General features: G+C 41.6%; 1 pseudogene; it reads left to right on the top strand.

Annotated features, from left to right (window-relative positions):
• The first annotated feature begins 42377 nt into the window (after window positions 1-42377).
• Window positions 42378-43561, top strand: LOC132028141 (regulator of nonsense transcripts 1-like; annotated as a pseudogene).
• The last annotated feature ends 28528 nt before the right edge of the window (window positions 43562-72089 follow it).

The following is a 72089-nucleotide window of genomic DNA, read 5'->3' as shown; positions in this document are numbered from 1 at the left end:
CAAGTCCTCATGAAGCAGGATGAGTCTCATCATGGGAGGAAGTCGGGATGATATGGGAGGAGACCACGCCATGACTAAAGGATCTCTATCAGGCTGATCTCCAAGGATTACATATCAGTGGTTTAAAAACAACCAAGACAGAAACGCAGAAAGTGATGTTTGTCTTTGTTACTCAGGGTTTTTGACTTCTGAAGGCCACCATCTTGAATGCTGCCAGCCGCTATGACAAAAAGCAGACAAATCTCTGAGGGCTTTGCACCAACAACCAAAGGTGTGGGTAGGAAGCAAAACGTGCTCCTTCCTTTAACAAATGCCCATCCAGTATTGGACATGTGACTCCTTTAACCTATGTTGGGCTGATAAATTCAATCATACCCAAAGAATTAGACAAGAACTGGGAAATCCATGAACAGCGTCATCTTGAAATCATCTCGGCCATGACAAAACTGAGCTTTAGCAATAAATAACTTCCTCAGAGTAAGAGTCAGTAAATACCTTGAGAAAGTTTCATTCTCCAGTGTTTCCTATAGCATCCATTACAAATGAAAGGAAAACTCCTGCCCATCTCTAAGGGCTCTCTTAGGATCCTGAATGAATTCAATACATTCACTTTTTGTGAACCCTGTTTTAGGTGCTGAGGGTTCAAAGATAAGTAAGACATCAATCCTGTCTCCAAAGAACACACAATCCTCTGGAAGAGACGGTCACAGCAGTAAATGTAAGACACCTCGAACTGTAATGAGTAATGATCCAGAAGGATGAATGGAGAGCTAAGTGGTATCAAACCACAATAGGGGAAATTAATTCTGCAGGGTGAGTAAGGGAAGGGTCATAGAAGACTCCATATTTGACGTGAACCTGGATGATTAAGCAGAGTTTTGCTTTAGGAAGAAAGGAGAAGAACACTCCAGGCAGAGCTGACAGAAAGGATATACAGCTGAAAGCCTTATTTTAGGAATGGGGAGGAGCCCTGGATGGTTTTTCTGTAAGGGTTCCTAAGGTCAAGAGTGTCAGAAACATTCAAAGTACTTTGGAATTTCAGAGTGAAGGACCTATGCCAAGGAATTTTTCCTTTTCTTTTCCCAAATTGAGATGTTGATTAGAATTTTTGAGTAGCACAGTAATATTTGGGTTAGAGAGAAAATTGAGGCAATACGGAAAGAATGGAGCCAGAGAGAATTTAAAATGATGATTCTAGGCTTGATCAAGAAATCACAGTAAATATAGGGACTCTGGTTATCTGGACCAGTAATCCTAAAGTCACAAATGATCTTCTAAGACAGAAATTAATATCAACCAAAGAGATCATGAACACGGATAGAAAGGGACATAAAAGGTCGATCCAAGAACCAGCTGCACAAATGTCTGAGGTCTTAGAAGCTCAGACATGAGGGTCAAGGAGGGCAGGTAAGGTGGTCTATAATACTCATGAGCCCATTAGAATGTTCCAAATAACCTCTGTATTATAGGATTTGAACTGGACAACCTCCAGACTAAGGGTCTTTAAAGATCTTTTGAACAAAAACCCATCATGTGATGAAAATCCAAGTGAAGAAATGCTTGTATAAGGACCAGTTCATTCAGATTTTAGCAGACTTAGCTCTAAAACCCAGGTCCAATAATAAGTTTGTTATAGACTGTGTTTGCTTTAGGTAGATGTGATCACTAAAGTACTCTTCAGAGCAATGGTTCTTTTATTGTCTTTGGTCTCCACTCATGGTCAACTCCCTCTGTGATCAAGGAGGCTTTCCTTATTTCCTCCTGCAAAAAGAGAGCTGAGAGGATTCTCATTGACTTCCTCAGAATATGTGCGCAGAAGAATGTATGCATTGAAAAGCTCAAAGACTGAGTTTTTATGAGTAAAGATGTAGAAAATCTTTAATATTTGTTTATACCATCACCTCTTGATTATCCTGGAATGAGTGATGTAATTTCCATGTTATCCACGCTCTCTGTGTCTGTTTTTCAGAAGAAGGTTTTAGCTGAGAGGATAAGAGATACATTTTTGCTCTCCATTCTTCAATTTGCCAACAGTTGGTATATGTATGAAACAGGATCCTGGCATCTAACTAGTGTTTATACTCCTCGTTTAAGATAAATCTAATGGCAGCTGTGGCATCTGTATGCTTCCTCTTGTTCCGTGAAATGGGAGACCCAAGTATAGGAAATTTGACAAAATACATAAGCATTTTGATACTCTTCATAAAAACGAAGTCAGTCCATTAAGCTGGCTTCATGTGGTGATAGTAACTACAGCAAAGGTTAAAATTCAGCATGGAAACACGTCAAACCCATGCAAGGACCAAGACGTTTAAATAGTAAGGGTTCAAAGTTGGTGGTAATAAACTCAAAGAGAACAGTCTTCCTCACCGTACTAGTCCCTTCCCATAGGTGATTTCCACCATGCCACAGCAAGAATTACCACTTGCCTATAGTTGATTAAAAATTTTGTCTCTTCTGAAATTCATGCCCGATTTGCTTCTTGTTAGGAAAATCAGACTAGATTTAGAATTTAAATCTCAATTGAAATTAAGGGATGTAGCCACCAGCCAAAAGTTCTACGAGTATCATACCTCAGTTTCTTGACAATGACTGCCTCTCTTCCATCAGGTAAAATCATTATTACCTCTGAGAAATGCTTGAGGTCAGAAAGGAAGGACAGAGAGTTGAGAACCAGAGTCTGGTAATAATTCAGGAATGAAGGAAAGGGCAGACCTATATTTTAGCAAATTTCCAAAGAGCTATGTGAAAAGGAAGCTGGTATTCTTCTGAAAGCACCCAAATTATTAGTCAAATTTAACGTTTTTGTCTCCTGGAAAATTTTTCTTCATCAGTCCAGCAGGTTACATGATGTCTATAGCCCTGTGTGTAATTGGGACCACCATGCTTCTGTGTTTTCCAACTACACCCTTGGCATCTCCACTTGGCTACTCCAGAGCTATCCAACCACGTCCAATGTCAAAGTCAGGACCTTTCTCTAAAAGCCTGATTTTGGTTTTCTACTGTCCCACAAACCTCATCTGAGCACTTTTCCCTGAGGTTGCTCTTTTCTTCCCTCCCATATTCAATCCATGACCCGGTCCTACCAAAATAACGTGCCTCCTTCCCAGCCCAGGCTGCAAGTCTCCTAACACTCTCGCATCGCTGTTAAAAGTCTGGTTTGGACTTGGCAGGATCTCCGCCTTGCCTACTGCTCAGGCCTTACCTCTCCTCACTCTGACACCATTAGCCCACTGGGTTTTTGTTCAGTCCTTTCAATACACCATTCTATTCCCTTCTACAGTTTTCCACATAGGCTCTTCAGGGTCTTGGATTACTTCTACATAAGGACAGATGTTCAAATGTATAGCAATACCTGGAAGAAGCCTCTGACTGAGACCTTTGAAAAGCATCATTAATTGTGATTAAATTGTATCTTGAAAAGACAACTAACTACATCAGTGTAATAGTTAATATAATGATGAATACAGTCTAGAGTATATTTGGCAGAGAATAGGCATTTATGGCACAATTACCAACAACGTAGAGTCATCTTCCATCTGCTCAAAGTGTTACTAGTGGTGGTTTTGAGATCATGTACATTTTGTACCCAAAATGTTAAAGGGGCACTTTGTCATCCTATTTACAAACATTAAAAATGTCTTAGCCCACCTAGAATCTAAAGCTTGAGGGAAATCTGATCAAACAACAGTACCATGGTTCCTGGACAGTTGAGAGAGAATGGAAAAGGAAAGGAAAGGAATGGAAAAGTAAAGTAGATTCACAGTGCTCTAAAGCCATTTAGTTTCGGAACTGGATGACTTCGAGGACCTTGTGTGTTTTTGTTTTTCCCTTTCTCTCCTCACTCTCTAGGAGACCTTGATCTTGTCAAGGGGACTTGGCCAACCAGAATACCTTTGAGGGATGTGACTTCTTGAACAGATGGATAGCTGAAGGGGCTGGGACACCTTTTCCAAACCTAACAGCACGTTAAAAAAAAAAAAAAAAAGTAATGAAATGCAAATGTACAGATGTAACATTAAGACTAGGATGACAAAAATTATTACATGAAACAATGAAATACACCACTGAAAGCTCAAATCTAAGACAGTCCAAAAGATTGTGTATTTTGATGTGTTGGTTCCTCCATAAATGTTAAACAAATGACACTAACCTTTGTCCCTCCATCTTCCCACTGCCCTGTCTTACTCCCCCTGATTCGAAGACCAAGTTAAGTATCTTCTCTGGTTGGCAAGAGACTTTTGGTAACACTTTCTCATGACCGGAAGGACTCTTCCTCCTGAACTCTGGACAACATCTCTGTCCTTCACCTTATTCACTCATTCATCGTGTGGTGCTGGCCCACACCGTCTGCCTTCCCTGTTCTGTTCTGCATCGCAAAGATCTTGATGACAAAAGAATGCCCCATCTCTCCAGGTGCATTTGCTCTAAATTGACTCAAGGCCACAGTCGCTGGGCCCATGCTTTTAAGTAATGGTTCCTGCACAGCTTTCTGCAATGAGAGCAGTTAAAAAGCTGAGTTTTCATTTCTGCCCCTTAAAATTCTCACGGAGACTCCATGACCTGTGAAATATCCCTGTCTGCAGTTTGAGGCTTTCTGGGACCAGGCGCTCTGAGTGACACAGATCTGTAAGAGAATTTTATATAAATTCTGGCTTTTAGATAGGGGGATTAGCTTCCCAATTGTTTATCCTTCATAAAACTCCCCCAATATCCCAGAATAGTGAACATGTTGTTTCTAATATACTGAAACATTTCCTTCTCTACTCATTCTCCTTATAACCTTGAGTTTTTTATTTTTTAATTTTTTTTAACTATTCATGCCAGATATCAACACTGCCACATTTAGGTCAGTGAAGTAATCAGATTTATGATATTCAAGAGTCCACCACTTGGCCCAAAGCCATGTTTCCACCTGTGGCCATAGCAATTCATAACACAGCCAGTCGTCAGCATCCCTGTCTCTTTGTTTGCACAGATGGCTAATTAGTCAGGAATATCAGGGTAAGAAGGTAGTTTTATGCTGTCTGTGAATTTTGTTTACCTATCCTAGCTCAATTCCTCAGCATGGATTTCTAAAACCTAGCATCCTTTAAAAAAAGAAAAGAAAAGAAAAGAAAATTGTGGGGTTTTTTGGGTTTTTTTTTGTTTTTGTTTTTAATTTGAAAGAGAGATCACAAACACTGGGGAGGGGCCAAGGGAGAAGCAGACTCCCTGCTGAGCAGGAAGCCCACTGTGGGACTCGATCCCAGGACCCTGGGGTCATGACCTGAGCCAAAGGCAGATGCTTTGACAGACTGAGCCACCCAGGTGCCCCAACCTAGCATCCTTTCTTTGCAGGAGAAGGGTGGTGATAAAGAAATCAAGCAGTAAAACATGCTTCATGGCAGCTTCCCCGCCAAAGCCATTTGCTCGCATTAAAGTTTAAGAAAGACAACGCCATGTTCGAAGAATCAAAGCCAGTTTGGGCCATAGGATTCTAAAGATGGCACTAAAAACTTACTGCTGTTCATCCACAATTAGCATTAGCAAATGGTTCCCTTTCTCTTTTTTTAAGCTTCTCAACTGAAACCTAGTTTGTGATTAGGCTCTGTGCCAACGTGAATGTCCATTCCTTTAAAAAAAAAAAAAATTAAAGTTTTATAACAGCAAGTCGGGAATATTCCTAATAACAGCCCAAGGAGTCACTCTGTGATAAATCCGGTCCCAGAAACTAGTAATCAACTTTGTCTCCGGAGTCATGAGTGCAACTCGTCGCGGAGACTATTAGGCCAAGTCTCAGGATATCTGTGTGAGGATCCTAAGCTGATGGCCGAGGCAGAAGCACGGGTCAACCTGCAGGAGGCCCTCTGTGTGCTTTCTTGGAGTCGCTAATTCCAGTCAGGGGAAAAACAGACACCAGCACTTTCAAGCCTTGTTTAGCCTGAACGGTCACAGAGGACTTCTCATACTCAGTGTCTAATAGGCTTTGCTCTGAAAATCTCTGGCCATTACTCTGCCAAATCCTGGCTCATGTCATACGTCACGCACAGTCATGACGTTAGGTAATAAACTCCACGGCCCCTCGGTGGACCCTCCTCTGTCCCCAGCCGGTGACACTGCCCTGAGAGAATCAAAAAGGAGAGAACTCTCCTCTTTGTAGGAAGACACTCTATTCAGACAGCAGATGAGTCATTTAATTCCAGCAACTCACGACCGCAGCTATATAAACTCTCTGGGTTTCCCAAATAAGCCTGGCCCACATGGACCACTTTGTCCATTCCCAGGGCAGACAAGGCTAGATGCAGAAACAGAAAAGGAAAAGGCTAATGGTTTTCTGTGAACAGAAAAAGAGATGTAACAGAATATATGTATAGACACACACACACACACACACACACACACACACACATTCAGAAATACATAATCACAGAAACATTAGCTGTTTAGATGGTGGGAACATAAAATAAAGGACTCAGAAACAAGAGAACTCGCCGGGAAAGTTAAAGGGCATGGAAAAGTTCAGACACGAAGCTGCTGGCCCCAGGTGGCCCTTGCGTGCCTGGAGCTGGAGGTCCCACCAGCCCTCGTGGGGCTGTAGGTCTCCTCCATCACCCTCCCGGGGGCTGAGTGCACCCCACCGGGCGGCTCTGCCTGCCACCGACCAGCGACCGACTCGCCGCATACTACAGTGTGAAGTGCCTTGTGGGTTTTGTGTTCCCCAGAGTTGATTCAGGTGTAAGTAGAAAACGGATGGCAGTTGGAGAAGGTCAGCATTACATATTCATTTTATTTTAAATAATTGATGATGTTTCCTGTCTCTGCTTACATTAATTGCTCTCAGGTGTTAGAAAATGGCTCGGCGCGTGGCCTTTTAATGTGTTTCTTTAGAAAGACAGTGTGGCTGCTCTTCGGAATCCTAAAAGCCTCGTGTACGGTGCAGGACTTTCTAAGTGGAGGTTAATATAGGGGAGCTGAACATAGGCACTGAGGCTGTGTGCCAGGCGGCGGCAAAGGGAGGATTTAACTCTACACCTCAGGATGTGAACAGTTGATCCCATCTTAGAGCCGGACTCACGTTTACCCAGATGCTCCAGGTCCGATGTGGTAGGAGAAACCCCACTGGTATTTTCTGAGGTAGTGACAGCAATAATGGAGTATGAAATACAGAGTCATTTTTCACCATCAGTCCATAGGGAAAGGTTTTCTCTCAAGTACAAGGCAAGACTATTTATTTCAAAGAATGCAAAGCCTTCCAAAGGAATGGGAAGTTATTTTGTAAAAATCTCATCGTACGTATAAGGGAGCCAGGTTCTTGAAACAGTGGTGATGCTGCCACTTTTAAACATACGAATCGCCTCACTGACAGCCGTATATGAAAAGGTCTGTTCTTCTGTTTTAGACATTATTTTTAAGCATAAGTTCGGCAAACAGCGCAGCTCATTCTAAGGGGCTGCTCCTCTTGTACATTCTGTGTTGATAATTGGAGGAAGTAAATTTTATCTTTATTTTTTAAAATATGTATTATTTTAGAGAGAGAGCCCTCGTGTATTGGGGGAAGGAAAGAGAGGGAGAATCTCAAGCAGACTCCCCTCTGAGCAGGGAGCCCTTTCAAAGGCTTGATCTCACAACCCTGAGATCATGAACTGAGCCCAAATTAAAATTTGGACGCTTAACCAACAGAGGCACCCAGGCACCCCAGAGGAACTAAATGTAGAATGCATATTTATTTACTTAGAGAGGTCCATGAAACGAAGTTTTAAACGATGCTTCTGTGATGTGTGCTTCCAGAATGCAACACTAATCAAACCTAAGACTCTGAATTAACTCCAAGTTAAGCTGAAACTTAAAAGGAGAACAAGTGGCTTTCAAGAAGGGCTAGTGGCTTCCTCCCTTCAGGGGGAGGCAGGCTCTACATGGGATGCCCTCATCCAGTCATTCTGTAGACAACTAACTACACGTGTCCTCAGCAGACTCCGATCCCATTGTGAAGCAAACATTCTGCACTCGTCCATCTTCCTCTTGCTTCTCTTTCCAGTTAGGTGTGATACACAGAAGGCAGAACAAGAGAGCTTTAACTAACATTCAAATTTCGGGTCTACATTTTTAAATTTTCAGTACAACGGCCACAGTAACCACAAGAGGTCTGTTCTTGGTCCAAATTCGGGTTCATTAGGAGACCAGGGATCTTCTAAGAAGCCTGAACCATAACCTAATCATTGGATTAATTTTGCCAAGTAAATATGCAGTACTTGACATCATACGGACCTACACACATGCACAAAATATGTGTGCCACATTCAGAGATGAAGTTGGGTGTGTGTGTGTATATGTGTGTGTGCCTGCGCACACACTCCCATACCAAGCAAGTCAATACAACAGCTGCTCAGTGTTATTTACAATATACTGGCATCACTGCTGACCTAAAGAGCTGAAGAAAATAACAGGCCATATTTTCAGCTTAATAAAATCCTGCAGTAGGGAGCCCTTTATGAACAATTACAAGCATTTGCTGGAAATACATTTGCTGATTTAACAAACTGGGTAGGACAAATGTTTAACATGCTGTCGTAATGATGTTCAGATGCTTTTCTTAGTATTCGTTGATCTGAGATAATGTGTTCTTGCCCAATCATGCTACAAAGAAGCCGCAGAAATAAATAAATAAATACATGTAATGTGATGCGTTCTCACAATAGCAGAGCTGCTGACTGCCCCTGACAGATGGGGGGAAAAAAAAAGTCAATATGATGTCTGAGACAGCCCAGGCTCAGCACTGCAGAATAAATTACATGATTCACTGAATGCCGGGGCTTCGCTCAGACATACAAAAAAATTGGAAAGATAAAAGCTTGCATTGGCTTCAGATGATATTTACTGCTTGATGGATTTACTAGCAGCCCCAGTACAGTCATACTGTATTGAATTATTGGCCTCTATTTAGCTGTGTGTCCGTCGGAGCTTGAGTGTCCATTTAAGCGTAAGTGAGCTGGAGGCCCGCCAAGGCTCTTGGAGGCTTGGGGTACAGAGGAAGATGCGAGCTAATGGCCACCAGCTTGAAGAACAGGGAGCTTGAGGACATCAGGAGAGGCAACAAAGCCCAGCTACAAAGTACTTTCTTATCAATATTAATGGCAAAATAAATATTAATGGAGGCTGCCTGGCATACCATTTTTGAATGTGCCTAAAACCAAATATTTTAACACAAATGGTAGGAAATGACTGTGTGATCTCTCTCTCTCTCCCTCCCTCTCTCTCCCTCTCGCATGCATGCTTTCATTCTTGTTCTGAATCTACGAAGGAATTTGGAAAAGACCATTAGCTTCACTACTACCCGTCGTCACGGCAGCAGAGTTTCTATCAGGCAAAGGAGGCAAATGAAATGCCAGCTCCAAGAGGTATATGGCTTCCAATAAAATAGAGGATTAGCACAGTCATGTACAGTATGACAGCCTTTGTCATGGATTCTCTATTGCATTGTGTATGGTGGTACCATTGAGAAGTAGCATCTCATGGACAAAGAGCCTGTTAGCAAAGCTGCATTGTTATCAACTTCTAAAAAGAAAAGAAAAGAAAGTGATACGTGGGGACAAAGAGTATATGGGACCTCTCTATACTTTCTGCTCAGTTGCTGTGAACATTCAACTGCTCTAAAAATGAAGTTTATTAATTAAAGGAACACACACATACACCAAGAAGGTGTGGGTGTGGTGGGGGCACAAAGAGAACTTCGTGCAGAAGGACTGAGCTAGCCAGGGTCTCAAATGTGGGTCGATTCTAATTGGGCACAACGTGTGCCTGGTGACGATGAGAGGGTCAGTGGAGGAGACTGCGTGGTTGAAGAGAAGATCTGGGTCTGGCGAATGTTGCAGGTTGACTGCTATTTACAACCGCGATAGGGTGAGTGCTCACAGGCCTCTGTGCAAGGGAACGGCTTCCATCAGCAGCAGAGAGCAAACAAATGCTCTGGGAAAGTGCACATGGAACATGCCGGATGATGAAGTGTGCGAGGACCGCATCAAGAGGATCTCCCTGCTCTGACATGAGCACATGTCACACCTCCAGGGTCAGAAAATCAGCTGCAGGTGAAGCAACCATGCATTAATGTACCATGTAACCATAAGCAACTACTAAATTTCCTTTAGTAAAATAGCTTATGATGTCATAGTAGTAACAATTTACTATCTCACAAGATATTTAGGGGATCAGGTGGAGCAAGAATGATGGAAAGGGTTCATTGTTACAGCAACTTGTGCTTTATGGGGCCTTTCACACTCTTTGCCCAACAAAGTGACATGGTTCTCACTGCACTCATTTTACAGAGAAGAAAGGTTAAGGTGCTGGTATTTACCCAGGTTGAACGGCTAGATCCCAGAAATACTGAGAATGGACCGCAGGCCTCCCCATTCTGCATACTTCCTGAGCTATTAGGGTGATCACTGACCAGCATCCCCCTCTGTTGGAAGCAGGATTAGTTGTGACTGACCTTGCGGAACCGGAAGCACATCACAGATTGGAACTGGATTGCTGTGCAGCCTCTGATCAGATCCTCCAAATCCCCTGCCCCTCCCTCCAACACAGAATCATTTCCGGTGAGAGGGTCCTGGGGTACATGAGCTGGGAGACTCTGACACCACAAACACCTCGGCTGGCTCTAGGCAGAGCAGGCTATCCAGCTGAAGGGGCGGTGGGTGCTATGGTGGGTCCCACCCGTGTTCTGCTGGGTGCTCTACAACTCTGCAGGTGACAGACACCCAGCAGTCCAGCTGTGTATTTCAACCAGACCTGCCACCGGAACACCTAAACTCACCCTTTGTATTTTCTTCTAAGAACAAAAGGATTTATAAGGCAAATGGCAACAACCACTGAAGCTCAGACTTAAAATAATGCAGAGTCATTGTTATTTTTGTCTGCGTGCTTGACACTCATCACCTCACTACCTTTTCAGAAGACTGCAGCCCAGTGACTGGTGGTATTTCCGGTTTCCACAGATAAGTCAACTGTAGCTCCAGGAGGTTAAAGCCTTCCTCAGGGTCACATGACTAGGATGTTAGTAAACTCTGATTCAAAACCTAGGTTCCCCACCATGGGCGAGATGCTTTCCCTGGGAGTGACCCTGAGAAGTCTCTGTTCGGTGATGGTATGTCCTATCTTTGAGAACAATTTCACAGACAAGTTACTCCTTTTTCTAATGATACTTTTTAAAAGGAAGGAAATTGTACAAATTACTTGTACTCTTACTAGTTGTAGCTCATCTATTCTTATAGGGATTTTCTTTGAAAAGCCCCACATGGTCTGGCTGAATGTCACATAACTAGACTTAAAAGCAGATGAGCTGGAGTTCCAGGCCCAGCTCCAGCGGGCTAACGTGAAAACTCTGGACAAGTTATGAAGCCTTGCTGGGTCTCACTGTACTCAGGTTCAAGCAAAAGGAGTAACAGTACTTGGTGGTGGCTGCTTCCTCTTCTCATTATTCACATAGGAGCAAGCACTCTTGTCTTTACAGCAGGGGAACTAGAAGGCCCAGGCCAACTGGTGTCATAAAATGAGCAGATGAGAAAAGAGAGAGTGCTTTATTACTCCCCATAACGACCAAAATTGATCATGCTAGTATCATCTGAAGACTATAATCTGAAGACTCTAATAAGCTAGAATCTGAAGACTATAAACAGGTCAGAGCTGCAAACACACACAGGACAGGGATCTTCCTTTAAGGGACACTATGCTTCAGAAAGGAAGACACGAGGGACCTTGAATTTAGCAGTGTCTGACATCTGCTTGAGGAGGTGGTGCTAAGAGACCCTTTGTTTCTTGGTCAGGGTGACACAGTCTATGATTTACATCTCTTCTCACACAAGGACTCGCAGGATGCAGGAGCATCTCTGCAGGGAAACACACAACACTGCCACGATAGGAACCCAACCATGCTTTCTGATGACAACATAATTTCATATGATGGCAGAAATGTGCATATTATCTCAAGAATTGATAAGGGAAAAGTGATGTAAAATTTTTTATTAATATATCCATTTGACCAGTCCAACACTAGGACACAGCTTCTTAAACGATAACAAACTGAACTACTTTAACCAACACTGTTAAAAATTATTATGTATGATTCCCACATTTTGATTTATCAAAAACAGCAACAATCAATGCTTCGATCCCATGTTCTTCTGTCACTAACACCCATACATATTTTTAATCCATTAGCTTACAAGCTTCAGCTTTTTGTGAGGAGTTATGTGAAAGCTGAGTGTGGATGTGCCCTCTGTATGTGTGATGTACATCAAACCAAAAATACTATCAATTTGCCAACAGCCATTTATAGACAGAAGAGCTCAGTTGAAATCTACCAGTAATTAGAGTTAACTCTAGATGTTAATGGGACCCAAGTTAATGGATGTGCTAATTATTCTTCTCCATGACAGACACTGGCACTTGTTTGGTTTCTACTTGGGACAAAGATAGATCATTGAATGTTAGGATAATGAAGTCATCAGCCCAACCCCTGCATTATACAGCATAGGCATTGTCGCACAGTCGAAGATCCCAAAAAATTGTGGAAGTGCTGGATAGCGGTTTATGAGAAATACTCGCAACATGGTAACAATCAGTGGTTATGGTGTGAATATTTAAAACTGTACACAGAACAAACAGTAGTTAATGGGAGGACACACAGAATAGATGGGTAACCTTAAGATTGAAGTGATTAATTGAAAAGCTCCCTTGGGATCCATCAATACTAAGACCATGATCCTCTAGTATATTTATTAACAACCTGGAAGATGGATGAGATGAAAAGTAGTTGAATTCGTCGATGACTATAGTGAAAGATTAGGAAGACAGTGAACTATTGTAGAAAAAAAAAATGTAAGGAAACCATGTATTAAACTAAAATGAACAAGCAAAGGGTAAAAAAACTGAGAAGCTTGGATGTGTCGAAGTTTCGAAAGGAAAAAAAAAAAATGGATGAGAGAAACCATGCATTATTCAGGAAGAATCTCTTCTAAATATGCAAGAGCAGACTAAATTTGATTAAGGACTCAGATAATTGCTGTGAATAATTCTGTTAATAAATAAGCAAAGAGAGAACTGGTGGACATTCATTCTGTAGAAGGTGAAAGTAAGTCAACTTCAGCCATACTGTGACTCTTTTTTTTAAGGCTCTGTTGCCTCCAGTCTTTGCGAGATCTTCCTTAACTTGACCACTCTATCAGATAGAGACATACTATCCCTCCAGCTTTGCTAATTTGTGTCCAAATATGACACCCAGAACCAAACAATCTTCAGAGGGGTGCCCCAGGTATGCAATTCATATGCAAGATACTTCAAAGAAATTTGGAACCAAGAGATGAAACCCTGGGCTTTCTGAATGATCAAGACAGGAAAGCACGCGTGAAATATTTGGTGCAGGAGAAGTGCATCTACCTTGCACTGTGAAAGTTTCCTTAGAAACTTGAAGTTGTGAATGAATATGGAGCCTCCTTAATTTCTCAGAGTTCCAGCAGTAGAGCTTGCTAGTGGAATGGAGCCCTTCTTTCCTTTAACCTTGGTGATCATTGAGTCTGCAAGCCATCTTTCTCTCTTTGTCCCTGACAACTGTGGCCACTGGTAACCATGACCCCAAGGATGGCTCCAAGCATGGCACTGTGCTCTCATAGCTCTCTTATAAGAAAATGTGACAATTTGAGAAGAGAGACAGCAATAACAATCATTCAAGAGTGAATGAGAATTTCCCCAGCTAATGTGCCCTGATTTGCAGGAAACTGTTGTGCTTCATGGAAGATTCATTCGATTCCGCACCACCTCTCCCACTTCCTCTTATATAGTGGGCCAGGGCTCCCTCCTGATGGGCTGATGCCCCAGAGAGTCTGCTGAGGGAGGGTTTCCACATTTCCAGATATTTCTTTGGAAATCTCTTCATTTCTTTGGATAGGAGCCCAAAAGATTAAGGTCCCTTAAGAAGGAGTCAAAGGACAATAGAATTTTAATATTCTCAGGTACTAACCTTCTGGCCATTACAAACATTTGTGTGTGTGTGTGTGTGTGTGTGTGTTTGTGTGCGCGCGCATGCGCGCCCACGCGAGCACGTATACATGCATGCATGCAGGAGGTGAGACCACTCTGCAGAGAAACATGTTAAGAAGCAAATTTCTACATATGCAGAGGATCGTGAAAACTAAATTCCTTATAAAGTAAGACTTATAAAATTTAGTTCTCTTAAATTCCATCACAGAAAGTAATTAGAGTTGGAGTCAAAATTATTACAATAATAATTGAGCTTACAGGAATAATAATGGACCCTGAATGACAAGATTCAGCACTCAAGGAAAAAAATCTGCTATGCCTGATGTTCAGTTTATCACCCAGGTGCCAACTCTTCCACTAAACTGGGTGATAGTTTAAAGAAATAAAAAGTAAAATCAACTACGTGATATCAGTCATGGATACCCATGAGATGTTATGGAAAACGAAATAGGCCGCAATTATGAAAATGTACACACATACTAAGAGACTCCAATTTCACACCATGGTGCCCATAGCCGTATGCATATGCATGTCTATCTTTTTTTTTTTTATACTTTTTTGGAAACTTTTCAATGAAGTATCTTCACACCTCAGGTAGAGGTTTCCTGATAGGATCCGAACTGATGCCTCCAGATAGAGTCAACTGTTGACCAGTGTTGAACATTACCAAGACTGGGTTTACCACCTAACAACTTCTTTCATGTAACAAGTCCTCCAACCTAAACGAACTTGAAATTTCTACCTCTGTTAAATGAGAATAATTATGAGACTAAAATGGTAACACACAAATACTTTATAAATTCTTATATCCGACACATACATACAAATACTATTTCTGCCCTGTTGTGAAAAATCTGCATGCCACAGTGGAGATTCCATATAAGTGTTGCATCTTTTTTTTTTTTTTAAGACTTGATTTATTGAAGAGAGAGAGAGCAAGTGAGCATAAGAGCAGGGTGAGGGGCAAAGGAAGAAGCAGACTCCCCACTGAGCAGGGAGCCCAATGCAGGACTCCATCCTGGGACTGGGATCATGACTTGAACTGAAGGCAAATGCATACCGTCCTGAGCTACCGAGGCACCCCTAAATGTCATATCCTTTGGTGGAAATTTTATCTCAAGAACTGAAGGCATTTTTCTAGGGAAAAAAAAAAAAAATCCTGAGTGGGAGGGCTCTGCCTTAGAAGAATCTCAAAAGTAACACTATAACCATGAGGCTCCAATGCGAAAGGGAGATCTACGATCTTGTGTGAGGCATACACGTATTTTAGATGGGATACTGCAGAGGGAGATATCTCCCCCAGTAGAATCATTCATACTTAAGGAACTAATGAGATCATCTGCCAAAGATAATGAATCCATTAGCTGAAAAAGAAATCAAACTGTAAATCTATATCTTATATTTACACAGCTATACTTAAATATTGAGTGAAATATGAACAAAAAAATACCTCATCTGATCACCCCTGCATCCAACTGAGCCATTTCCAAAGTAAATCAAAACTCTCATTGAAATTGTTTCTAGTTTTCATGATCTCACTGGGAAGAGAAAGGATTTTCTTCAATAGTCTGGTGTAACTCTGTCATTATGCTGTAGTGAGGTAATTTGCTAAAACAGCTGCCTCTAATGAGAAAACCTTTCCATCTGGCACATCCAATAGAGACACAAACAACCTCATCAGTTTAAAAAAAAAAAAAGGAAAGTAGAACTCTACTTCAAGAAGAAGAATTCTATTTTAAGAAGCTACACAAAAGCTAAAATGCATTTTGAGGGGATGGCTATCTCAGTTTCTCTTGGTGGAACCGATCTGTCTGCTCCCACGCTAAGGGCATACACACTTGGCCTGAATTTTTGCCATGTTGATAATGGCTTGCCTCTGGATGGATTACAAAAGAATTCGGTACATGTTTATTATAGAAGCATCCAGCCCCCAAAAAATGAGACAAAAGGAATGCTGTTAAAACATGTTAACGCTGGACACTGGAACGAGGACATAAACATGTCTTTTTATATACCTCTGTTTTTTAACTTCCTTTTTATTCTGAGAAATTATTATTAGGCTCTTCATGTCAAATGTCATGGTCCATCCGGAAATCTCGGACACTTCCCGCTGCACTTCTGTTCAGGGATATTCAAAGAAAGCTTTGTTATTTGAGTAACTGGTGGAAAACTGCTAAGCATTTTGGGTGAGTGCCTATAAAATATTAACTATTTTCCCCCTTACCATGTATCTGTTACTAGTTTTCAGCAAATATCTGGGCTTGGATTGGAACAACCAAATTGCCTGTTTTACTCCACTTTGAACTATGGACATTTTGGTGGGTGAATCAATGAATCAGAACTTACTCTGTTTTTCTATTTCATGCAGCTGATTTATTTAGTCTTTGTCTTAGAAATTCAGTCATGATTTCTCAATCTTCCAGTACTACAGGATTCTTAGGTTAAAATTACACCAAAACAGATGTGGAAGTGTATTAAAAAAAAATTTAGAAAGTGTAGGTTACAATCTGATTATATAGCTCTGAACTTACTGAAATGTTTCTAACCAAAGGCTAAATAACTGCTCATTAAATCAGAAGCCAGAGAGGTGAATGCGCTAGGGATGTTCAGTCCAAGGGCTGGCATTCTGGTTAACAGATCATTACATGATGGACGACACAGGCGTGGTCTTGGCATGCCTGAGCATCCTGCCAGAAGGTTATCAGCTCTTTGGAGGAGATAATAGCAGGAGCTTTCATGCCCTGGCCTCAGACTCATGGGTATTAAACAAAATTAATGTGCCTCATGTCAAGGTTATGGCAAGGCACGGTTATCTGGCAGAGGAAGAGTCTGCTCCCTGCCTTCCACACACCTCCACATACCATGATAACACAGTATTCAAAAGCAAATTTCTTTGTCATGATCAGTAAGGGCAAGCTGGCAAATGATATTTTCCAGCGCTAATTATGCAGGAGGATGTTAGGAGACCTGTACAAGTCGGTCTGAAATCAAAGGAAACTATTCACAAAACAAAAAGAGTTCCACCTTACCTAACCTTTATGTAACAAAATGAAATTTAAACAGAAATCTTTGTTCAAAACTATTCCATGCATACAACCTCTTCCTGTATGAAAGTGCTGTAAGGCACGGTACAGAAATGGCACCTGTCTTCTCGGAATGAGTTTTGTGTTGAAGATTTGATTGACTGATTGATTTAGAGCACGATACGGGGAGGGGTAGAGGGACAGAGATAATCTCCAGCAGACTCTACACTGAGTGAGGAGCCCCATGTAGGGCTCCAGCTCATGACCCTGGGATCATGGCCTGAGCCAAAAATCAAGAGTTAGATACCCAACTGACTGAGCCACCCAGGTGCCCCCAGGATCTGAATTTTAAATCAGTGTTTCTTCAGTTCATGTGATGTGGCAGGCTTCGAAAGGCCCAAACACGTATGTTTTCAAGAACCTGTCAGATGAATTTAAAACAAAGAGTTGTTAGGAATCACAGTTCTACCTGAAAAAGATGGCTGCAGGTTAATACCAACAGTATATCCCAAATGCCATCACTGTCCAACCCTTCTGATAGGTCTCTAACCTTCCATACAAACCCACAGGTAGAGGGAAACCACAGTGTTTGTATGACAGGTGATGTGTTCCTTCGGGACAGAATAACAGGGTTAACTTTTTCCTAACCTAAGTTATATAAAAAGGTATTTTTTTCCCCCTTAGGATACAGAGAAGGAACCAAAAGAAAATAAATGCTTGCTTACTAAAGTTTAAAAGACCAGAATCTAAGGAAAGAAAGTGAAATGTAAAAATAAAGTTAAGACAAAAGGATTAATATAAAACCGGCTCCAACCTAATATTTTCCTGGCAGAGATGACGACAAAAAGGACCATATGCCCCATTTTCTGATTTAAAATGTTGAAAGAAGAGTATGGACCTTTTATCCCTCTCACATATTAAATCCAAATCCAAGCAGTCCTCCAAAGGTGAACTAATTTTAACTGTGTCCACATTTGCTCTATTTCCTTCCTCGGTAACTAATTGTGTGTAATATTACATGTGGATTAGGCATCATACTAGAGCTTTGTGCAGAAGTCACACCTTTAGGCAGAGGACATGGCACAGCCCATTTGATGTTTATCTACCTTTGGGGGCAAGCTAGAATAAAAGAAAGAGGTACAAAATTGAGCTTAAATAATTAGTACAATGCATTAGTAAGGAAAAGTTAGGGTAATTTTGTTATTCCGATGTAATTAACATTCAGTGTTTTGTTAGTTTCGGGCATACCATATAGTGATTCCACACCTCTATAGATTTTTCAGTTCTCAGCATGATAAGTGTACTCTTAATCCCCTTCATCTATCTGATCCTGCCTTCCACCCACCTCCCCTCTGGTAATCATCTGTTGGTTCTCTATAGATAAGAGTCTGGTTTTTTGTCCCCTTTTTTGTTTTGTTTCTTATATTACCCATGTGAGTGAAATCATATGGTATTTATCTTTCCCTGACATATGACTTAGTATTATACCCTCCACATCCATCCATGTCGTTGCAGATGGCAAGATTTCATTCTCTTTTGTGGCTGGGTAATATTCCATTCTGGGTATGTGTTTATCCATAAACATCTTCTTTATCCATTCATCTACAGATGCATACTTGGGCTGCTTCTATATCTTGGCTACTGTAAATAATGCTACAATAAACATAAAAGTGCATACTCCATTTATCTTTCCAAATTAGTGTTTTCATTTTCTTTGGGTAAATAGAAACAGAATTACTGGATCATTCAGTAATTCTATTTTTAATTTTTTGAGGAACCTCCATACCGTTTTCCACATTAGCTACACCAGTTTGCATTCCTACCAACAATACATGAAGGCTCCTTTTTCTACACATCCTCACCAATACCTGTTGTTTCTTGTGTTTTTCGGTTCAATCATTCTGACACATGTGAAGTGTTATCTCCTTGAGGATTTAATTTGTAGTTCCCTGCTGATGAGTGATGTTGAGCCTCTCTTCATGTGTCTACTGGCCATCAGTAGATCTTCTTCAGAAAAAAATGTCTATTCAGGTCTTCTAACTCATTTTTAACTATAAAATTATTTTTTTTTCAGTATTAAGTTGCATGGTTAATGGTATTGTTAATGGTTAAGTCAAGGTAATTTTTTTAAAAGATTTTATTTATTTATTTGACAGAGAGAGAGATCACAAGTAGGCAGAGAGGCAGGCAGAGAGAGAGGGAGAAAGCAGGCTCCCTGCTGAGCAGAGAACCCAATGCAGGGCTCGATCCCAGGACACTGAGATCATGACCTGAGCTGAAGGCAGAGGCTTTAACCCACTGAGCCACCCAGGCGCCCAAGTCAAGGTAATTTTTAAGAGCTACCTCAGCTTGCCAGATTTATATATGGTAGCTACATAGTCTACAGATTTGGGGGGAGTCCCTTCCAGGGTCATTCTACCTTGCCTCCTTATGATAGGTGGGTATATTATTCCTCATAGACTATAATAACAAAATACCACAGACTGAGTGACTTAAACAACAAATGCGTATTTTCACAAAACTCTGGATACTTCAAGACTATGACAGGGTACCAGCAAATTGCATTACTGGTGAGGACCTTTTTCCGGTTTGTAGGCGGCTACCCTCTTACTATGTCCTCACATCGCCTTTCCTTGCAGAGAGAGCAAGGTGGAATGTCCCATCCTCTTGTTGTAAAGGCCCCGCATTTATGACTTCAGTTAATTACCTTCACAAAGGTTCTAGCACATGGTGAGGAAAGCCTTGGGGTAGGATCACATGTAGTGCATGAGACACTTGTGTGTGTACTAGAAGAAGGCACCTGTTCCATTCCACAGATGTGGGCCTAATGCAACACATCAGGGTGGGCAGCTCAAGATTTGTGATATGGGACACAGACTCCATCCTGGCACCCAATTACCCTCTTAGGCATGGGTTCTTTGCAGAACAGCACTTAGACAGGCAAAATGGATTTGAAGAGGAGTTCCTGAAGAGAGGCCTGGGACACCTTGGAACATGAGTTATAACAAACTGGGCCTTCAGCAAAGACAATCAGAAGCCAACTTTTAAGTATGGATACAAGGAAAACTCATCCTAAAATATTTACCTTCTGTGTTAGACAACTATTAGATAATGTGGCATCCCAGACACAGAACTCAGGTACAGCAGTCTCAGGTTCAGATCAGGCACCCAAACATCCTGATGTATACCTGAAGGATATGCAAGAAATTCCATACACACACCAGAGTCTACCCAGGATCTGAGCCAAGTACAAACATATCCTTAGACCATGGTGGCACAGAGAGTGCCTCCTAGTTCAGATTATCTAGTCCCCAAGAAGTGCCTCCCCCAAAGAGTATTCAAAGTCAGCCTTGACTTCCTGGCATGCCCTAGGGGGATGCTCCTTGAGGAGGGGCAGTAATGTATAACAGGTAAGACCTTGGATTCTGAGACCAGGATACTAGATTTGAACCCCGGGTCTATCCTTTGCTGGCTCTGTGAGCTTGAGCAAGTTACTTAATTCTCTATGCTTCATTCCTTTCATTTGTAAAGTGGTCATTAGTATACTGCCTATTTCAAAGGATGATTTTGAGAATTACAGGAGATAATGTATCTATATAATTCCTCATCCAAAATTCTCAAACCAAATAGCTAAAAACCTTAAAAAAAAAAAAAGCGGCAAACTCAGTTGGCAGCAAATCTTCATCTAAACTTAAATTAGGCTATGTATAATCCTTATTTATTCTTAGTGCTAATATTCATGGTTTTGCTACAGAAATATGAATGTATTTGATTACACATGCTGCCTCAGACTCAATTTGGGATATAAAGTTATATTTGGTACATGTACCTTTTTAAAATAGAAAATTATAAAACTGGCTCCCAAGAGGTACAGATAAGGGATTGTGGCCTTAGAAGAGTAACCAGCACTTAGCAAATGTATTTAAGTTAGTTTTTAAAGGGCTGTCTTATGATTATGTGTTCCACATATAAGAAGTGAGGGCATAGACTTGAACTTCATCCACTCCATAGACTTGAACTTCAAACCAAAGAATTATAGGATAAAAGAGCTAGGGGCAGGCTGAGAGATGCTTGTTTTCCAGTTACACACCTGGTGGATGTCATAAACAGATATTGAGCTTCTGGCCATAAAGGAGTAACAGAGATCAGATTACCCTCCCACCTGAAATAATGAAAAAATATATATATAAAACAAGTTTTCACTAAGACATTAGTCAATGAAAAACAGTGATCCCACAGAGGGGAAAAATAGAAGATGAGCCCTATGATTGCCATAGCTTACTGCTTCAAAGAGGGTTTCCCAGGCTTCAGTGCAGGGACGGAAAACCAAGGGAGAGCCCAGCAAAATCTGAATTGTGGAGACAGAGCTGAGTGGCCAGAAATATCAAGGTGGCTAGTCTGCAAGTCAGAACGCCAGACAAAAGAAAGTTGTGTAGAGATAGAACTTTGGAGATCAACAGAGGGTCCCCTGGAGTATTCAAATGAGTACTATATCTATTCATTCATGTGAAGAGACTGTCCAAGGCTAAGGAAAGGAACACCCACAGAGTAACAGAGATTAGTACCCAGCACTTACACGGGCCTGGGAATGGTACCTGTTCCCATGAGCCAGAAGGGGAAAAAAAAATCAAGATTTATGGGATACAGGGAACACAGAAGGGTCTTTCAGCAACCCTGGGGGATGATTAGCTCTAGACTGCGTAGTGCTCTAGTCCTGTCTACAATCTCTTAAAAGTAAGATCCAAATAGCTGAAGCGGTTTCCAAGTAGCTTCAATGAGTCCCAGAACAAAGTTCAAGAATATCTACAGGAATACCAAATATCCAGCAACCAACAAGATGAAAATAAAGTCTGACATCCAATAAAAAATTACCAGGTATACAAAGAAGCAGAAAAATATGACCCCTGATAATAATAAAAAGCACTCCTTCAAAACAGATGCAGACTTTTCCCCATTTCTCCTGCTGCCTTCAACTACAAACCCTGGACGGTAAACATAAAACAAACATAAGACTCTGAAAAGCAAAAACAAGAAAGCAGACCAACTACAGAACTGACAACCCAAGGAACAATTGTGCCTCGTATATCCTGGCCTTGTTGCTGAAGAGCAACAAGCCCAATGTAACAATGTGTGCAAACAAACAAACAAAAATGTTCAACAAAAATCTCCTCTTCCTAGCCAAAAGATCAAAAGGGGCAGCATACCAAGACTGAAAACTTTCGATAACATCCTCTCTGCTTCAGCCAGACATCACGGACAAAAACTACAGCCCCACCAAATCTACACTAGCAAGGGCCCAGTGGAAAGCCTAGGTTTCCAACACTGTGAGGTGCTACATCACCCTTGTTGGGGGCTATATCAGAGAAGGCCAAGGAGGGAACCAGGTTTTTCATCCTGACCAACCAGTAACAAATCTAACCCCCATGGTATCACCAGAGATAAGGTGGGAAGCTAAAACAGAACAAAAAACAAAATATAAAATGGTATACTTAAACCTGGACATATCAATAATTAATTAAGTTTAAGTTGTTTTAAACTCATTACTTAAAAAACAGAGACTGACAAAGTAGACTAAAAAAAAAAAGAAATCAACCAACTATGATGTCTACAAGAAACTCGCTCTAAATATAATGACACAGTCAGGCTGGAAGTAAAAGGTTATTAAAAATACGTCATGTGAATTAATAAAAAGAAAGAGTGGCTACCTTAATCTGAAATACAGTACCTTTCAGAGGAAAATAAAATTACCAGCCCCAAGGAGAAACAGTACATATGATAAAAGGGTCAAGGTACAAAGAAGATTTATATAACAAACAACAGAGCTGCAAAATAGAAGTAGCAAAACTGGTCAAACTAAAAAATTAAACAAACCCACAATGAATGCATCAACACTGGACTCTCAACAATGGATAGAGAAGCTACATAAAAAAATGAGCAAGATTACAGAAAAACTTAACACCAACAGGATCAAATCAATATTTGAGAACACTGCACCCAAGAAAAGCAGATTACACATGTTTTTCAAGTGTCCATGGATACACCAAAAGAGACCATATATTGGCCCACAAATGTCAAAAAATTGAAAATGGCAAGTGCATTATCCAACATAATGGAACAAAACTAGAAACCCTCAAGAGAAAAAGAACAGAACATTCTCCCAACACTTGTAAGCTAAACCAAGGATTTCTATATAACCTCTGGGTCAAATGGGAGGACTCAAAGGGAAGTTTCAAAATCTGGAAATAGGTAAATTATACTTTGTTCTTATCACTTATATCTTTGTAGCAGACAACTGTTTAAAGGAAAACAAAAATATTGTAGTGGGTCTTTCGACGTATGTAAAAGTAAAGCTACATGATAAGAACAACATGAGGGTTTGGACAAAAGAAATCCAAGTATACTACTGCATCCAGATGATATAGCCATCAACATGGATGAATTTGGAAATAACTCTGCAGAATAAAATAAGTCAGACAAAAAAAAAGTACATGACTCCATTTATGTAATATTTTAGGAAACAAACTATTGTGTAGAGACAGAAGATAAATCAGTGGTTATGTGATAATGAACAGAGGCAGAGGAGAGATAATAAAAGGGCACAAAGAAACCTATGAAATTGATGGGTAGGTTCATTACCTTCACTGCGTTGGTAAGGCACAAGTGTACACCTATGTTGAAACTTACATGATTATATGCTTTAATTTTGTGTAGTTTATTGCATATCAGTTACACTCTGATACAATTTTTAAGAACATAAAAATGTAGAAATCACCTGAGGTTACATCATTTGATCTTTTCATATGTGATTGCTTCTTCACTTATTGCTTTTAAATTTGAGCAAGTGTAACTTTTGTTCACTTTAAAAGATTTCAGCATTTGCAGGCAGAAATTTATGCTTTTCCACTTCTCTATAATTAGACTGTAGTCTGCGTGGCTCCTCTAAGTATGTCCCGAGGATGCAGACATGATAATGGGCACAGCCAAGACAGGGCATAAACAAACCAAATGCCGCCAGGGATCAATGTCAGCTGCACATTCTTTGGCTGTTATTTTTAAGTAAATAAAATTGACGTGAATATTGAAGTGTCTCTGTCTTTGAATGTGGATCTCCAATGTGGATGTGAAACTTTCATCCAGTGCCAAATAATGAAGTGGAAACTGGCTTCCCAAAGTTGTTTTTACTTGTAAGATTTCAAGCAGATAGATTTCCATGGTTGTTAAATATCAGTTTCTGGGCATTCTGCCATACTTTTGAGACAGCTGAGAAAAGTGATTTTTAAAGTGTGGTCCACAGTCTATTGGAAATCTTCAAAGGGCTTCTGGTTGGTTCCTAAAGTCAATGAAAGGACAAATCGCAGGAAACTGTGGGTACTTAAGTGTTTTTCTCAATTGCAGATTTAGATCTGCATTACAAGTCACAAAAGTGAACATGCTCTTCTCCTACAGCCTTAGTTTAATAGTAAAACAAAACAAAACAAAACAACAACAAAAAAACCCCTCAAGTTGGATATAAAGGGGCTGATTAATTATGAGTAGCCACTTTGGCATTTTTTTCTTCAAAATATTCTGCAAACAAACTGTACCAAAACCATCTGATGAGGTAAAAACTTAAAACGCAAATTCCTGCTTCCCACCCAAATCTACCATATTGGATATGTTTGGGATGAGGCCAGGAATCTCTATGTTTGACTAACGTCCTAATGATTCTTATGGTGTCCATAAGTTCTCGGCGTCTGGATCCAGCCCTGCCTGAGTCACAAAACATATTCCATGTAACTAAGAACATGCTACTGCACTGTTTGACCATGGGCTGTTTTCTTAACAACTTATTTTATCCTTCTGTTCATCTTTGTCATTGGTGAGCTGAGCTATAAGTACAACTGGAAGATCAAACTTAAAGATGACCAAGAAACGTCTGACAAGTGCTATGAAGAATGAAGAAGGCAGCATTCAAGTTTGTGTTTTTGTCAGCTTCGATGAACCTAAGTATGATTTTTAGATGACAATAACAAATTACTTCTGGTGGTGAAAAAGAACTATGAAGGCAGTATAGTCAGGTCGGGGGAGTAATGATTATAAGCCTGAAACCCCCTATTTTGTCACGGAAACAATCGTTTTTGTAATGTCATGTTTATTCTGAGAAAGTTAATAACACAACTCTAACAGAAGATTATATGGAAAGATGGGTGAGCCTGGTGGTGGGTATTAAGGAGGGCCCCTATTGCATGGAGCACTGGGTGCGGTGCATAAAATATGAACCTTGGAACACTGAAAAAAATAAAAAGAAAAAAATAACAAAGAAAGAAAGAAAGTAAGTAAGTTCTCAAAGATAGATGGTTCTCAAAGATTCCTGAGCCTTTAAGGACTTCAAATGATGAGAGATATAGGGCCAGGAGAGATATAGAGCCAGATAAAGAATCTGGCTGCAGCTGGCCAGCTTTCTAGAAATTACTTCAGTTTGGATAGCTAGAGTTTCTCATTCATAACAAATTAAATTCAATTAGCACAGTAATAACCTACCGGGTATTTATAGTTGTAGGTTAAATACAAATGTTGTACTCCTTGAGATAAATAAGGGATGATGTGGTTAGTACAACTACACAAAGGGCGCGTATACACAACAGCTGAATTACAAAATGGCTATAAATGGAGCACATCCGCAGTACCAGGAGAAAGTGATGGTTCCACCTGGGTTCTGCCTTCAACACATCTTCAACTGACTCACTAGCATCCCACAATCAGTGAGGGGAGAGGAGCTGGCCAGTTTGAAAGGCATAACCCTGGATTTCGGAAGCCTAGGCTGGATCCAGGCCCGGTCTCAACGTGGGAGGATCTCAAGATGTGAGCTTCCGGTTCCAGCCACGCTGGTGGTGCTAACGTCTGAACTACAAGTTGCCCTGGCTGCACTGAGTCACGTCTGCCAGGAACAGCCAGCCGGCTCCTGAAATGAAGAGAGTAAGGTCTAGACTGGGAGTTGCTAAGGGTCGGCTGTTCCCCTGGGACACTTATTAAGGGCTTTACCACTAGTTAGTAAACGAGAACAGGAGGCTTAGAGACATTAGGAAGCCAAGTAAAACAGAGTGTGTTTACTGTGATTTAAAGAAGTCTCAGAGGGAAGCCAAAGAGGAGAGGTGAGGATTAAAGTCACATAGACAGAAATTGCTGGCAGGTGAGCCTCCCACATGAGTCCATCGTCTTCCTGACCTTGACCCTCGGTGCCCCTTCCCCCACGCCAAAACGTTTGTGGAGTTGATGTGAAAACATCCCAGATTCACGGGACCTCCTCGCCACCACCCCCTCCCACGTCAAAACGTTTGTCTACCTCGATTGCTGTTATTTCCTTGCAGCCATTCTGCCTTCACTGCAAGGGAAAGCTCAGTCTCTGCCTCTGCTTGGTTCCTCATAGATTGGGCACCGCTTTTGTAGCACCCGTGCATGTTGTGATTAATTTGTGCCTGTCTACCTGCTTCAATAAACTCCTAAAGATAACATCTCTGTTTGATGACCTTTGTACTGTCTGTAGCATCAAGCATGGTATCTTGCGTGGGACCGGCATTTGATAACGTCGAGTCAGCTGAATTTAAAGGAGTTCTAAAACGATCATGGAATTTTCAGAGTCAATACGGTTAGCCAGAGAAAACAACGGACCTTTAGTCTGATTTTTTACCATCATAGAAAACATCCCCACAAGTGGATAGGAGAGTTACCCCAATCTCAACAGGGATCTAGCTAGATTGGAACTGACACAGTGCTGCTGGTGTATTTAAATGTGTTTGCAAAGAAAGCATGATTCAACGGTATCATCCTCTCCATTCCGAGAGCTCAGAATACATCACTTTATATTCATCTACAGAGGCCATAACATCTTACAATCACAGTCTTTTTTTACCCTTCTCCCATTTTGACTTATAGCTAGAAAGTGTTTGATAGAATAATTTAAGCTTAGATGAACAGTCTTAATTGATGTTTAATCTCCAAATGATCAGAGATCTATTCAAAGGCCTACTGTTCTGCCATATTTTATAGTGGAAACGCATCACTAAACATCTGTCCATAAACAGACACGCTAAGTAAGGGAAATAGAAATAGATATATTTTGGAAACTTGATAAAACTCTATTTATACAGTGAAACATTTGAATAATACCATTACTGGAGTTGACTTGATAATGGTCAAAATTTTGATGCCCTCCCTCCAAGTTAGCTAAATACATAGACTTATATTTGAAGATACCCATATAGAGACATCACAGTTGGTCTCCATGCTTTGGCCATCTGTGCATTAAATGTATATACGACTGTATAAAAGCATACCTGTCCTGCCTATTAATCTACCTCTGGGGAAGTCATATTTATTACTTTCCTCAAATGTACAAATCAGCTAGACAATTTAGAGGTTAATAGTGAGCAGTTGGTAATTTAGGAATGATTAACAGTATCTTCGGCTATAATTTCAAAATCTGAACACTGCTAGGATCTAGGGAGCAATTTTATTGGCCATTAAAATGTTCTTAAGCTGTAAAATAACAAAGTCTCTACTGATGAGCAGAGCTATTAGTGGTCAGCTTAATTTTAAATAAATTTAAATATATTAATTTTCCTAACAAATATTTAATTATGTATGCTAATGACAGTAAAGTAATTCTGGGGACTGGATCTATCTTAAGGTCATCAAAGCCTCAGGAGAATGGAGGAATTCTGACTGTGGCTACTTCTCATAACCTGGGGGCGAATTTATTTTTCGTAACACAAAAGGCCTGGTTTCTTGCTAGTCAAGCCACATGTAAATTCAGTTTACATGAACTTTCAGTTCAGTTCATCGAATATTCATGAGGTACCTTATGCAAAAGGAGTCCGCATCACACAGTGGATCTCAGGAGCTAAATGAGGGGCCAAATCCTTGTTTTACCACTTCATACCTGGGGGACTGCTAAGTGCTAACGTTACTTCATACTTCTGTGCCTTGGTTTCCATATCTGTAAAATGGGCATGATAGTAATACTATTTCATAGAACAAACTAAGTTTAAACAAACTCACGGTTGTGAAGTTCTTTAAAAAGTCTGGATGCTGGAGGTGCTTAATTAATTGTACTCATCAGGATTCTTCACAAAAACAGAACCAAGAGGATACATGAATTATATACAAAATGTATATTTTTTATATATATCCCTATTACATATTATACATAATATACATAATAGATATACCTATTACACATACATCTAGGTAGATGTATATATATATTATATATCCATTATATACATTAATATATATATAACATATGTACATATTTCATATATAATATGTATTTTCTACATATGGTGATTTATTATGAAGAATTGGCTCATAGTATTATGGAGGCTAAGTCCCATGATGTGCCACCAGCAAACTGGAAACCCAATAAAGCCAGTAGAGTAATTCAGTCCAAGTCCAAAGGCCTGAGAACCAAGGGAGCCAATGGTATAAATCCCAGTCTGAAGGTAAGAGAAGATAAGATATCCAGGAGGCAGGCAGGAAAAAGGGGGGCAAATCCCTCTTCTCCTGCTTTTTGTTCTATGGAGACTCTCAAGAGACTCAGTGAGGCACACACAGAGGAGGCTAATCTATTTTGCAGAGCCCATCATTCAAATGCTAATCTCATCCAGAAACGTCTTCACAGACACATCCAGAAATCACGTTTAATCTGGGCACCCTGTGGCTAGTCAAGTTGACGCGCAAAATTAACCATCACAGGAAAGTCAGCTGCTGTGTGCAAGGCACTGGGTTGGGGGCTATCATTCAGAGTGATCACAACACAACTCCCTCCCATGAAACAAGGCAGCTCTGCAGACCGTGGACACGAACACCAACAACCATCATTTTGCCCTTTTCCGTAATCCCAGTTGGGAGCATTTTGTCGTGGCCAAGGAAGAGGTCGCAATGAGAGATGGTTCACTGTATAGTTCCCACACAGCTCATCTTCACAGTGCCAGAGTTCTTTAAAAAGAGAGAGAGAGAGTCTGGTCTTGAGAAAAGAGCTAATTTGAATGAAAGCCCAAGGAGAAATCTTTCCCTTCTGTTGGAGCCCACCAGCTCTCCACACAGAGACATTCGTTCCCCGGGCATTGTCTTTTCTGGTCTGTTGTTATAATTGGTTTCCAAGTGTTGTTGATCCCTCACCAGAAAGTGGCTGGAAAACATGAATTCATTTCTAGTTCCTTTCCCTTTGAGATAAAATTTAAATTTCTAAGTTGAAATTTAAAAGATCAATACACAATTCCAGGCCAGCATACCCTCTCATTTCAAAAAGGCTTTTTAGTTTTAAGAAGCTGACAGCTTAGGTGAGTGGACCCTATCATTTTCAGAGGGATAATGGGGATTTCAAGAGGGCCATGGGGCGGGGAGTGTACAGCAGGCCCAGATAGAGGGGGGGCATTCAGCATTACTTGAGAATCTTTAGAAATACCGCTATCGCTCAATAACATTTCTTTCCTTGGTAAAAGAAATCCCAGTGTAATTGGCTTAAGCAAACAAAAGGAACCTACTGTCTCATATTAAAGCAAAAAACAAAAACATCCTGATGTAAATTGAATTTAGGGACAACTAGACCACAATTCAATAAATATCATTACAGTTTCATCTTCACATGTGATGGGCATGCCGCTCCCTAGCAACCCAAGAGTCCAGCCCCCCCCCCCCCCCCCCCTGCCAGCCCAGCTGGTTAATCCATGAAGGAAGCCAGTGCAAGCACCTCTCCACCTGCACCACTGCTCTCCCACTGGGCCACAGGCCTGACCCTGAACTAACCTCTTGGCCCAGGAGGCTGCCATACAGGTCCTCTGCCTGCCCATAAGGTGAGTTGTTTAGCCGACTGTGCCTCAGTAACCTCATCTGAAGAACGGAGGCAATCAGTCGTAGCTATCTCGTCGTTCTGTTGCACAAGGAACTGATCTAATACACAGAAGGTACTGACAACAGAGCCAGATGCCTAGTAAAGACTGGCTCATTAGGACCCCATTGCCTCTCCTAGGAGCAGGAGGAGGACAAGGGGGAGGAGGAGGAATCAGGGACTGCCAGCCTCACCAGAAACGCATGGAGGAGACAAGGGAGAGTCTGACGAAGGAGTCCGGTCCTGGCAAAACACAGAAACCAACCAAACAGCTCCCCAGACTAGCAGGTACTTGTCGCTGCCCCTCCGTCAAGCTCTAACCCTCTGCTTTGTTCCCTAATAGCCTCCCAGCTAGTCTGGGGGCTAGAAAGAGAGCACCTGCAGTTAACTTCCTCTTCGTGGATGTCCTGCTTGGCTGACATCCATATAAATGTGGAGCTTCTCTGCTTTTAATAACAAAGCACTCTGGCATGGTCGAGGTGCAGTTCAAGGTCCCCCCCCCCCCCCCCCCCACACACACATCTTCCCATCTGTACATAGGGTGGATAGGCATGGGACTACAGCAGTCAGGCTACAAGTTGAGCCAGCTGGAGGGTGGGAAAAAAAAAATAAAACAATCCACGAACGATCCCTAGGTCAGATATGCCTTGAAAAAAATGATGGTACTCCCTACCCTTTTTTCCTCCACAAAACGCATGGCACAGTCGTCGTGCAGGCAGGGAGAAAGGGGGTGAAGAGGCAAGGAAGCCAGCCAGGAGGGAAGCCAAGTAAGTCCACTCGACTTCCTGTTGGGCGGAACAGGCGGAGTGAGCGCCGGCAGGGGCAGCGCAGGGCTGGGGGTGTACTCAGCTGTGCCGAGCTGATTATAGAAGATGAAAGGGCTGGGCAATTTATTTCATCTCACACTGAACACTGCTGACAACTGGAAGTGAGGACAGAAGGATTCATTTGTTCAACTGTTTTAAAAAGCAGGCTTCAAATGATACCACAGAGAAAAAGGAGGAAATGCCGAAGTGTAATAAAATGTCCATTTCTTTTCTTTTCTCCTTTTTTTTTTTTTTTTTTTTTTTTAAATATGGGAGCTGCAGCATTTGCATTTTATAGATGGGCTTGTTAGGTGAAGGGGTTGGCTTTTCCTGGTGGTTGTCAATTCCAGTGAAGGAAATACATGTCCCCAGGCTCAATGACCCATCAGATGGGGCAGCCTTCCCTCCTTGGCCCCAAGGGCTCACATGCCTTCAAGAGCCAGGTCCAAGGACAAGAGAGGATGAAAAAAATCCAACCCTGCAGTGTTTAAAATCTGTTCGGAAAACTGTGGAAAAGATTTCGTGCCGGATCTCTATACTAAAAGTGGCTCGAAAGACATTACGTGACAGAGAATCTATTTTAAATGTTATAATCCTGATCCCGATAACATCAAGTTCGCCAATCCACATGTGCCTGGTGCATCTATATGGTTGTGTGTGCTTGGAATTTTGGAAGAAAATGTTCTACTTCCTTTCAAATAAAATGTGGTATTATTTTTAACATAGGTAGTGTTTGAGAATGAGGAATATTTCTCATTTCAAAGACTCATACAGATTATTTGGAAATCCAATCTACCTAGCAAAGCGGTCTTATCCCAAAAGATTTACAAAGATGGGTAATATCCCTTACTAGCAGCACATTAGTTATTAATGGTTAAACACAAATACATATCCAAATGTTAATGACAAAGATAAAGAAATACATTCTGTCCATAATCATTAATATTAAACTCAAATATCAGTAACATGAGCACATCATTCTCAAGCAATTCAGTTGGGCCACTGATTCTTTGTGATTTTTATTAGAAGTTTGGTTCTTTTCACTGGGTAGTCAATGTAGGGTTTGGATTACTTTTATTAGTGGTGGTGGTGGATTTTTTTGTTTTTGTTTTTTGAAAGAAATCAGTATATGAACACAAATGGAAAAGATTATAGCTGAAAAAAATCACTAACTCCCTTAGTCCCTTGAAAGCATAAATTCAGGAGTTCATTTTTCAACAAATATTTTTGGAGCACCTGCTGTGTGCCAGGCACTGTTTTAGGGACTAAGAATAACAGCTTTTACTATGAGCTCTGGCTGTTACTGAGGCCCACCATGGGAGGCTGTATAGATTTATCCAGCCCTGCTCTGGTAGGGAATGCACAGATGACATAAAACCACAATGCAACAGGAATCCCTGAAATTGGCCAGTGCACAACCCTTCTTCTAGTTCAATAGAAGGAGACAGAAAAGGTGCAAACAAGTCAACAGACAAATTAAGGAAGACTTATGAGTTTCATAAACATAACAATACATGTAATCATACAGGTAAATTTATAAAAAATGATAGGAAGTAGAAAGAGGGACCATAACACAAGAAGCTTTTGGAGGCTTCTCTCTCTCTCACGAACACACACACACACACACACAATCCTGCCATTTATAGCAACATGGATGAACCTGGAAGACATTATGCTAAGTAAAATAAGACAGACATAGAAAGGTAAATATGCACGATCTCACTATGTGAAAGCTAAAAAAGTCAAACTCATAAAAGCACAGAGTGGAATGGTGGTTGCTGAGGACTAAGAGGTGGTGGAAATGAGATGTCAGTCAGAGTACAAACTTTCAGTTATGAGGGGGGTGGTGAGTAACTGCTGGGGATCTACAGCACAGTGACTGTACTTAACAATACTCTGTTGTATACCTGAAATTTGCCAAGAGAGTTGATCTTCAGCGTTCTCACCACACACACACACACACAGTGATAACCATGTAAGGTGTTGGATATCTTAAATCACCTTGACTGAGGTGCTCATTGCCACAATGTATATGTATCTCAAAACATCACATTGTATACCTTCAAATATTGGTGTGTGTTTGTTAGTTCTACTTCAATAAAATGGAGAAAAAAAAAAAAAGAGGTCCCATTTAAGCTGAGACTCTGGGATAAGAAAGATTCAGCACTGTGGATAGATTATCTGATGAAGAATGTTCTAATTACCAACACCCAAGAATGAATTTGTTGGTCTCTGGGGCCAAAGAGAATATCTGAGCAACTGGAGGGGTGAGCAAGGCGGGAAAGGCAGAAGCAAGAGCAGGGTACAGAAAGGGGCCACTCTTGGAGCACCTGGTTGGTTCTGTTGGTGAAGTGTCCAACTCTATTTTTGGCTCAGGTCATGATCTCAGGGTTGTGAGACTGAGCCCCGTGTCTGAATCCACACTGGACGTGGAACCTGCTTACGATTCTCTCTCCCTCTGCCCCTCCCCTCCCAAAACGAAAAGAAAAGAAAAGAGGCTATTCTTCAGAGGAGCTGATAAGCCAAGCAGTTTGAAAATTTTCTAGGAGCAAAGGGAAGTGGTATCTTCAGCGCTCTCTCCATTCAAGACAGTGACGCTGGATTTCTTAGTAGCATGAAAGTATCATGCAATGAGGGTCTTGGCCCCACCTGAATGATTCAGAGCATCAGATGATGGAATTTTGAGGTAAGAAGAGCAGACATGGAGATAAATTATCACTAAATGGGGATTATTGTTCTGCAGTTTTAATTGTAATGTCATAATGATCCAAACCCTACAGAAGCAAAACTCAAGACAGGGGAACTATAGATTTGTTTGGCAGATTAATTATTTTTTAAATATACTTGGACGCTCAACTGTACATTTTTTCTCTATTGCAATAAATGGTATTTAAATCAAACAGCAGACTGAACATTCTTGGGGATGTTGGTACAAGAGCTGGTCCAGGCACCAGCAGGTTCTGATAAAGCCAACACCCTTAACTTCACTTCTATTTAGCCTAATATTGAGTCTAATACTGAGTGTGATACTGAATACTGGGTATAGTCAGTAATATTCCCAGCTTAATTATATATAGCCTGATAGAATATGTTTATTATGTGTACCAAGTCATATAAAAAGTGTAATCACTTTTCTACACAAATTAGTATTTATTATTAGAAAGACCACAAGTATCTGGGAGTAGATAAAGCATAAAAAATCTTACACCTACTCTAAAAGAAAGTTGATAATAACACTTTAAGTGAATGAATGAACAGCCAAGCTTCCATTAATTGCCATTCAATAAAAATATACTAGTTAGTTGGAATAGTTTGAACGTCTCTCTCTCTCTTTTTTTTTTTTAAAGATGTTATTTATTTATTGAGAGAGGGCAAACGTGAGAGAGAACACAGAGAGAGAATGTCGGGAGCCAGTACAGGAGGCCTACTATAAGAGCTGTAAGGGACTGAATATGATTGGCTGTTCATTTAGGTCCACTCTCGCGGGAGGTGCATGAGCACTGCATTTTGATTGGTTAACACTGCCTGTATAAAAACGCATGCGCCGAGGGTAGAGGGAGAGAAAGAAAAAAGCGATTAAAGAAGAAGGTTCACCGCTACGTGAGTCTCCAAGTCGTTCTTGCGGGCTGAGAGCGACAAGTGGTGCTGAGACCCGGGAATCTCATCATGAGAGATGCACGGAGTCGGCGACGATCAGGTAAAGAGTGCACCTATTTCTGTCTAGTGACAGGGAAAGTTCCTCAAGTCGAGGACGAGCGTAGAAAGCTTTCCGGGATGGGAAACGAGATGGCTGCAAAGTTCCTAGGATAAGGACGAGAGTAAAGCTTTCCGGGATGGGAAACGAGATGGCCACATATAAAATGCTGGGGCCGCTTTCTGATATCCTTAAAGCAATTGGTACTCCTTTAAAAAATAAAACAGCTCGTTTGTTTTTGAGAGAAGTGGGACAAACGGCTCCCTGGTTTTTGGAAAGGAGCAGAGGAGGGAAATCGCCCAAAAGCCAAAAGGTGAGCAAGATGCAAAAGGAGCTTGCAAAAAAGGAGAAAAAGCTAAAGAAGGCTATGGCGCAGCTCAAAATGCAGGGGGAAGTTATGGCGCAGCTGAAATTAAAAGCAGAAGAAGGAGCTATGGCGCAGTTACAAAGACGGAAGTGGTAGATAACTTAGATCCTATGCCCACGCGCCCAGCCCCAACAGCGCCACCTTACGAGGGGCCTCCTCCGTATAAACCTTGCTGCACCAAGGCCTGCTATTGTGCGAGCTGCACCGCATGAGTGGCTGCCATAGTAGCCTCTCAGGAGTTTGGGTGGGAACAGGATTCTCATTCAGTCCTAAAATCCCCACTTACTCTAACTCCACCTTTTTTGGCTATAATTATACCTACCAAGACCTGGCGCAAGGCGCGTCAGCTCACCTTCTAGATAGGTGGCTGCTCTGCAACGCTGCACAGGCATGTACAGGCTTGGAAAGCCTTCACTTTATTAATGGGTCTACATGGCGTAACTGTACGTACAACTATCACGTAGGCTCTCGATTTGAAGCAAATGTTACTTGCAATCGCACCTCAGCTAAGCACATAAGTTACTCACCAACGCCCGTCTGTGTTAGAGCTCCCTTTCTCTTCATAGTTTTTAATGCTTCTACTATTAACAAGTCATCTAGTCTCTCTTGTGAGTCCCAGAATTGTCTGCTATCAGAATGTTGGAATGCCACGGTGGGAGACTCGGCAGTAATAGCCAAGATACCGACATACATCCCTATGCCGGTGCAAGTGAACTCCGATAACTTGCCAGTGTTGCTACGGCATAAAAGAGATTTTGGGATAACAGCGGCCATCATTGCGGCTATTGCAGCATCTGCCGCCGCTGCCACTGTTGCTGCAGTGGCGTTGACAACGTCAGTACAAACAGAAGCTGCGCTCAACAACGTCACAGGAATGGTCGCTGAAGCATTGGCTACGCAAGAACAAATTAACGGACATTTGCATGCTGGGATCCTTATTGTAAATCAAAGGGTTGATCTTGTACAGGAACAACTTGATATCCTAGAGTCAATTGTGTCGATAGGATGCATACATAATATGGCCGGACTTTGTATCACCCCTATAGCTCATAACAACTTATCCTTAGCAGCTAACCTCTCTAGACAGTTAGGAAATATGCTTAATGGTACCTGGAACCATCAATTTCAAAATTTAAGTAGGCAATTACGAGCTCAAATTATATCCATATATTCTACCAAAGTAACTATTGCACCTGTTAGTGAGTGGGAAAAAATGTTACAGCAATCTGTTTCGATCCTCAAACAGTGGGCCGGACTTGGTGCCATGGCCGTTCTCTTAATCACAGCTAACATACTAATGTTACGTTGGGTGTGTGGCCGTGTCCGTCGCAATCAACGACAATAACACCTCATGGTTCAAGCCATGATGGCTCTTGAGGCTGGTACCTCCCCCCAGATATGGCTAAGCATGCTAGATCGGTAGTCAAAGACGGGTAAGACTGATCCCACACCATAGCAACCTAAGACAGGGGCTCTTCGACCAGGGAGAGTACCCGATGACGGGTAAGCATGTGTGCTGAGGACTGGCAACCTAAGACAGGCACGATCTCAGCCATTATAAATAAATAAAAAAGGGGGAGATGTCGGGAGCCAGTACAGGAGGCCTACTATAAGAGCTGTAAGGGACTGAATATGATTGGCTGTTCATTTAGGTCCACTCTCACGGGAGGTGCATGAGCACTGCATTTTGATTGGTTAACACTGCCTGTATAAAAACGCATGCGCCGAGGGTAGAGGGAGAGAAAGAAAAAAGCGATTAAAGAAGAAGGTTCGCCGCTACGTGAGTCTCCGAGTCGTTCTTGCAGGCCGAGAGCGACAAGAGAAGGAGAAGCAGACTGGCCAATGAGGGGAGAATCCAAGGGGGGGGGGGGGGGGGGGGACTCGATCCCAGGACCCTGAGATCATGACCTGAGCCGAAGGCAGACGCTTAACGGACTGAGCTACCTAGGTGCCCTGTCTCTTCATTTTTATGACAAAATTTAAGTGTCTCTGATGGAAGGAATGCATGGTATTTTATCACATTTTGCTAAGAAAGAAAGAAATCATTAAAATGATGCCTCAACATTAGCAACTCCAATCTAGTATATAACATATTGGGCATTATCGTGGATATCCTCAGTTTGGGGCAGAGATTTCATTTCCATAGGAACAGCCTGGGAGCAGTAATGACTGCGGTAGAGTGTTTTGATAAAAGCTGTCATAAAATACACTTTTCTTAAATTTGCCTTCACAAAAGAATAAAATCATAGAGAAATGCTTTAAAAAAATATGTCCAAAGATAGTACTTCTGGCTAACCAGAAAACATGAAAAATAAATCTCTGACTCAGGCACACAAGAATATCAACAACGATGACAACTGGGCAGTGTCCCTGGTTATTTTTCCTTCACTGCCTTTTTTTCCTCCTCCTGATGTACAAATCACACACAGTGAAATGCATCTATCTTAAGAATACAGTCGAATGGATTCTGACAAATGTGCACACCCTATAAACAGCAACCACACTGCAGAAACTTCCCTCCAGGCCTTTCCCAACTCCTGTCCTCACCCTTCTGCTAGAGGCAAACACCCTTCTAGCACCACACCTTAATTCTACCAGCTTCTAATAGTTCGTTAAAGGGATCTGTATTACTTAGCAATAAATAAGAACCAACTACCGGTAGATAGAAGGATGAACCTCCAAAAAATTATGAGTTAAAAGAAAAAATCAAAAAAGAAGCACATATCATGGTTATTCCAGGTATGTGAAATTCCAGAGAATGTAAATTCACCCTTAGTAACAGAACAGACCACTGGTTGCTTGGAACCAGGAAAAGGGATCAGCAAAAGGAATTACAAATGGGCAGAAGTAAATTTGGAGAGGGGGAATCTTCATATATTGAAACTTACTGAATTGTGTACTTGGGATGTGTGCACTTGTTTTGGTCAATTATATCTGAATAAACTTTAACACCCCCTTTCAAATGGCAAATCAGTTTGCTAGATAAGAAAAGTTCGCCCTGCAAATCATACTGAGCTGTTATGTTAAAAAAATAATTAAGCATTCATAAATTCTTTTAATTTATGAAATTCCACCCTTTTTTTCCTCAATATACTTTTCTCTATGCAATCTACCCCCGCCATCCTATGATTCCAATTACTGTTTTGTTTGATGTCTTGATATTGTCCTATGATAAAGAGGTCAACGGCTCTTTTCATTGTTTTCATTCTGGGCTTTGTTTTGGCTTATTTCTAGTGACTGGTCTGCAGGTTCACGGGTCTTTTCTCACCGTCTAATCTGTTATTGTGACCTCCAGTGACTTTCTTATCTCGTTTCTCAAATTTCCATTTGACTCTTCTACAGTTCCCATTTGTCTACTCTGAACCTCTATGTGTTCACAGATTATATCTTCACATTTTTAAAAACATTTACAGTATTTCCCTAAATTCATTTTGGCGAGAAGGCTCTAAATTTTCTTTCAATTCAAATTATAAAACAACTGTGAATATGTATCATTTTAACCTGAATCGATGACTTCCTGATTCTATGATACACTACTCAAAGCCCAAACACTGTACTCTTTATACTCGAAGCCTCTCCATCCTGTCTATCTAATAGTTTGGACACATTTAAGGTTCTGATTAAAAAAAAAAAAATTCAGGGTGCCTGGGTGGCTCAGTGGGTTAAGCCGCTGCCTTCGGCTCAGGTCATGATCTCAGGGTCCTGGGATCGAGTCCCGCATCAGGCTCTCTGCTCAGCAGGGAGCCTGCTTCCCTCTCTCTCTCTCTGCCTGCCTCTCCATCTACTTGTGATTTCTCTCTGTCAAATATAAATAAATAAAATCTTAAAAAAAAAAAAAAATTCAGTTGAACACCAGAAGGGTTATAGTCTAAGAGTGAAGTTAAACTAGACATAGATTATCCTGATCTTCAACACCACTACTCATTAGGGAAGTCCAAATTAAAACCACAGTGAGATACTACCTTGCACCTTATTAGAATGGCCATCACTAAGAAGACTAGAGACAAATACTGGCATGGATATGGAGAAATGGGAGCTCTTGTACACTGTTTACACTGTTATGGCAATGTAAATCTATACAGCCACTACAGGGGAAAACTGTATGGAGAATAATCTGAAGATTAAAAAAAACTACAATATCGTCTAAAAATTCCACGGGAATATATCCAAAGGAAATGAACTAACTTGAAAAGAGTTCTTCACCCCCATGTTCACAGCAGTATTATTTACAATCAATCGCCAAGACATGGAAACAAACTCAGTACCCATCAATGGATGGATAATTAAATTGTGATACATACACACACACACACACACAATTCTATTCACCCATAACAACAACAACAACAAAAAAACAAGGAAATCCTACCATTTGTGACAACATGGATAGACTTGGAAGTCATTATGCAGAGCGAAATAAGTCAGACGAAAAAGGCAAATACTGTATGCTCCCACTTATACAAAATCTTTTTAAAAAAGAAGAAAGAAACACAGAACAGATCAGACTTGTGATTACCAAAGATAGAGGGTGGGGGAAGGGGTTGGGGTGGACTGGAAGAAGGTGGAAAGGTGATCGAAAGGTACAGAATTTCAGTTTAAGATAAACAAGTTCTGTGGGTGTAGCATTTAATATGTTGACTGTAGCTAATACCGCTATATATGTATAGGAGAGCTGTTAAGAGGAAATCTTAAGAGCTCCTATTACAAGGATATTTTTTTCTTATTTTCTTTCTTTTCCTTGTATTCTATTTATACGAGAAGATAAATGTTAACTGAACCTATTGCACTAATCACAATATACGTAAATCAAGCCATCAGCTGTATGCCTTAAATTTATGCAGTGATGTAGATCAATTATTTCTCAATAAAAACTGGGGGGTGGGGGGAACTACTAAAAAAAAGGAAAGAAAGAAATCGACCAACCTTACAAAGAATGAAACCCAGCTGTGAATCAGCTCAATCTGTTTGGATTAAAGTTATCCATGCCTACTCTAATTGCCTGCCAGAAGCTAAAGAAATCCTCTCTAGAGAAAGATAACTTCTTTTTTCCAGAACCTCTGTAATTTTTATATATAATTTCCACAATTCAACAACAACAAAAAATTTTCCCAGGTATACAAAATAAAGGATAAGGGAAAAAAAGCAACGAAAACTGACTCACAGGTGACCCAGATACTAGATTTTAACTGTGATTAGTGTGTCACAACTGATGACAAGATGGAAAAATTAACCAGAAAACTGGAACTTACATTAAAAGAACAAAATGGAAATTCTAAAACTTAGACTAAAAAAAAAATAATGTCTGGAACCAGGAATGCTATCGAGGCCACCTCGCACCTGCCAGAAGAGGTAAAATTAAAAGTACTCACAGCAGGTGGTGGTAGCAGCAGCTCAGGTTTCTGCAGGGATGTGAGCGGCAGGTGGGTGGTGACTTAGTGGGCACCGCTTGCTCTCCAACCCCCCAACCTTCCAGAGCATTTCCGTCCAGTCTAAGGGTATGAGCGCTCCTGGCTGTCTCCAGGGTGGGGCAGAGCCCGGCTGGGGGCTCCCGAGTGGAGGCCTAGGGTCCCAGTTCACAGATGCTCACGCTGCTGGACACCAAGCAGGATGAGTAACTCAGCTACATGGCTCTGTTCAAGCTCATGAACTGCATCCTTCCAAGCCAGGCCCAGATGTTCCCAGGTCAGGAGGCGACTGCCACAGTCCCTCTCATGCACACGGGTGGGGCGCCGTGACCGTGACAGCTCCAGGCACGGATCGGGGTACTCAGGGCACCCTGCATCCCAGGTCCGTAGATGACAGTGCAGTCACGACCAGCCGCTTGTTCACCGAGCAGAATACACAGTACTGCTTGCGTAACCTATTGTAACACCAGCAAGAAGTGGGTATGTAACCCTCCACCTCGTTTAACTTTTGATAGCCGCACTGTAAGTCACCTCCCGGGATGCAAAGAGGCGACTTGCCACTAAGATGGGCTCCTCCGGGAACCGGCTCTGGAGGGTTCCAGTGGCTCCCACAATGTCTTCCTCCACAGCTTCATTATTGCCTAAGCTAACTGGGTTGTGGTTCGGCTGTGTGGACCACCCTGCATCAGGTAGAAAAGCTTCAAGTACATCAACGGGGACCCCGCAGAGCCCCAGCACGTGATTTAGGACTGCTGCTTCCAGTGCTAATGGAGACCCCTTCTGAGCAAGAGCAGCTATGGGGTGGGCGCATCCCCACTCCACAGATCAGTCAACAACTCCGAGGTGCAGCCAACGCAAGGAAACTCCTTCCCCCAGCGTGAAGGACCTAGAGAAGTAAGAAGTGAAGAGCCCGGGAGCATCCTCCTGCATAGGAGGCTTACCAGCACCAGGGCAAAGCACTGGCCACATTCCAGGGGTGGGACAAGGGTTCCTCCTTGTCCCAGAGCACCTGGGAGGACAGGGCCTTTGAGTTGCCTATGAGAATGACCTCATATCATACCTTGGTTAGGGCCATGTGGGATGCCAGAAGAATAGTTTTGGACATCCTGACCTTGCCCACATGGACACATTCCAGGGGTGGGACAAGGACTTTATCTTACTCCCCTGCACATGCACTTACAAGCTCCCCTGTCCAGGTGCCGGCCAACGATGATGAGAAACCAAAAAGAGCCCCAGTCTCAGCATAACATCACCATCAGGTGGGACCTAGTCCTTAACAAGAAGACAAATGCCTACTTTACTTGGCTCAACACTGAATATCAATTCTCTGGTGAAGAGAATGTAGTCATAATTTGGTTGAGATATGTGGCTTAATCAAGGGAACAAGATATGCTTGCTTGCAAAGGAAACATGGTTTGGTATCCCCTATGGCAAACGATCAAGCCATGTCTTCAAGGTCCCTGTTAATTATGGTGATGACCTCACCACTGAGCTGCAAAGCAGTTTGTGTGTGTCGTGGCGATCAAAACTTGCAGAAGGATTTCAGGTGGGAGTCAACCTCATTGGAGGAGACCTCCAGGTGGGGCTACAATAGATGGCAGCTGGAGGACATTATCATCAGATCTCAGCTGCCCAAGAACTTTAAGGCACAAGGACTCCCCAACTGGAACCACTCTTCGGACTATACAAAAAGACCAATGAGCCTGATATAAGACCTACCAGGCATCAGGAAGATAGTTTCCTTGGCCACCATCAGCTACTACCTGGCTGGGCAAAGCAATGCTCCCCTGCTTCTCTGTGCCCCAAGTAATATAATCATAGATTGACTGAGCAAGAAGATCTACCAGACCAAGCTTAAAATCATGCTGTTCTGCATCAGGACTCAGTATCATTTCTGTCCCTGCACAACCAGATCAGGAACATGGAGAGCATGGGGAGCTCCAGAAGCTGCATCAAATGAACGAGGAGACTGGGGAGTTCTTGTTGGCAGAAAAGAAACCTTACCTGATGCCAAAGCTAACCATAGAAAGGGAGTTGCTCATGAATACAGATGGGTGTGGAGGCATGGGCAACTGAGGCCCATTTTCATTGAGGCAAGCACGCCAGCCACTAAGCTAGAGTGCATGGTCCCCAAAGTCCTTGGAGTCAACTAGCTCATCTTCATGAATGACCACTGCCAGCTGAGCTCCATGGTGATATGCAAAATGGTAGATGAGATTGGGCTGTCCCAGTCACTCTTCAAGCAGCTCGTGGCGCTGGTATCCATTCCATCCATCTCATCCACCTCCAGGTCCACCATGATGCATCCTACCCTCAGCATTTCTCATCCAACTTCTAAGAGTTCTGGCTTCAAAAAGCCATCACTGCAGCAGATCTTAGGAAGAAGGGATTGGACTTCCAGTTACCCCAACCTGATCAGCTGATGTTCTAGATGACGCAGAGCCCAGAAGAGATTGCCAGAACAGCTCAAGCACCTCACAGGAAGGAAGTGGGACACACAGAGCAGATCATCACAAGGCTGCTGAAGAAAGGTGCCAAGCCAGACCAGCTCAGCAGCATCATGCCCTTAAGCAGGGCCAACCCTCCGACCTCATAGAACTCATGCATTTCAGTGGCTCCCTGCACAGCAAACTCTACCAGGAGGTAGAATTCGCCCAATGGACACATTCTGGGGTGGGACAAAGACTTTATCTTACTCTCCTGCAAGTGCACTAGTGAGCACTGGATTTTTAAACAACCCCAGGCAGCTTCACATGGCCCTAACCAAAGCATGATATGAGGTCATTCTCATAGGCAACTCAAAGGCCCTGTCCTCCCAGATGCTCTGGAACCTGCTGGACTACTACAAAGAACAGAAAGTGCTGGTGGAAGGGCCCCTGAGCAATGTGGGAGCGCCTCCCCCTCTGGGGGAGAGCCTCACGAGGTTCAGCAAGCCCAGGTAGCTAGTCACCACCCTCTACCTGGCAGTCATGTATCACCCTAGGAGGCTACAGTCCCAGGATCAGTCCATGACCAGAAGAGCCAGAGCTGGCCCTGGACTATGAACTCATGAACTTGCAGACCCAAGACCAGATGTGCATGTCTGGTGCCAGCCCCAGCAACATGGCTGCCATGAACATTCCCCACTCCCTTCAACCTGCTTATGCACCCCATGCCGCCACTGGGGTATTTTCACAAGCAGACTGGGAGAACCCCCAAGGGTGAGACTGGTCCTGGGGGATGACAGAAGAACAGTTTTGGACATCCTGGGCTCAACCAGAGGAATCTTCGTGGCAGCCAGGCCAGCCAGGAGGTGACATTCCAGCTGTTTTCACAGGACACCCTGGCTCATGGCTGTATCAGTCCTCCCAGGGGAGCCAGCATGACAATTACCTTGGTGATGAGTTGAAGTCACACATCAATGGGGCACTGTTTACAAGACCCCTCCTGTCAGCACTGGAGTAATAGGGTTGTTCCAAAACTAGAAGAGGACTTAGTCGGTCAATAACTTATTCTGAGCAATTAAAAAACAAATACATAGATACTTATTTGCCCCTGCTAACACGGAAGGACAACTGTCAGCAATAGGAGAAAAGGAGCAGCTGAGGGATAGAGGAGCTGAGACAGAAGGAGTGCCCACCGCTGGTCAGCAGGGCAAGGAGAAGGGAGATTGAAAGAGGAGCCCAAGTGTAGGAGACCAAGCCAGGGAGGCCCCATGCCAGTGCCAACACCTCTGAGTCTGTGACCAGAGTCAAGGGAGGGAGACTCTTATCTCAGAGTAGGACTTTCCTCTGTTTTATTCTTCTGTCTTATCTTTTATTGAAAGGAGACTAGGTTTTAGAAGAAAACTTGGCATTTGAGTGCCCCGGCAGACTCCTTATTGGCAGCTCCCTGCAGGGGGCCAGGTTCCATGCTGGCTGGCTGCCTGCGTTCTAAGAGGGTTTTCATTTAAAGCAAATCCAGTGTTTTTGGTTTTTCTGTTTTTTAAAGATTCTTTCAAAGGAGGACTGGAAAATATCCTTACTGAGTTTGTCTGTCCCATCTCGGTGGTGGACCTGGGAAACGCAAGAAGCTTCCATAAATGGAGGATAAACAAGCCAACACAACCGGAGATCAGGATCAACACCTGTGACGAGATCTGAAGAAAGATTTCTGCTTTCAGTTTGAGCTGCCAGTGGCTGTTCCTACATTCAGGGTGGTGAGGGACCATACTTCCAAGCTCCCTAGCTCTCCATTCTTCCTGCATTCTGAGAGGCAACGTGCTTACCGTGTGCAGCGGCCTTTCCCCCTTATTGCAAAGGGTCTTGGCGAGACTAGCCTTGAGGCCAGAGACCAGGAAGGTGGCTGTTCTCTAGCTAATGGCTTCTTCTCAGAGTCCTTCCTAAGGATTCGGTGGAAGAGCCAGGAAGGCCTATTCCCATCCCCACAGAGACGCTCACAGAACCTGTGACCTGTTAGACAAGCTGAGCACTCCACCCCTCCATTTTCTCCAAAACCATCCCCAAGTTTAAAGCCCCTCTACCTGCAGGCCCAGGTTCAGTGAGGTGGGGCTTATTTCTGATTTGGGGGGTAAGGAATAAGTATCAGAAATAAGTTGGTTCTGGGGTGCCTGGCTGGCTCAGTTGGTTAAGCATCTCACTCTTGGTTTTGTCTCAGGTCTTGATCTCAGGATAGTGAGATGAAGCCCCCATCAGGCTCTATGATCAGTGCAGAGTGACAGGGACACACAAGATAATTTCCTGCTAGCCAGGGCTCATATTTATTGCCATTGCTATAAGGTTCTCGGTTCCTCCTTTTTTTGGTAGGTTGCATAGAGATAGAAAGTTTGGATAGATTTCCACTGTCACATATGAGGCAGAGCTCACTTAATGCCAGTAAAATCTTAATAAACAAAAAACTACATAAAACAATAAAAATGTTGTCAATAATAATAATGTCACTGTTAAGTGACAGTGACAAAGTAGAGCAACCAAAATTGTTACACACTGTTAGATGGTATACAAAATGCTCAAAATCTTTGGGGAAAGACTTGATGGTTTTTGTTTTTCTTTTTGTTTTTCCTTTAAATGATTTTCTTTTTTTTTTGTATAGTGTTATGTTAGTCACCATAAAAACACATCATTAGTTTTTGATGTAGTGTTCCATGACTCATTGTTAATGTACAACACCCAGTACTTCATGCAATCTGTGCCCTCCTTAATACCCACCACCAGGCTCAGCCATCCCTCCACCCCCTTCCCCTCTAAAACCCTCAGTTTGTTTCTCAGAGTCCACCGTCTCTCGTGGTTCATCTCCCCCTCTGATTTCCCCCAATTCGCTTTTCCTTTCCTTCTTCTAATGTCCTCCATGGTATTCCTTATGTTCCGCAAGTAAGTGAAACCAAATGGCAATGGACCTTCTCTGCTTGACTTATTTCACTCAGCATAATCTCCTCCAGTCCCATCCATGTTGATGCAGAAGTTGGGTATTCATCCCTTCTGATGGCTGAATAATATTCTATTGTATATATGGACCACATCTTCTTTATCCATCTGTCTGTTGAAGGGCATCTCGGCTCTTTCCACAGTTTGGCTGTTCTGGACACTGCTCCTATGAACACTGGGGTACATATGGCCCTTCTTTTCACTACATCTCTATCTTTGGAGCAAATAACCAGCAGGCCAATTGCTGGGTCATAGGGTTGTTGTTTTTTTTTTTTTTAATAAAATTAAATCACATATTTTTCCTATGATCCAGCAATTCCACACCTAAGTATTTAACTAAGACAAATGAACATTCGATCACAAAAAGGCTTGAACAAGGGTATTTATAGCAGCTCTGCCATATCTCAAAACTGCAATGAATTTAGTTGCCCATCAATAGAACAAACTAAAAATAAACTATAAAATATTCATACAATGGAATACTTTTCAATGAGAAGAGGGAATGACCTGATGTTATGGGCTAAATTGTATCCTTCAAAAAAGATACCTTGAAGTCCTTCATACCTTAGAATTTCACATTTGGAAATGTAATCTTTATGGAGATAATTAAGTTAAAAACGAAGTTCTTGACAAATATGACAGGTGTCTTTGTAAAAGGGGGAAAATTTGGATCAAAGACAGAAACAGAAAGGGGGAAGATGGTATGAAGATTCAAAGGGAGAAGACAGTCATGTAACTATAGTTATGCATCTACAAGCCAAGGAATGCTATCGGTGGGTGACAGGCAAACTCCACCTGCTAGAGGAGGCAAGAAAGAGTCTGCCTTAGAGCGACCAGAGAGCATGGCCCTGCCCATGACTTGATTTCAGACTTCTGGTCTCCAGACACCACAAACATCCATTGTTTCAAGCCGCTCAGTCTCTGGTGTTTTTTTGCACCCACCCTTGGAAACTAATACAACTGCTAATACAATGAAATCTAAAAAGACAATACCTATAAATAGATAGCTGAATCTTAAAAACATCATATTGAGTAAAAATGCCTTACATGGAGGACACATAACTGTAGAATACACTTAATAGAAAGCTCTCGAACATGCAATTTTATGGTGGAAAAAAAACAAACAGTGCTTGTTTATGGGTGTGGAAGTTGGGATTGACTGGGAAAGGGCATGAAGAAAGTTCCTAGGGTGATGATAGTGTTCTGTATCTTGATAGGACATTGGTTAATACAAGTGTTTGCATTTATCAAAGTATAGCAATGAATATTAACAATTTATATGTTTCATTATATGTAAAGTGCACCTCCAACAAAATACACACTAGAAACAAATGCTGAACTCTAAGGGTGTATGTGCTGAGGTATTTAGAAGGAAGTGTACTGATGTCTGAAATTTAATTTGAAATGCATTAAAGAGTAAGATGGATTGAAGAAGGGGACAGAGAGGGTACATAAATATGTGACAATGTAAGGATAATGTAATAATAATGCTAGAATATAGTTGATGGATATATGAGTGTTCAGTATAAAATTATTTTCATTCTTTTTTGTGTTTCAGTGTTTTCATAAAAAATGTTAGAGAAAAAAGAATGTAATTTGGCATTTACCAGCAAATTAGACATAGCTAAAGAGAGGTTTACTCATGCTGAAAAATTAAGAACTGAAAATAGAGAAAGATACATAAGTTATACTAGAATCAGTGCTAAAGGCTAGCATAAATATAATTGGAATTTTAGAAGGGAAGAGAGAGAGAAGGGGCCAGAAGCATTTTTTTTTAATAACTCAGAATTATTCCAAGCTGATGAAAGACTTCAAGCCACATATTCAGTTAATGCAGTGAGATACAAACATTTCCTTTAAATACAAAGAAAAACACAGATCTTTGAAAAATGAAGACAGAAACTTCTGCAAGCATTCAGAGGAGCAGCTGTGGGACCGAGAAGTCACTTCTCAATGACATCTTTTAAGTGAGGCACATGAATAGAGCTAGCATTTCTTAGGCCAAACCCTTTATAAACATTATCCCATTTAATCCTCATATCTGCTGCCCTCCCAAAAAAACTCCAAAATGGGTTGAATTCATATCCCCATTTTCATAAAATGAAACTGAGGTTTGAAAAAGTGAGTGATGAACCTGAATGCCTACAGCCAACGTGGTAAAGATTTCAAGTTAGCTCTGACAACATCTAAACATGTTCATCGTAGGCATTATGCTTCCTTCTGTGTATTAAATGTTCTGCTTTTCTTTCTCCTATGCATCTGCCTAGGCTCTAGGTCTTGACATCCCTGATTTGGCCATCCCCCTGTTAAGTCTTATAGTAGTTATGACAATATGCTTGGGGTTTATATTAAAAAAGGAAAGAGAGAAAGAGAACCTGAATGTGGTTCAACACCAGTATCTAATATTGGATAATAAGGATACAGATCACATTACTCTATGGTACTGGAGCACTGACTGTAGAGAGAGTACATTTAATTGGCACCTTTTCTTTGAATACAGTCTATCGAGTCTCCATTTTGACACTATAGTAGATGACTGAAATGCTACCTTGTGTCTTGTTAACACCGGATTGTAAAGTGTATATTATTATAGAAAATTGACAAGGTGATGAGCTGTCACTTCAGCTGAGAGAATATCCTATTTTTAATGAATATTATTTCATAAGGAAATGTGCTGATGACAGCTTATTTCAGTGGAAACTGGTGATGCATAACCTTTTTGCTAGACAACATTAGATCAGTAAGGACTAAATCTAAAAAAAAAAAAAAAAATACTACATGCTAAAAATGTGGGAGAAAATATTTTTTGAGAAATGAGTACCTAAGAGTGAGCAAAAATATGTTTAATGTACAGTGTCAGCATATATATTAGAGGAAATTTTATGGGGGGTATATTTTTACTGATAAGATAATAATTTATATCTGAATTATATTGTTATTATATTTTTCACTGAAGCCTGTGATAAGATGTAAGCCTATATCTTCAGAATAAATATGTCTATGTTTGTACATGCACAAATGCATGTGTGTATATACTGATAGGCACATAGGTCAAATTCCAAAGTCAATACCTACAGACATACATTCAATCTGGCTTGTAAGCACCAACCCTCTACTGATTACTGGAATTAGGAGAACCAAGGTCAAGTCTTGGTTCTATCACTTATAGTCTGTCATCTTGGGAAAGTCCCCTAATTGCTTACTTAAGATGATTTTACTTCTCAAGAAGGAGTAAATAAAATTGCTCTGTATACTTCACAAAGTAGTCAGGAGGCATTTCAAAGACATAATATGCATGAAATGAACTTGAAAGTGCAAAAAGATACTACAATTAGGTATATACTTGTATACTGTTATGTAATATATATTAGATACAATTATGAATGTAAATACAAATATTGTGATATGGCCTGGGTTTCCTGGGAGTCACCAACAGAGGAGTTCAAATGAGGCCAAATGATTGTTAACAATAATAATCCGATTTCACCATTCTATTGCTCACATGCTAATGAAGCCACTTCAAAATCCCACCCAGCTTGTTCAGGAGACGGCGGAGCAGAGTTTGGGGAGCTTATGGAAGATCTTCTCATGTTCCAGGTTCTGCTCATTAACACTTGCCTGAAGCCACCTGCAGGGCCCAGGCCACCTCTTCCCAGCCTTACCTGCCTGGAGTGACATCCACATCCAGGTGCCGTCCTTCCACACCTGCAAATTGGTAGATGTCCAAAGAGCCAGAGTGCTGTCGCGTTCCTGCTCTGTTCACAAATTGAGTAGAAGCCCATCACACTGGCACCATGTCCAAGGCACTCTCTGTCACAGTGACAACAAGCTGTATTTCCAAGGACCCTCTCTTTCCTCCTGCCACCCTCTCTGCCCACAGGACCCTAGCAGGATCCAGGCTCACAGTGTAAAGCATTGGGCAGGCAGTGCTGTTTTTCCTATTCCTTCTAGCCTCTTCCTTTCCTTTCTCCCTATATATGAAAAACCCTTGTCTCATTTTCCTCTAACCAAAAATAATTTTTTTAATCACATCCTGTCAGGCATATTTCACCAGTTTCCCAGACTTGGCTAGAAATGTCTGCAATCTGGTTGGGAACACTTAGCATTCCAGTTACTCATTGCTGTGTCACATACTACGCCAAAATTCGGTGGCCTCCAGCAAAAGAGAGGGTTTGTTGTTCACGATTCTGTAGGTTGGCTGGGTGGTTCTTTTGTTGGTCTTCCAGAACTTGCTCAGGGAGTGGAATTCACTCCCTGACAGTGGACTGGGGGTGGGTTCCGCTAAAACACTGGGAAGGCTAAGCCCTTCTTTCCACATGGTCTCTCATTGTTCAGGAGCCTGGGCTGGGATCCCGGTCATAGTAGCAAGTGCAGACCAAATAAAGACAGAAGCTGCCAGCTGCCTCTTAAAGCCCAGATTCTGCAAGGCATAGCACCATTTCCATAGCATTCTGTTGGTCAAAGTAAGTCATAAAGTAAGTCATACAGCCAGACCAAGTTCAAGGAGAAAGGGATTATACTTCTTGATGGAAAAGACATACAAATAGAGAGGATAGGATAGCTGCGGACTCATCTTTGGAGACAGCTACCGTTCAGCCTCTGGCCACAACAGCGCTTGTGCCTGGCACCTGCTAAATACTCTATCCCTCTCCCTCCCTCGACCCCCTGGTCTCATTCAGTTACAGTATCAGCTCCAAGTCACAATGCCATCATTAAATCTGTCCCAGATGAGGGCAAGTCTCCACAGATTCCATTACTCAGATGCACCTGCTCGAGTGCAACTCTTCTTCACTTATGAACTAAAATGACCGGCTATCCTGCTTTCCCACCCTCGACACCCGTCCCCCAATCCCACCCCCACACCACACACACACACACACACACACACACACACACACACACACACGCACAGATGCAGAATGCAGAATGCAGAATGCAATAGTGAGAGGTGGGGTAGGATCACCGTAATAGACACTCATGCTCAAGGAGGGGGATAACGTAAGACACGTAGAGCCAATGCTCTAAAGCAATTGTGAAATCTGGTAAAGGACATATTTTTAGGGTCCCCTACTCCGGGAATAGGGAATGTTGATTAAGGACCAGCTCTGCCCTCTGGAAATAACTTCTTGATTCAGCATTCTCTTGTATTGGGCTCTTGGCTCTGCCCCTTGAGTCATGACTTGCTCTCAGCACAAATAAAGAAATAGCCACCATTTCACAATTAGGGTACCATTTTGGGTCTCTAACAATGCATTCTGCTTGCCAACGGCTGACCAGGACTTATTAAAAGTTCAAGAGGTGGTGTCTAACCTTTCCATTTGTGTAAACATATTCAACTGTGTGTGTGGCAATGCTTAAGTCATTTGTATAAACTCATCAGTGTAATTATATAATGAATACATGAATAATCTATATAATTTATGTACTAAATTAAGCTGTCTTCTACTGCAATTAAGCAGCAAAGAAATATTTCTTGTGACCTAAGGAATGCAATCATGTTTTAAGGTCTCTTAAATCTACTCTTTTCCTCAGTCCTAGAAAGGAAAGGAATGTAAGGTTTTATCCAGAGGCCAGGAGTGGAACTAAGTGCTATCACTGATTTCCAGAAGTACATCAAAAGAAGAAAAGAGAAATAAATATTTGCTAGAATCTGTCTCTATCTCCTGCATATCTGTGGTAGAGAAGTGAAACCTTCTAACTGGACGCAGTCTAATACCCTTGGGGAGGAATACTAACAATATTTCTACTCTCTGGTTCTTCAGTGTTTCTTGGAAATTTCTCATGCAAGTTTTAGGTAGAAGTCCAGAATCTGAGAAACTCTGGTGCATATCTAAAATATTGCCACATACCCTTGTAGTAGACCTGGATTAATTGCTTGGCAACTGAATAGGATTCCAGTAATATAAATATTAAATGGAGTATTATTGATCCTTTTCACCTCCCTTCCTATAATTGCTTAAATAACATGCATTCCCTTCTAGACTGACTTGAAAGGGCATATTGGAATATAAAGGTAGAAGGATTTCATTTTTCTTGGCATTTTTAGTCCTATCTAAATCACACAAGTCTTGGCAAAGAAAGGCTTAAAAATCTGTGGGAGTTTTTGGTACTGTCTGTCATCCTGGAAAATCATTAGTTTTTAATATTACATTTTTTTTCTTCAGTTTTATATATACTGTATTTCTCCTAGACACTATGCTAGGCATGTTGCACTAGTATTCCCCTTCATCCTTTTAGCATGCCTTCAACATTTTTATCATTCATAATTAAGCTCAGGGATGTTAGATATATCACAGAAGATCTTATGCCTGAATGTTCCCTATCTGCCACACTCCAAAGCCATAACCCTGTCCTACCTCTTCCTTACCTTACAGATCTGCTACTCCCTCCTACAGAATCTCGTAGAACTTTCCCAATGTCTAATAACTAAAACCGATGACTACAAAGTTTTTCCTGAATAAAATGGCAAGTTCTTATCTGAAATAACCAAAATTCAAGTAACTTGTAGGGGAAAGCTTACTGAAGGATAATGTATTATTTTAAGGGCATCCCTCAGAGTTATAATGATAAATGAAATTATATTACATCTCTCAGTAAAGAGGAAACTATGTTCTCCAAAGCACATAAAATTAGTTCCAAAATTAAAAATTCAGAAGTTAGACTTAAATGAATGCCATCAATTAATTTTTATAAAAGAACTGGAGCCATTTTTAAAAAGTTCAATTGTCTTCTAAATGAAAATTAGATAAATAACTTCATTTTATTGAGAAAAATTATTATGATCTGAAAGAGAGAACTAGCAGGGTTTTTGCCTTCAATTAAAAATATCAATCCTCCAGTGGAGTCCCCCAAATTATTCATCCACAAATGAGTACAACTCAAAGGAGGGTTTCACCTAGAGAGCAAAGGAGCAGAAGCCAACGGAGATGCTTCTTTTTATTTGTGATTCCATTTTCATCAGTGATAATGAGATTTCTTTTAAATACCCTTCTAATGGTGGAATAAATATTTAACTTGTTAAAAGCTCCAGGTACTGTCTTCTAAGTTGTATCCTATATCTGGAAGGGACCTTAACACAATGGACATATCTGACTAGCGACGCATAGAAACACAAATTTTCGGCCTTTAGACAGCGTTCCACATTTTCATTGTCTCCATTTTTCTCTGAAGTACATTTAAGGAAGGGGCGTCTTGGTGGCTCAGTTGGTTAAGTGTCTGACTCTTGATTTCAGCTCAGGTCATGATCTCAAGGTTGTGTGAGGTCGTGTACTCAGCAGGGAGGTCTGCTTGAGATTCTCTCTCCCTCTTCCTCTGCCTCTCCCCTTTCTTGCTCCTGTGCTCCCTTGTGCTCGCTCTGTCTCTGAATGAGTGGATGAATGAATGAAGCACATAAGAGGAAGAAAACAAGGTATTTCTGTGTCCCTGACCATCCTGTTTATTGACCCTGTTTTTTTTTTTTTTTCAACACTAAGAAGGCATTTGTCTTCAGGGTATACTGAACTAATTTAAGGAACCAGAAATATCTATGAACTGTGTAGAAATTTCAGGATAGAGCTAAAAGAGACCAACCCAATTTTTATCATCTTCCCAACAGCACAAATGGCCTAAATTCCAAATATCATAATCTAACTGAAACAAGATGAAATGGACTATTTTTCTGTGCAGTACCACTGTTTCTTTTCTTTTTCTAAAGCATGGAAGCATTTGCTGAAATGTGATGTCTGTAATAACAAGCCACAAGGAAAAAAAAAAAAAAAAAGCAAGACACCCTTACACAGTGATGGTATACTATTACATGTAGCCTACCCACACAAATTGGTCCCAGCAGTTTTCTCTTTAATTCAGGATTTATGGAAACATCTGAGATTATAAAATTAACCAAACAAAAACAGATGCTATAATTGTGAGGGGCCCAATTCTTGGATGAATACCAGAGCTACATATTAGTATATGGAGTGGAAACATTTTAACTTAAGTTCTTATATATCAGTTTACAAGCTGATATGAATATTCCTCAGGAAAATGACTATCTTAAACAGATTGGAGAAATGAGATTATGTTCACATAAGTGGCCCATCTTCCTCGCTTTCTAAAGGAAGACAAGAGTTATTAAAATGATAATTTTCTCAAGTTTCTTAATTAATAATATAAAACGTCCCACCTATATTTATAATTATAAGGAAAGATTGGGAGAGAAGCACGTCTTCAAGGCAGCTTTCCAATTATGCTTGTGTATTACCCTGGGGTGATAAGTAAGAACCCCACTGTCATCCTGTTTGCTTATTTATTGCAGAAGAGCAATTTTGAGCAATATTTATCATCTGGTCAGAGGTAGTGTCAACCCAAAGGAAAAAGAACATATTTACATTTAAATAAGAGTAACTATTTAAAGGCAGTAGAAAATACCCTTCTGATCTAGGCTACACTTAGACATTGTCAAAGACATGGAAATTATCCTTAGGAAAAAGAGACATAAGAAATGAAGTGTGGTTGTAGCAATTGACTCCTTGTGGCTATGCCTTTGCCAAGCGTGTTCTTAAGGTAAAAATACGAAGGAAATTAGAGACTTAAGATCAATCAAAAATGTGTTCTTTTTAGGAATGAAGAGCCTTTAAGTGATCTAAGATGTTTTTTTCTGTAAAGTAGTGGGTTTCTTTGAATTCAAGAACACATGGCAAAACTATGGCTCTACGACTGGGAAAAAGAGCTTTATAAATACACTCAGAGAAATGTCAAGATAATACCTCCAAGGGACCTTGGCCAAGATTTGTTTATTGGATTTACACAATTGAACCAGTCATGATTAAACTGCCTCGGGGCAAAAGTTCAAGGGGATAACAATCAGAAAGCATAAAAACTAGAGCAACAACTGGCATATATTAAAATAAATAAGATGTCAACGTAAGGAGATGTGTCTTTCATTTCTTTATAGTTCTGCTTCTAGAAGAAGTCCCTAGAAAAGGATTGGACCAAACTATGGTGAACAAAAACAAAAAACAAACAAAAAGTCCCACAAACAAGGGCCTTCCATAGAAATTCAATTTATTCTTGAGTTCTTTATGGATGAAATGTAGTAAATGTTAGCTAGAGCTTTCCAGCTGATTTATATTTCTATGAAGTTGAGTCAGCAGTGTTCCCCCCAGTGTATTCCAGGGAACACAGAATTCATGGAATGTTAATAAGGATTACCTAACCCTTCTCCTGTGCTACCAAGGTGAGTCATCTAGGAAACATAGATTTAAATCTGGTTTACCAAATTGTCTGTTTTCCTAGAATCCAGGTTTCTCAAACTTATGGGACTTCAGAGTTCCTTTTTCTGAGACAAATCTTGCAGGAAGAGTGTTCTTCTGGAAAACAGTTTGGGGAACCCAAATCTAAGGTAACTAATATATAATTCTGTACATGGTTCTAGGTCCAAAGGTGAAGATAGCTGGGTGGTTGGTTCATTCTGACTCTAAGTCCCACCCAGCCCTATTTTTTTTTTTTTTTCCATAACAGGGGGCCTGTCTTCCCACATAAGAATTTAATCTTCTTCTCTATCAAATGGTGATCTGACTCTTCTTAAAGGAAGGTAAAAATGATTGATCAGAGCCTGCTTATTTTCTCTTACAAATACATTTGCATGCAAAATAATGGAAACTTTGGGGCACCTGGGTGGCTCAGTGGTTTATGCATCTGCCTTTAGCTCAGGTCGTGATCTTGGGGTCCTGCGATGGAGTCCTTCATCAGGCTCCCTGCTCAGCAGGGAACCTCTGCCTCTCTGCCTACTTGTGATCTCTGTCTGTCAAATAAATAAATAAAATCTTAAAAAAAAAAAAAAAGAAGAAGAAGAAAGGAAACTTACTTATTCAGATATTTTAGGCAAGTGAGTAAAAGCAATGCTTGGAAAACAAATGAAGGTATTTAAAGCATCTCCATACTGTTTTCCAGAGTGGCTGCACCAACTTGTATTCCCACCAACAGTGGAAGAGGGTTCCCTTTCTCCACATCCTCTCCAACACTTGTTGTTTGCTGTCTTGTCAATTTTGGCCATTCTAACTGGTGTAAGGTGGTATCTCAATGTGGTTTTGATCTGAATCTCCCTGATGGCTAATGATGATGAACATTTTTTCATGTGTCTATTAGCCCTTTGTATGTCTTCTTTAGAGAAGTGTCTGTTCATGTCTTCTGAGGGGAGGAGAGTGGGGGGTTGGGTGAGCCTGGTGGTAGGTATTAAGAAGGGCACATATTGCATGAGCACTGGGTGTGGTGCATAAACAATGAATTTTGGAACACTAGGGAAAAAAATAAAATTTAAAAAACAAAACAAAACGAAAAAACAAATGAAGGTACTTATAGGCATCTCAAGACCATATGCCACAGACAGTCATATCTGACAGTAACACAGCCCAATCTACCAAAAGCTTGGAAATCCCAAGCACTTGTTTCTCAAGTATCTGTATCTGAGCAATTCATTCCACAAGTCACTTGATAACAGAGTCACCAGGATGTGATGGCTTCAATGACACTGAATTGCTGGCCCTGGACTAGATGTTTCTACTAGAAAGGAAGCTGGCCCACTTAATCTGGCTAAGGCTTAACCGATGGTGGATGACCTGAGGTTTGTCTTGGCATCCAAGTGTAGTCCACTCTCCACGCAGTGTTCACACAAGCTGTTAGCACCCCAACTCCATGAAGTAACAGTTCCTCAAGGTGCCCAGAAAGTCAATAATCAAAACTTCAGGCAGAAAGGCTGTGAGTATCTTGACTCATTTCCCAGTACGGGGCTGCTTCTTTCACTAAACTGTTACCGAGCAATGTTCTTCTATGTATTGGATAGAATAAAGAACAAGAATAATAAGGCCCCAGAATCATGGCCCTTGCATTTTAGTTGGGGGGTTGGCTGGGGAAGAGAGACAAGAAACAAACAAATAAGGAAATAAGAAGCAATGTTTAAGTACAACAAAGAAAATATAACTAAGTGACATAAAATATAGTGATGGGACTCAGGGCGCCTGGGTGGCTCAGTGGGTTAAGCCTCCACCTTCAGCTCAGGTCATGATCTCAGGGTCCTGGGATCGAGCCCCACATCGGGCTCTCTGCTCAACGGGGAGCCTGTTCCCCAACTCTCTCTGTCTGCCTGCCTACTTGTGATCTCTCTGTGTATGTGTCAAATAAATAAATAAAATCTTTAAAATATATATATAGTGATGGGACTATTGGAACATTGTTCAGAGAGAGGACCCAGGTATCCAGAGGTAGAGTGACAGACGCAAGGCAGGATCCGAGAAGGCAGCTGAGACATTGGGACAAAGGTAGACATACAGGCAGGATCTCAGATATATGACCACAAGTGGGTGAAGGATTCAGGAAGTCAGGTACAAGAAGAATACCTCACAGAATGGGGGTGTGTACGGGTGCAACATGGCCACCACTCTGATCACCACTGAGCATGTGATGGTTCTCATTGTGAGTAAAAAATTTAAATGTCCACACTAGGACAACAAATGCTCTATAAAGAGTTAAAAGAGTGAGTCCAGTGTTCTTGCTCCAAAGGGTTACTGTTGGATTTTCTGTCCCAAATACTATAGATCTTACACCATGAGTAAAAATCTCTCTGCTTGGGTGCCTGGGTGGCTCAGTTGGTTAAGCAACTGCCTTCAGCTCAGGTCATGATCCTGGAGTCCTGCATCGGGCTCCCTGCTCAGTGGGGAGTCTGCTTCTCCTTCTGACCTCTCTCCTCTCATTCTCTCTCTTTCTCTCTCTCTCATTCTCTATTTCAAAACTTTTTTTTTTTTTTTTTTAAATCTCTCTACTGCTTGGGGAGATGCATGAAGAGCAGGAGCCAGCACCTTGCATTTTATAGTTATCAAAACAAGTGAAAGACCCAGATCTCATTTGCATATAATAGCAGTCAGAACTCCGCTGCGTTTTCCAACTGCAAATTCAATCCTGGCTCCACACACTTGAGTCATTTTCTGGGCCAGTGTGATGGTCACTTTGATGTGTCAACTCAGTGGGGCTAAAGGATACTCAGAGAGCCGGTAAAACATTTTTTCTGAATGTGTCTCTGAGGATAATTAACATTTAAACTGTAGACCGAACAAAGATCTGCCCTCAAAGCAGCATAGACTGGGATCATCCAATCCATTAAAGGCCCAAATAAAACAAAGAGGTGGAAGAAGGGTAAGTTTGCTTGTGTTGGGATAACCATCTTTCCCTACCCTCAGACAATGTTGCTCCTGCTTCCTAGACCTCTGGACTCAGACTGAGACTTAACACCATTGGCTCCCCTGCCTCTTAGGCCTTCAGGCTTCAACTAGAACCACACCACCATTCCTGGTCCTGCAGCTTGACAACAAATTGTGAGACTTCTTGGCCTATGTACCCATATGAGCCACTCCTTCACTGTATATCTCTTTATATATATTCTTATATATCCTATGGGTTGTGTTTCCCTGGAGAATCCTAATACACCTTGTATAGGAAATAGCAATCCCCCACATCAGCCTCAGAGAACACTATATATGACAAGTTGTCTGGGCCTATATTTGACAGGATATGCATTTTCTTTTGATGCAAATCCCTTATCTTTCAATCTGGTTAAGTTGGCAGTCACTAGTAATATTTGCATATAAGCTCTAGACTTTGCATCTTTTATGAAAAACGGAAGGTCAAAAATAAATTTTCTGGGGCGCCTGGGTGGCTCAGTGGGTTAAAGCCTCTGCCTTTGGCTCAGGTCATGATCCCAGGGTCCTGGGATCGGGCCCCCCATCAGGCTCTCTGTTCAGCAGGGAGCCTGCCTCCTCCTCTCTCTCTCTCTGCTTGCCTCTCTGCCTACTTGTAATCTCTGTCTGTCAAATAAAATAAATAAAATCTTAAAAATAAATAAATAAATTTTCCACTTATAAAGGTTTCCTTTAAAAAAAAAAAAATTTCTTCATGGTCTCTTTGTTTCTCTGTCTGCCCATGTAACAAAATGTGGTTCTGAAAACTTTGGGCATCTTTCCTTAGAAACTGTTTTTAGGGTCAGTTTTTATCAATGTCCTAAAATGAAAGAAAGAGAGAGGGAGAGAGAGAGAGAAAGAGAGAGAGAGGTGAGAGATGAGGGAGAGGGACAGGGAGAAAAGCTATTTTTGGTTGAATTATAGGAAAAAAATAGAAACAGATTTGAAATCCACTTGCCCAAAAAAAAAAAAAACTTGACTGAGCTTAATGCTTTACATGAAGAATTAATGTTTTTGAATGTTAATATTTTCAAAATGTGCTCAAAACTTATTTTCTACTTTCAGCAACCCTAAGCAAAAAGCATTGCATTCTGTTACATTCTACAAAGGATAAAAAGATAAAACTTATTTCAGTTCTAGAAAGGCCCTTTATGTATGCTTTATAGGTTGTAAACCCTACAGTTCACACTTGGTGCTGCCAAAGGTTATAATGGGGGCACCTTTACCCTCTACACAATCTTCACTAATCCTAAAACCTTTGACATCAGTTAAGAGTCACATGTCTGCTGCACAAGTATAGTTTGTCCTCTCTTCCAGATTGCTAAATTTAGGGCTCTTCCTGCAGAAATCCTAGACCCTCCGTCAGATCTTGTGTTAGATCTTGTGCTGAGTGATGGAGGTAGAAAGATTGACCCCCTTCTGGAAGAAAGGGCATGAAGAGAATGAGGGAAAATTTCAGAGAGGAGCCATGATTGAACTTTGTTATTTGATGGCTCTATTCCATTTTCCCAACTGGGCGGAGGGCAGGCTGAATGGAGAGCCTGACGCAGCACAGGTCTGGATGGACACTGAAAAGTAAGGAGAACCATCAGGAAGGATCAGGAAGACCAGTGAGACTCCAGGTTTGGCCTGATTCTGGGAGAAGCCATTCACAGGAATGTGGTATGGAGTTGTGTTCCAGGGGACCCCCAAAAGGTCAGGGCACCTAGCCAGACAATAATAATGATTGCTCCCCTTGGAGTTTACATTTGAGAAAAACAGAATAAAAAGCTCTTTCTGAACAAGAAGGACTCTGTAAAGACTCCATAATGGCAAAGTGCCCTCCAGCTTGTATAGAGTGGTGAGTGCTTTCTGACTTGGCTATTTTTCTTGGGGGGCTATTCACAGACACTTGGGCATATGTGTCTTTTTCCATGGCTTCATTTGTCTCTCCCTTTCTCCTGTAATAGGCCTGTCTCCAGTTCCCACTTCTACTGCTGTCAGAAAAATGTCTCCCCATGCTGGGTGTGCAGTTCCCTTCCTGTAGCTTTTTCCATCTCTGCTAGTCCATCTTATTTAATTTCAAGCTCTCTACAGACCTTCCCTTCTTCCGTCATAGATCTTACTTGGAAGAATCTATTGTGTTTTTTAGGTTCTCTCCTCCACCCTTCCCCGACCACTGCTCTGACATCTCATTTCTTCCACTGCTCTGCAATGTATGTCCTTCGCTTTTATTTAACACTCCAGAAAGGGTGAAGTGGGAAAGAGTGAGCTTATAAATTACAGCAAGAACCAATCTCTCTACTACTAAAATGGTGTTCTACTGATTTAATTTGTCAATACATTGTTTAGTACCTCACAAAATCGGACATGCACAATTGGTAGTAAAAATTGACCACGGTGGGAGACATAAATTCCCTCTGATTGCAGGTCCAAGAAGTGGAAATCCATACGCTGGAGTGAAGAAGTATTGATGGCGCTGCATTAGCTTAAGGGCTTAAAATCATATAACTGACATTGCACGGAAGTGTTGGGTCCCAGCTCCCCAGGTGTACTTCGGAGGACCCAGCAGTGTGACTGGAAAGAGACACAAAGCCTTCAAATACTCCTCCATATCTCCTTGTCTTCATGAGCATCTATTGAGTAGCACACAAGTGTGGGAGAGATCCAGACACTCACAAGGACAATATAAACTGGAAGTATCATGACGTCACAGGCTCCAGGACTTCTGACCCAAAGTGTCACAAAGACGTAGATGTTCTCCCCAGGAGTTGCTGAGGAGATGGGTTTGTTGGAAGCCCCTCACTGAAGCCATAGTCTTCTCAAGAGGCAAATGTGGGTCTTTCAAATATGACATCTTTTACCTAGCTTTTTCAGATAGTGAATGCCTTTACCATAAAAAGGAATCAGTGAGGAGCTCTGAAATGTTAGGATCACGATAATTACTATAGCTATAATCTTTTTAAATTTATTTTTTATTTATTTTTAACATAATAGTATTCATTGTTTTTGCACCACACCCAGTGCTCCATGCAATCCATGCCCTTTCTAATACCCACCACCTGGTTCCCCAACCTCCCCCCCCCCCCCCCCTTCAAACCCCTCAGATTGTTCTTCAGAGTCCATAGTCTCTCATGGTGCACCTCCCCTTCCAATTTCCCCCAACTCCCTTCTCCTCTCTAACTCCCCATGTCCTCCATGCTATTTGTTATGCTCCACAAATAACTTAAATAGCCAAATGTTCTTTTTTTTTTTAGGCTTTGACAACCCCTACAAACTAGTTTCACCAAGGACAATGACTTCGGAAGCTAAAGGTTATTTATAACCTATCCCATGCCAACAAAAGCGAACTACTAATGATGGCTTGTGAGCGTAGACCTACCCTGTGCCTTTCTTCCAGGCTTTTCTTCTGTCCCTCTTGCCTCTTTTTTTATTTCTCCTTTCCACAGTTTTGCACCAACCTTCTTGATAAACTTTAACTGCACTGGCTCGATGTATTTGTGACCCAAATTTCTAATTCTTAATCTTTTCTCGGGAGATATTTCAGGGAACGGTGTAAAACAATTGCTTGTTTCTCCTATAAAGCATGTTAATTGTGTCTTCTAGCTCTGTGTTTATACAAGCTTTCCTCTCATCCATTACAACCAATCAATAGCTTATCAGATTTAGCATGCTTGTAGCATGAGCTTTCCTGTTTCCACTAAATACTAAAATATGTCCTCTGGAATGATGTCACTGGCTCTGTGCAGCTCATCAAATTGCTGAAAACTAGAAAAGCCCTTACTATTCAGATAGAGAGGTATAGATGGATGGATGGATGGGTAGGTAGGTGGGTAGGTAGGGTTAGGAAAATAAGGAAAATAAAAAGAACAAAACATATAAAATTAAATACTCTTTCAAGTGCTCCTTTCATTTTGTGTAACTTCCTGACCTTCTAAGTTTCCCGAAATCTGAGAATGTAAGAAAAAATTGGAGAGCAAAGATGTAGAGCAAAGATGAAATGAGAGCATTGGACCTTCATGACTTCTGTATATAATAAAAGCAGTTTCTGGGCAAAATTAGGACTATTATCAAACACAGATGCCCATGCACAGATGGGATACACACACACACACACACGCACACACACATATATATCTCGCAGGGTGATTTTTATACACCCTGACTTTTCCAGTACTTGATTAAAAGACTAGACATTTCCCCTTGAGATTGGTTCCTCTGCGTAATGTGCTGTAATTGCCACAGAGTGCTCAGTACAGCAGCAATGAACACTATTCTATAATAAATTTGGGTCACTGCAGAGTTCATCACATAGTCCTTGGCAACGGGAGATAAAGCACTGGTTAGTTCATCTCTAGCTTTTAGCTGTGGTGTCACAGGTTGTCCTGCTTAATGATATTAATAGGGGTAAGTGTACGCAAACTGTCCGTGTCCCAGGTCTTTCTCTTTCCATTGTCTACCTAATATGTCATCTCTAGAAAACATTTCTCATAACAGTAATGCAGATCACAGTGCAGAAGTGTGAGCTGCCCAGAAAAAGACCATGTCCCTTTCTTGAGCTCATTCTTTTTTATTAGCCTCTGTTTCTTCAAATCAGTATTTTGAAAATCTTTTAGTGCATGGAAGTTGTCTCGTCTGTTTCACTGCTGGAAAAACAAACAGAGCTTGGTGTAGGGTTTTTTAAAGTGCTGACTGCAAGAGAAGTGGTCAGATGAGCTTAGCTTAGTGAGAGCTTTTCTTTAGAGGAATTTTTTTTTCCCTTGCTTCATTACCCTTACACTTCAGAGTTTCTTATTTACAGATTGCTGATCACAGGAATTAATTCGTGCCACCTCTAAACACATTTCACAAGGCTGCCAGTAAGATTTAACCCTCTGCACCACATTCCAGTCATCTGCTTCTAGATTTTTCTATGTCTACACACACATCTCCCTCTCTTTCTTCCTCTCCCCCGACACCAGGCACTGAAACTTTGAACATCCATTAATTCTCAAATTCCCTTTTGCAAAACGTTCACAAAGCATTATTGTAATAGAATACCTGGGGTGTGGTGTGTGTGGGGGTGGGGTGTCCAATACAAGGAGTTAAAGAAATCAATAGAACAGAAATCAGAACTCGAACAATTAGAGAAACCTTGCAGCCACCTTTCAACTCCAACACACATATTGAAATCAGTGAGCCCCATGCAGTAGCCTTCAGACTGAGGGCTGAGACATTCATTTTGCTTTTAAAGACCTTTGCTTTAAAACACTTTCTGAAGCCTTTAATAAGTGAGTTAGGACTGTGTAAATCTTGTTAAAGCAAGTGAACATGAAGTGCACAGCCGAAAAGGCGGCCTGTTAATGCTCGGAGGGAAGTAAGAGTCCTTATTCGGTTCTTACATCAGCATCAGTAGTGGATCCAGAATGTGAACTTTACCTCCCTTCCTGCTGCCGAAAATTCTCCACCTTTTAAAGAGAGAAGAGACTCCCCCATAAACAGACACTCATGCTTCCTGTTTCTTTCTTTATTTTCATGGGAACTTTTTACAAGATTTCTTTCATCCTATCTAAATGTGGAGTATGATCTTCTCCACCTGTGACCCATTACAGAGAAAAAGCTCACAGCTTCGACTTGTCATGTATCACTAAATCCCTCAAGACGAAGGGGGAGGCTCAAAAGGGCAGAAGACCACTCCTAAGCACTTTGCCATCAAGAGTAAGCAAAAAAAAAAAAAAAAAAAGCTTCAAGGGTGTGGATACCCCCAAGAAACCAAGGACCAAATGTCTGAGACAAAAGGAATTTTTTGATGGTAGCAGAGAACTCAGTTCTCAAAGTCGTATGTGCCACCGGATCTTCCCAAAGAAAAGATTCACTTGGTCGCAATTCCAGTTGGCAGAAAATATTGTGGGAAAAAGCCCGTGTAACTAATCATTTTCTACAGGCATACAACCCCAATTTTTAAGAATGAACCAGAGATTTGGCAGACAAGAAACTTCTTATTTACAGGTGACCCTGAGCAGCTCATTGAACCTCTCGGGACCTCACTTTCTTCCTCGGGATTATGGGACAAGGTCTATGCTTGGATTGGTTGCTGAGAAAACTGGGCGAGCCAATGTCACCACAGCACTTGGTATGGTGTCCCCACTTCCCAAATTTCATGCCCCCACCATCCCCACTCGGAGACGTAAAAACCATGTCTTGCTATACAGAGAAAATGCATTTTATTAATTGGCAATGGACTTGGGATTTTGTCAAAGTATAGTCTGCTTTCAAACCACTGTAGACTCTTGGAGTGCTTACTGCAGCAAGCCTCACTGTGTAGCTGTTTCCTTTCTTCCCTCCGTTCCTCCGTTCCTCCCATCCTTCCTTTTCACCAAAATGGATGGTGGAGTCATTTATTTCCTTGCAGGAGCACTGTGGATGTCTTTGTAAGTCTGATAGCATTATCTGACAAATAATCAATGTTTGGCTGTAACCCGAGGGCCTCCCAAGCTAGAGGACATTACTCAGCACGGTATCCTGGGGAAGGAGGCAAAGCCAGCTCAATTGTTTCCTACATGGAAATGATCATGGGATTTTTGCCGGGGACTCTCCATCATAACACCTCCTACAGGCTTGGGTTTGGAGCTCAGAATTATTTTGATTATTCATCATCATGTCGCCCTTTGTATCTAGACAGCTATTCTTTCGCAAACTTACAACAGCGTAAGCCCAGCTGAATGTTTACTGACGCCTATTGAAGTGACAGAAAAGCTGTATGTCTTTATGCTCTTCACTTTGCTGAGAGGTTAAAGTGACCTTTTAACAGACCCACAATAAAATTGGAGCCTGAAAAGAGTGCAGGGCCCAGGTATAAAACACTCTCCAACCTAGCTGACATAAATACTAATAGGATGGAATAATTTGAGTGGACACAGGAAAAATAAATCAAATTCACTCACACTTAAATATATAAAACTATTGTAGAGACACAGACCATGACTAAAACTGTGATTTATTTCTGACAAAGCCCAGTAAAATTGAAATACCTAAAACCATATCCCAAACCACCTTTAGCAAGCACCCATGTTCAGAAATCTTTTTCTTGCGTCCACAATATGTTCTTTCTCTGTTATCTGCTAATGGAGAGGCATAAAGCATACAGGCTGAAAACAAGACTCCCTAGGTTCTCCTTTTGAACTGTTTGAAGAGTGAGCACATAATTTACATAAAAGGTCTTGTGTCATAAATAAGTGATCTTCTCTTAACTACCTGACTTTATAGAATATGCTGCAAATAGAGATCTGGAGTTAGGCAGAAAAGTCTTTAAACTTGAATGTGAAAGGGACATATGCAAACACTGCATGATGAGTTGATTTAGTACCTTGTATGTATAAGCTGACAATTGTGAGAATCTGGGATGCTTCGTGACTATAGCCACTTTTGTTATTATTTTAAGGGATCTACAAAATCAGAGCCATTGTTGAAGAGCGAATGAAAAATACAATAGGACACCCCTTCTGAGCTACGAGAGTTAGGGAACAGCAGAAGAGCGGGAAGAGAAACATTCAGGGCAGTATTGAGGTCACTGGAAACCCTTGAGAAATCAGTCATTACTAAGAATAACCACATCAGGAACGATGGTCCCACTTACAAGGGTAGCCTAGACAATAGGCTTCAGAATTTAAGACCTTGACCTAAGACACAGAGGTCTGTGAAGGGAGCTGCTCTTGGAATATTAACCATATAAATTAGGTTCTGAATTCCTACTGTCTTGTTGCTGCCAACCAGACAGCAGCAATGGGGGCCTGGAGCACCTGGGTGCAAACTTCTATCTGGAGACTTTCTCCATGGCAACCGTATCCACAATTCAAACCAGAGATGGTCCATGAGATGGCCAGGGTACAGCAACTGATCTCAGCATTTTAAGGATGTTTAAAACATTTTTGCCTTGAAAACTCTTCCATGGTTTGAACCTAAAAGAGCATCTGAAGAAAAGGGCAAGAGTGAAACAGACTGTGCAGCAAATTCTAGGTCACGTGAGAGGCTTCTTGAAAGGTCTTAAATTCTAACACAGAGTGTCCGAAAGAACTATGAAAAGGGAAAACTTAAATTTTCTATTTCCATTTTGAAAATGATGAAGATGAAATCGACAAAAGAAGTAGTGTAATATCCCTTAATTTGGGGAGCAAAATCCAAAAAGGTGATTATTTAACAAAGATGATGGAATTGGAGACACTCATCTCCCAAAGCTCATCTACCGTGATTCCTTTCGACTGAAAGCATTTATGAAGCATCTACAACAAATGCTTATCCAGCTTCTTCTTTTTTTTTTTTTTTAAGATTTTATTTATTTTTTTGACAGACAGAGATCACAAGCAGGCAGAGAGGCAGGCAGAGAGAGAGGAAGGGAAGCAGGCTCCCCACTGAGCAGAGAGCCCAATGTGGGGCTAGATCCCACGACCCCGGAACCTGAGCCGAAGGCAGAGGCTTTAACCCACTGAGCCACCCAGGCGCCCGCTTATCCAGCTTCTTACATTACAACTGAAGCAAAGCTACCGAGCATGGCTTTTGTGAGAATCCGTTCCAGCACCAATCTATGGCTGCACGTTTCTCCCTCCTGGCTTTGCATTTGAGGCTCACGTTTGAATTCATGTTTGGTCTTCTTGTCCACAGGACCTTCATGCGTACTCTATGAGCTCTCGGAGGCAGGCACAGAAGTCTTCCCCTGTGCACCTCAGTTCGGCCCTTCTGAGAAGATGCCGATCCAGGTGAAGTGCTCCCAGAGGCTCCCAAAATAAACTGAGCACAGGCCACACGGCCCACACTTTAATTGACCATTCTCAATATACCTGTCAAACTGAGTAAAAATCCATGCCACAGTCCCAAGTGTGAAAGAGCATGCAACAAAGAGACAGCAGATAATATTTCACTATAGCAATATCTCCCTTAAGGGTCATCATAGTTCATGTCTATTCGCTGGTATGTCTTTCTTCCAAATGCAGAACAAAGTAAGGTCGGGAGTGCTCTCACAGTGATTCCTGCACTGCTTGACTAGTTGGAAGAACAGATAGAGTATCAACCCAAATAGCATTACCTGGGCAACTTTGTGAAAGCACAAAAGCCCGAACACTGTCTCTGGAGATCTGGACTCAGGAGGTTTAAGGACCACGCAGGGATACCTGATTTTTCCCCCCTATTCTCTAACAACACTGAGGCACAGCCAGGGCTGAGGAACACAGGCTGAGAATTCTTAAATCCCATTAGAACTCATCGTCCCTGGTCCCACGCTGCGTGTGGGCGGGCAGCAGAGCCACATAGGCGACACAGCTTTGATGGAGGGCAGTGAAGAAGCAAAGTGAAACACACAAAACATGCAATTTGACCCCAGAGCAGCTGGGGTCCCCTTGGGACTCAGCAGCCGAGTTCCCTGGGTTTTCAGAGGGGTAAAAGGAAGTCAAAGCTGCCGTGGATGGAGTTAAAAGAGGCATGGAAATGAAAGGGCCTAGAGGCAGGAAGAGCCTCCTGCCAATTAATTCTGAACGCTCAGCCACTGTGTGTAGTGCCTGTTTTGCTTAGGGAATGCGAAAACGATAGCGGAGTGAGCTTAACGGGTGTGATATGGCGGCTCCAGATCAGCTCCGAGGAAATGAGGATTCTGGTAAGAACCCTGAAGGATGCTTCCGGGTCTTCTGGAAGAAGGCCAGGGACTGCTCCTTGGCAGCCACTATGCTGTTTGGGTGGTACCTACAGGGAGGGGACCACGCCTGTTCTGCATTACATAACACGTCCGCTCAGAGACCGTGACCCCATCTTGCAGACAGAACTGAGGTCTAGGCGCCTTTGTTCGACAGCATGTGTTGACCTCACGGCATTGTCGACCCAACGGGCCGCTGATGTGGGGTCCCCGGCGGCTGTCACCCGGGGGGACAACGTCCCCATTAAGGCACAGCAGGCACGGTTTACAGTCAACAGGAGTTTCAGGGCCCATGAGAAGGCTTTAGTGTCTTTTAAAGTCCGAAAACAAAAATTCAAAGACGATGTTAATATCTTCGTCTTTCCACCAGCACAGTTGTAAAAATATATATTTTTTAACACTTTTAGAGGAGAAAGGGCTCCTAAAGGCACAAGTACCGAGGACCTGCGAAGGTCACATGGCAGACCTGGTTTTCCCTGATGGAGGCGCGCTACAAAATTCGCAGGGTCCTACTTCAAAATGAAGAATGGCAAGGGCCCCTTGTGGATTTCAAGGTGGTGACAACGGCCCTTATTGGCTGGCAGAGGGCACCATTGTAGGGTTAGGGAGCTTGTGTTTCATGAGTTAAGACCCATGTCTTCATCTCTGTTTTACCCTGTCTTTCTATGTTTCCAAACCCCTTCCTTGATGCAACTCCTTCAACCAGAGGTAGCAAGGACCCAGGCCCAGAGTGCTGAAGAAGATTCCAGCTGCCCTGAGCAGTGGGCTGAGAAAGTACCCTCTCTCTGCATGACCATCATTACTTCAATAGCGACTTTCACGTTCTGGCCTGTCATTGGGCAGAAGATCTTCTTTCCCTGTTCACCCACAAATATCAGGTTTAGAGACCTCGAAAAATAAGCACTTAAGTCACCACACCTTATCTTAAACATGTCACTATCACCAGCTAAGGCCTCCCCCTTACTACTGCTTTGAAACATACGATGGTTGCTAGAGGAACCTCCGCTGTGAAGCCTACCTCAACACAAAGTCGGAGTTATTTATTTATGATGCAACATGAATCATCTGCACTTTCCCTGATAAGCCCTGGGTTGTGTGTCTTTCATTTCAGCTGACATTTTGCTGCCATTTACCAGGCTAAGTAACTACTGTGCAATCACTCCGAGCTGATGCATGGTCATTGTTTTGCACAAAATGGATTTTTAAGTCAGCTGAAAGGCTTTGTGAAGAATATAATTTGACAAAGTAAATTTTTGCCCATATAACAGAAATCAGCCAGGGCTGCACCAAATGTATTTTTTAAGATAGCTAAAAGGATTTCTGCACGGAGTTTGACAAAGTATTTTACTTTTGTGCACAAAGCAAAAATTGATTAGTTTTGAACAAAAAGGATTTCTCAAGGCGCTGAAAGGCTTTTTCTCTGGAATTAAATATATTCTTCTGCTTGCGGGATAAGATATTTGAAAGTAGTGTCTTTGAGAAGACAAATAGTTGTCAGTGACTTTTTTTTTTTTTTTTTTTTCTTTCAGGAACAAGTTAAAAGAATCTACTTAAATGACATTTTCAACCACGTGAACCTGGTTTGGCTCCAGATGTCTTACTACTCTCAGAATGATGACCCATTTTTCCAGTGTATGAGGCTTATTGCATGATTCATTCGCTTGTTTAATCTTGCTCTTAAATTGATACAATCACTGAGTAGACATCTCACAGAACACTTCCCCCTTCGGTTTAACTACAGAAGACAAGAAATCCGAACAAAGTGGAAGGCATGAGTTTTAACTGAAATTGTTTAGCTTCGGTGAAATTTTGCTGACGACTGTCCCACTATCCACAGTGCTTCTTTTTGAGGAGAGGAGGGGATATGGAAACATGCAGCTTCTATAAAAACAGATTCAATTTATTCCAAAACCACTGGTCTGCTGTCATGGAAAATTTCAAAGTTGGGAGATAGGTACTGTGACCTGCTTATCCAATGCGCTGTGAGAGTTTTCTGCATGTGTGTGTGTGTACGTGTGTGTGTGCGTGCTTGTCTGTCTGTGTGTGTGTGTTAATGTAGATGTGGCCAAAGCAAAAGTAGGTAGTATGGCTATGAAACCAAAAAATTTTTAGTAGTGACTGTTTCTTACTACAAAGCCTGTATTTTGGAGTAAACAAAGAAATAATAATTTGGAGGGCTATAGCTTGAATCTTTTTGTGTGATTTTATAATTCACTGCCACAAATTTGGAATGTTTTGGGGCACCTGGGTGGCTCAGTCAGTTAAGTGTCTGCCTTCGGCTCAGGTCATGATCTCAGGGTCCTGGGATCGAGCCCCACATCGAGCTCCCAACTCAGGGAGGAGTCTGCTTCTCCTTCTGTGCTCTCCCTCCCTCTCTCAAATAAATAAGTAAAGTCTTTCTCTAAAAAAATTGCAATGTCTTTTTCGGGCTCAATTTGTGGTTTCTGCCTAAGATCATGATGGCACCGAGTCAAATCATCTCTGTTCTTCATTCTTTGCTTACGCCATTCAATTATATTCCAGAGCCAAAACTAGATTTTCTTTATTAAGAATAAATTTCTGGGTGCCTGGGTGGCTCATTGGTTTAAGCCTCTGCCTTCAGCTCAGGTCATGATCTCAGGGTCCTGGGATCGAGCCCCACATTGGGCTCCCTGCCCAGTGGGGAGCCTGCTTCCCTTCCGCTCTCTCTCTGCCTGCTTCTCTGCCTACTTGTGATTGCTCTCTCTCTCTGTCAAATAAATAAATAAAATCTTAAAATAAAGAAAGAATAGATTGCTAAAGCTTTAGAAATTATGTCTCTTATTATATATTTTATATCTACGAATTAAGGACAGCTTCTTTTTAAGAGTGTTATTATTTAACAAGGCTGGATCCATATTTATGAAACAAGTTTTTGATTTGTTTATACTGACACAGAAGACTATAATATGTAATCTCATTTTTTACCTCTTTTCCTGTACAAAATCAAGGTCATTTAAGGTAAGTAGAATCCTTTTATCTATGATATATTCCTTATCATGTTCTTTTAAAGTTACAATATTCAATGAAAGGAACTGGTAATCAGTGAGTCAACTTCCTTCCGTTGTATTATTCACCAAAACGGAGGACACACATATACACATAGGCTGTCACACGTATTAGGATTATAAGACTACAGCTTGACAATTTCTTTATGGAATATTCTCTGCTTACTATCAAAACAAAACAAGTACTGCAAACCTATAGGATATTGATGACTCACCTATCTTTACAAAACACAACATGGCACGTCACCTCATGTCTGGACTAATATTACAGTGGGCCTTACCCCTGTTGAGGCACAAACAAGTCTAGGAGACCAGGATCCGCATCCACAGCTAAGCTTCCTAAGCCCATTCACTGTAGACATCAAATCCAGGGTGGCCAGAGATGAGTGACTGATCCTGGAGGGGAAATATCCTGGCACATGGTTCCTAGGTGTGTGATGGTTTGTGAACCTGGGGACAACCACAGAATGACTGACACAATGCAGGCATGACCAGGCTTCTGGAACTCTCTGAGAAGTGTTAGGGCAAGCGTCTTGATCTAACGCCAAGCCGTTAGATTCAAATGAGTATCTGATGCTATACTAGTTTTGAGAGAGCGGATAATACTAGACCTTCAAATGGAAAAGGCAGAAAAAGATCACCATATATCTTTAGATGTTTCAGAAACAAGAGCGGAACAGTGACGTGAAAGCCAGGTGGGTTCCTGGGAACCAATAAGGAGTCGAACGCTGATAGAAACAGAAGAAAAATGTTAACTGTCCATAAGGGACTATTTCATGATGACAGATCATAGCATTTTCTTTGGAAATGGGAGAGTGTAAAGCATCTGAGTTGCCAAGGAATAAATAGTCATGGAAATGCTAGATCATAACCATTGCTCACTTAGAAGTGGCAGCTAATGCTAAGACAAGCACAGCGTAGACACAGGACTTCCTCCACTCACATCCACAACTATAAACTCCTTGAGAACGTGCAGCTACTTGGAAAGGCGCTTTTAGCCAGGTATTTTCTTGGTAAGTCCGCCGAGTGATTTTTTTCACTGATGGTACATTCCAGTCTGAGAGCACATTGCTGCCTTTCCTAAAACTGACCTTAATGCATATTTGCTCAGATTTCTATGTGAGCCTTGATATATCTTTACAAACCCAGGGCAAAGGAGAAAGAAATCCCAAGGGTGACAGGTAATGAATTTTCTGCCCAGTCATCAAAATAGGGGCTAGAATCTGATTGAACTTGATTTGGGGGAAAAAAATAAATAGTTGGATAGTTTGGGCACTGAGCTCTGCTAATTCATATCTATTATGCCTGTGTCATTATGTGCCAAGCAGTAGGTAGGTCCCATGAGGAAAAACACTGAGACTTTGAGAAGTTAAGTAACTTGGCAGATCCAGGTTTCAACTTCAGTTCTGGTGAAAGCCAAAGGCTATGCTCTAATGTCTACACTGTAACATGGCAATCCCAGGGCCGGCACCCATGAGCCCTGTAACCTTAGATGAGTTATTTATTCCTTCTACACATCTGTTTCCTCACCTAGGAGATGATAACTGTAGTCCCTACTGCATGGGATTTTTATTTTGAGAATTAAATGAGGAAGTGCATGTAAAATATTTAGCCGGCAGCCCAACACACTGGAGTGATACTACAT

Source organism: Mustela nigripes, chromosome 12 (assembly GCF_022355385.1).
Source record: "Mustela nigripes isolate SB6536 chromosome 12, MUSNIG.SB6536, whole genome shotgun sequence".
NCBI lineage: Eukaryota > Metazoa > Chordata > Mammalia > Carnivora > Mustelidae > Mustela > Mustela nigripes.
Note: the sequence above shows the minus strand (reverse complement) of the source record. Positions and strands in the feature narration are given on the sequence as shown.